Source organism: Cornus florida, unplaced genomic scaffold (genome assembly GCF_030987335.1).
Source record: "Cornus florida cultivar Cherokee Brave unplaced genomic scaffold, ASM3098733v1 CherokeeBrave_3.0.0_Hap2_Chr11, whole genome shotgun sequence".
Lineage (NCBI taxonomy): Eukaryota > Viridiplantae > Streptophyta > Magnoliopsida > Cornales > Cornaceae > Cornus > Cornus florida.
Genome location: NW_026775581.1, coordinates 83,726,384 through 83,787,331, shown reverse-complemented (window position 1 = coordinate 83,787,331; position 60,948 = coordinate 83,726,384). Strand labels below are relative to the sequence as shown.

General features: G+C 36.6%; 2 protein-coding genes and 1 pseudogene across 2 annotated transcripts; 1 reads left to right on the top strand and 2 right to left on the bottom strand.

The window, feature by feature from the left end:
• Positions 1-2,326: 2,326 nt before the first annotated feature.
• On the bottom strand, positions 2,327-3,650 carry LOC132283516 (pathogen-associated molecular patterns-induced protein A70-like). The gene has a single exon (XM_059785471.1). It carries the CDS (start codon positions 3,500-3,502, stop codon positions 2,687-2,689), a length of 816 nt encoding a protein of 271 aa, XP_059641454.1. The 5' UTR covers positions 3,503-3,650; the 3' UTR covers positions 2,327-2,686.
• An 890-nt stretch (positions 3,651-4,540) lies between these two features.
• Positions 4,541-7,849, top strand: LOC132281431 (uncharacterized). Its single transcript, XM_059783133.1, has 4 exons — positions 4,541-4,726; positions 5,834-5,879; positions 6,091-7,352; positions 7,442-7,849. Exons 1-4 carry the CDS (start codon positions 4,541-4,543, stop codon positions 7,847-7,849), a joined length of 1,902 nt encoding a protein of 633 aa, XP_059639116.1.
• Positions 7,850-18,832: 10,983 nt separating this feature from the next.
• LOC132287314 (small nucleolar RNA R71) lies at positions 18,833-18,931 on the bottom strand (annotated as a pseudogene).
• Between the last annotated feature and the right edge of the window lie 42,017 nt (positions 18,932-60,948).

The window sequence follows — 60,948 nt, the reverse complement described above, 5'->3', positions numbered from 1 at the left end:
AATGACACTAGTGCTCCAACATTCCACTATGGGTACTTCTGTTATTTTGGAAAAGCTTAATTATGTTCTTGACTCTCTTGCTTTCCACTTTATGGTGGCTCGTTTTTCAATTGCCTTGCAAACAATCTTTGGACGCATGTTCGAGAAAGACCTTTTTTTGTAACCGTGATATCATTTCTCAATAAATACGTGCATGAGAAAGAAGACTTTTTCGTGTCCGAGATATCATGTTATCAATTTTATTAATTAATTATATCATGTTTGAAAAATATATTTATTTAATCTCATTTGATAATTTTTTATGTTTATAATTTATTATTTATATAAATAAATTTTGAAAAAAAATATGTTTGTTAATATTATTTATATTTATCGATTATATAAATTTATTTATATAATTATTATTCACACATGCTAATTTTATAACTTAAAAACGACTTTTATGATCATGTGTATATGTTTATGAATATTTTATTTATTTTTAACATGAACAAAACCGAGGGTTCATAATTAAACAAAACAAACATAATTTTCAATGACTTTAAATAACTAAGAAAGCCACATTCCACTTAAGATCAATAATTTTTTGACGAGCACCCCATTTGCTAAGGTTGTGAGCAACTTTGCTAAAAAATAATTGGACACTTCATAAATACTTTTATAATTTGTTTAAAATTGGTGTTGATTTTTTTAAAAACAGTTTAAGGTTAACAAACATTTTTTTTCTAATTATTGTTTTTAAAACAAGACAAAATCAGACAATATACGTGTTCATCAATAAACAAAAATTACACATAAACACTCTATCATGTTTATCATGTTTAAACTTAAATGATAATAAACAAAAACAATTAGCAAACAAGATCTTAATAAATCATATCACAAAGTTTCAACATTCAGTTAATTTATGATACCATCTTATCAAAATAACCAAAACATTAAAAATATTTATACGTCAAGAATATGAATAACTTATTCATTACGTCACGTCCCACTCAGAATTGTCCCAACTTATCCTTGTTTTAGGACATTCTCGAGAGCACACGGATAAAATCAAACCTTCTAATGTCATATAAAACCCATTTACGTTTCAAAGAGGTCAATAATTCATTCACGGTGGAGGTCAATTCAAACCAAACAGCAACACATTTAATTAAGATTAGTTACTAACCAACATTTTTAAACAAAAAGTTCATCTACCGTCATTATCCTCGAGCTAATAAAAGTGAAAAATGATATGTAATTCGAGAATGCAATTCATATTACCTAACGTTGTTATGACAATGTTATTCCCTAACAACGTTATTCTCATTCACATAAATGTAATTGAATGGGTGAATGTGCTCTCGAGTTAATAAAAGTGAAAAATGATATGTAGTTAAATGAATTTAGTTCGAGAATAAAATTCATACCACCTAACATTGTTATGATTATGTTATTCCCTAACAACGTTATTCTCGTTCACATATGACCGACTTTGAAACTCTTAGTCAAAAAAAATTAATTAGAAAATTAAAATGAAATAACAAAATTGATTAAAACATTTTCATGATTATAATAGTCCTATATTATTAGATCAGTCCCTGAAAAATCCTTTATTGCACTTTTAATATTACTTTATTTATCTCATCAACCAATTGTATATATGTAAAAATATATTATTTTAGTAAATCTTATTTTTTAATAAATTACTATGTCAGGCAATGGGTCATTTCTAGCCTAAGTATAATGACCAACCAGTTGCTATCAAAAACCCCTAAAAAGACCTACATTTGGATGATTTGTTGATGACACACGGTGCTTGTGATTTTGACCTCAAAACATAATGCAATCTAAACCAAGGGAAAGAAGAGTTTTAAGTAAAAATCAGCTGTCACCATTTAGATGGTCCCACCAACAAGCATAATCATAAAAAAGTAAAAAAAAAAAAATAAACAAAAACAGATAGAGAATAGACGCATTAAATTAACATAAATTAAGCTCAATGATAGCACAAGTGACCTGCTAGGGTCCACCTGTGTCACTGACCAAAATTACTCCACATCACAATCAATATGCCACACATTAAATTGGTAGCATTAATGCAAAATATTTCCATGTGCACCACCAAACCACGCATCAGCTGCATAGTCACCAACATATACGGATAACCCAATATATGTGTGTGTATATATATATATATCATGATTCCAACCTAAATGGACTAAATTGCCCACCCTTGCTGCAGGTAAGAAACTCTAATAAGCCCCCAAAATAGCACACATTTATGAGAGAAATTACCAAAATGCCCCTTACCATAATGGAAAAGCAAGAATACATTACACAGTTGATAAATTTCCACCCAAAATGAGATTAGGAAAAGGGTATCTTTGAACAGAAAGTTCATCATGAGCATTGGATCTACATTACACAGTTGATAAATTTCCACCCAAAATTAGTAAAAATTGAAAAGTTGCCTCCCCACCAAACAGATCATAACATCTTTTCTGCCACTACCTCCCTCCATCCGACTTCATCCAGAGATCTAGAAGCAAATTGACCAAAATACCCATTCCCATAATACAGAAGTAGAAATATCAAGGGCAAATCTGACCACAAAATTAAACAACAGGAGCAGTTGTGGATCTCAGAAAACACCCCAAAATTAACAATAAATTTAAAAACAGCCCCAGGAAATCAAAATACCTTACTTCCCACTCCCTCTGCCGATCATGTCCTTGTACCTTATGAAGGAATCAAGCCTCTGCAATTTCAACTGTTGCCTAAACCTGTTTATGAAATCATCGGCCTTGGCATCAACCTGTTCGTCGCCCTCCGTCACTTTAGCCTTCCCCTCTCTCACAGTCGCCGGCCGACGAGCCTCAACAATGTCCTCTTCTTCAAAATGTCCAAAAGCCGACTTCAGACTCGCCGACTTCCTCATCTTCGCCGGCAGCTTCGCCGGAACCTCACCCGACGCCGGCATGGTGTCAGACATCGTCCTGATAACGCGATGGTCATCCGTGAGCTCACTGTAAATTTCATCGATTGTCCTTCGATTGTCCCCAATTTCATCAATGACTTGTTCTGGAACGTATTGGGTCTCTGTTTCTTGGGTTTGTTGTTGATGGGTGTGTTGAGAAACGAACTGGGTCAGTGTTTCTAGGTTTTGTTGTTGATGGATATGTTGAGGAGGGTAATGGGTGTCCGAATCTGGCGTGAGATTGAAGTGGGTGACGATGGAGGGTGGTGCTGGGTTGGGTTCTTTGGATCTGTAGATGGAGAAGTCGATGGACTTGAGACGTTGAAGAACAGAAGGTGATCTAGCGAGTCTGGGTTGTTGTTGTTGTTGATGTGGGTCTTCTTGGGTTTGTGGTTGTTGTCTCTGGTTTGCTAGGCTAGAGGTGACGAAAATGGTGCCGATCATGACGTTGAGAAGGACGAAGAGAACAGCTGGAGTGAACCAGCTGTTCATGGAGGCCCAGATCGAAGGCACTGAGGAGGATACAGAGTCTTCAAACATGGTGAGTTAGCGAGAGAAAGGAGAAAGCCAGTGAGGATTGCGGTTTCTGCAAATGATTTTTTTAGAGAGAGAGAGACAGTACTCTAGAGATAAAAGAGGAGACATACGGAGATAGAGAGAGAGGGCTTTTGTTTTTCTCTGTAGTGGGATAATTTTATTTTTATATTATTTTATATATTTTTGGGTTAATTTTTAAATTTGTGATTTTTAGCAATCTCGAGGGACACGTGTCGAGAGCATGAGGGGGTTAAGTAGAGAGATATGGACAGGAGAGATTGTGAGTGAATGTGAGGTTCATATGTGATAGTAATAAAGTAGAAGTGATGTGGACATAGAAATAATACGACGTCGTTCGCTCCCTCTTTCTTGGCCTACTGGTTTTGGACTCACTCACTCACTGCCACAAAAGCTGGTATGAGATTTTTAGACTTTTGCAGGTTTTACAATAAATACAATTATATTTGTCATCCTAGTTTATTTGTACTACCCACTATGCCCCTATTATAAGATATTTCATGCTTATGTTGTCGTACTACCATCGTCCCAATAAAAAACGGTGATGGTTTTAAAAATCTATTTAATTTGTAAAAGTCACTATTCTTCAAAAGTACCTCTTTTTATGTGGTGAAAGTAGCAAGAGTTACACTTTATCATCAGGATGTAATAATTATATATATATATATATATATATATATATATATCTATTCATGCAATAATTTACTTTGAAGATAGGGGCAAAAAAAAAAAATAAATAAATAAAAATAAATAACTCCTCTATGAATTATCCAATTTTTGACAAATACCCTTCTTAACTACTAGACAAAGTGTGCAAATACTCCCTGGAAGTCACTAAATCAGCTTTTCGGCAATTGTTGATTTGAAATGACTGAAATGACCTTACTTATTAAATTATATAAAAAAAATATAAAAAAAAAACTAATTGTGAAATGTCAATTTTACCTTACTAAATTAAGTTGCCCTAAAATCTCATTTAGTTGATTATATTAGAGAGAGACACACACAGAGAGTTAGAGAGCGATGGAGGCGCAGATACGAACTCAGGGTTTCATACTGTGGGTGGAAGACTTTGATCGTATTCTTGTTCTGTTCAATTGTGCGCGACATCGTGTTGTTGTTCTCTTCAATTGTGCGTTTCATCGTGTGGTATTTCCTGTTCTGTCGTTTTCACAAATTTTGATTCGATTTTACAAGTTCTCCAAATTTGTAAGTTTAGATTATGTTTTATGTCTTTATGTCGATTTTAAATGAATCTTATTTTTCATTTTATATGTTAATGGTTAAATTTTTGGGTTAATTAGTACTAATCGAATATTTGATTTCTAGGGTTTTTGAAAATCTATTTTGACCTAGTATAAAATTCTCTTTTTTGTATATATAATACACATGCATGCAATTTTTTAGAACTTGAGAAATGTTTGGTGTAAGCTTTATGTTGATTAAAGAAGACAGACCCCACTGACAATAGAGTTTATAGTCAATGACAGTGGTCCATGTCCTTTTTATTTTTTATTTTTTTACTTTTATGTCTTCGTATAGTGATACACAATGGTCCATGTCTTGTGTTTGATGTCAGTTTGTTTCCTACATCATTTTTAGACTGATGTCTTGTGGGAAATGTTTGATGTCTTGTGGTCTATGTCTTGTGTTTGATGTCAGTTTATTTCCATGTGATCATTACTGTATTTATCTTCATATGCTCCATTACTGCATATTTAATAACAGTGAAAAAAAAAAATGCTCCATTACTCCATTAGGGTTTATGCATTTTGTTATTTTATTGCTTAGGTATAGGTATTGTTATTTGCTTAATTTTTTATTTTTTGTGCTTAGGGATTGTCTTCTGATTATTTTTTTATTTTTTGTACTTAGGGTTTATGTATATTGTTATTTTATTGCTTAGGGATTGTTATTTGCTTAATTTTTTATTTCCTGTGCTTAGTGATTTTCATTTAATTATTATTTCATTTTTTGTGCTTGGGGTTTGTACAAATTGTTATTTTATTGCTTAGATATTGTTATTTGCTTAATTTTTTATTTTTTGTGCTTAGGGATTGTCATTTAATTATTATTATTATTCTTTTTTTTTTTGTGCTTAGAGTTTGTGTAAATTGTTTTTTTTATTGCTTGGGTATTTTTATTTGCTTAAATTTTTTTTTTTTTTTTTTTGTGCTTAGGGATTCTCATTTGATTAATTTTCTATTTTTTGTGATTAGGGTTTATGCATATTGTTACTTTATTGGTTAGGGATTATTATTTGTTGAATTTTTTATTCACCATGACTTATGTGTTTTGGTTTGCTTGATTGAACAGATAACGAATACTACCAGGTTGATTACACTGGAAGTACATTTTGGAGGTAATTTCCAATAAAGAGAAAATTTTTAGGAAAGTAAATTCTCGCAACCGCTTAATTTTCCTCAAAATGTTTCTCACAAAAAACACAGGGAAATTTTACTTTCCCGTAAAAGTGGTGCCTTCACATCTTAGTTTCCTATAATACCCATGCCACTTTTTCCACAAACTTCATTAATAGGTCAGTTACCTTCTATTGTAAATTGAACCTGAAGTTGACATGCATGATGATAATTTTAATTGGGATGATGAAATACTAGAATGGGCAACTCAGACTGAAAATGAGCTGAATGATGAATTAGAGCATGAATATGCTACTGTGGATGCTAATGTGGTTGTAGATGTGGATGCTGATGTGGTCGATGTGGATGCTGATATGGTTGAAGATGTGAATGCTGATGTGGTTGAAGATGTGAATGTTGGTGTAGATGGAGATGTGAATGTTGATGTAAATGAAGCTGTGAATGTTGATGTAAATGAAGATGTGAATGGTGATGTGGATGAAGATATGAATACTCATGTGGATGAAGATGTGAATGGTGCAATGGGTCAATACTCAGATATTGAATCCATATATTCACCAAGTGAGTTGGAAAACTTATGCAGATCATCCTCTGAAGAAGATAGCAGTGACAGTGAAGTGGATATGGTTCCAAGAAGGCATAAATTTAGGAATAATGTCATAGAACTTGACAACAAATTTTCTTCACCTGAAGCATTTAAAGTGGCCTTAAGGGATGATGCTATTAAAAGAAAGTATGAAATTAGGTTTGTGAAAAATGAAGGGAATAGAGTTATTGCTACATGTTCAAAAAATTGTGGGTGGAGAATTCATGCATCATTTAACTCAGAGGATGGCAGCTTCCAAATAAAGGCTTTTAACTTAAAACATACTTGTAGTTACAACAAGCTTAATAGTCAAGCATCAGCCAGTTTTTTGGCAGCCGAATACATGGATACAATTAGGGATGAACCCACATGGAAACCATCTGCAATGAAGAAGGCAATTTTAAGAGATTTGGATGTTAATGTTACCAAATACAAGGTTTATAGGGCAAAAAAGAAGGCTAGATTACACATTGATGGTGACTACGGACTGCAATTCTCAAGGGCTAGAGATTACTGCCAGCTCATTCAGACCACCAATCCTGGTAGTATTACAGTGACTACTGTTGATAGACTAACACTTGATAACCCTACCAGATTTGAAGGGCTATTTGTTTGCTTTGAAGCAATGAAGAGAGGATTCTTAGAAGGATATAGGCCATTCATTGGATTGGATGGTTGCTTCTTGAAGGGTCCTTACAAATGGCAGTTGTTAAGTGCAATTGGCAAGGATGGAGATAATGGAATATTTCCTATAGCCATAAGTGTGGTTAAGTCTGAAACAAAACAATCATGGGAATGGTTTTTAAACAAACTAGAAAGTGCTTTGGGTCCTCTAAACAGATTTACATTTATGTCGGACAGACAAAAGGTAAAAATGTTTAAATGATTTATTTTATGTCATTTATTTTACATTTATGAACTTTTTATATTAATATTTTCTTTATTGTTGGTTAACAGGGTTTAGTTGAAATCTTTGAAGACAAGTTACATGACACTTACCACAGATTTTGTGTGAAGCATATGCATGAGAATTTTAAGAAGAAGTTTAAGGGTGCGAAGTTGAGGGATGAGATGTGGAATGCAGTACTTGCTTTGACTGAAGATACATTTAAGCATCACATGTATCTTATAAGTCAGATTGATAAAGAAGCCCATGAGTGGCTGTCAAAGGTGCCAGCTAGGTTATGGTCAAGGTCTAGGTTTAATGATAATTCAAGATGTGATTTGCTTGTTAACAACCTTTGTGAGACTTGGAATGACAACATTGGCGATGCTAGGGATAAACCATTAATTACTATGTTGGAGTGGATTAGAGGGTACTTGATGTATCGGTTTCAATCGAAAAGGGAATGGATTCAAACCTAGAAGGAGTTGTTGTGCCCTACAATTGCTGACAAATTGACTAAGCTAATAGATGATTCAAGGCATTGCGCTATAAAGAAAGCATGTGATGATATATATGAAGTTTGCTATAAAGGCAAACAGAACATGTAGTTGTAGAGAATGGGATGTAAGGGGTATACCATGTATGCATGCCATTACATGTATAATTGACCAAAGGGGTAACCCTGAAGACTTTGTTGATAGTTGTTATCATAGGGAGACATACTTGAGGACATATACACCTATTATTTTCCCTATGCCTCTTAGGCAAATGACACATGAAGTTGCCACTGATCCCATACACCCACCAATAGTTAAACCCTCATCTGGCAGACCTAAAAATGCAAGAAAAAAGGCTGTTGGTGAAGTGAACAACAAAAGTGGTGCAGTTAGCAGAAAAAAGCAATTATTCAATTGCAGAAAGTGTGGGGCAAAAGGACATAATGTCAGAACTTGCAAAGCTACTGAAGTAACACCTCAAGCTGCCAAAAAAAGGTACACAAGGTAGACCTAGACTGCCAGTTACTTCTGGCTACCTGGTGGACTACCAGACACTGATGAACTTGCATCAATAATGGCAAGAGGTATTGCACCTGCAAGAAAAACTGTAAGAGGAAGAGGCATTAGAAGAGGAAGAGGGGCTGCAGGTGGTATGGGAGAGGTTGGCACTACAAGTGGAGGGACTGTAAGTGGTATGGGAAGAGACATTGGAAGGGGAAGAGGGGCTGCAAATGGTATTGGAGAGGTTAGCACTACAAATGGAGGAACTGCTAGTGGTATGGGAGAGGTTGGCACTGCAAGTGGAGGGACTACAAGTGGTATGGGAAAAGGCATTAGAAGGGGAAGAGGGGTTGCAAGAACAAATGCAAGAGGTTATTGTTTTAAACCATCATAATCAATTAATTTGAATGTTTACTATCATATTACTATTTTTAATATTTTATCATTTTGTTTCATAGGTGATGACAATACAATCAAGATATGGGAATTTGTTGAATAATTTGTCTCAACCATCATCGTTAATTGATTTCAATGTCTTGTGGAGTAGTTAAGCATCATCATCATTTAGGTATGTGAGAGTTTTTTTTAAAAAAAATTCTGGAGCAATCAAGAACAGTTTATAAATGTCTTTGATGATTTTACTTCTATTTTTTTTTTTTTTTTTTTTTTTTTCACAGGCCTACTGCAATTGACGCAGGAGTTTAAGGAAATTTGGTGGTTTTCTGCTTTTTGGAGTTCATGGTGCAGCTTTTTGTAAGTTTTGGTGCACAGATATTGGTTTTCATCTTTTGGTATGTTGATGGTACACAAATATGGTTTAGATTTTTTTGGTTTGTTGGTGCACATATATGGTTTACATTTTTTGGGTATGTTGGTGGTGCACAGATGTTTGGTTTTTTGAAATGTTGGTGCACATATGTTGTTTGGTTATTTAGAATGTTGGTGCACATATTGTAGTTTTGATTTTTGGGAATGTTGATGCAGAACTTAAGATTTTGTATGGTTATGGCTGATACTACTATAATTTATATGGTTATGGTTATAGTTATGGTTATGGCTATGTTTTTTTGTATATTGGTGGTGTATAGATTTTGTTTTTGTATGGTTATGGTTATGTATTTTGCTATGCTCTGCACAGAATTTATTTTTGTATGTTTTTTGCTATGTTGGTGCAACTGGTATGTTGGTGCTGCAAAGATTACCCCAGATTATAATTTTTTTGTATTGTCATCACCTATTTTGCTATGTTGGTGCAACTGGAATGTTGGTACAACACAGTATATTATATAAAAAAAATAATACATTAGTTAATTATAAAGTCCATTACAATTATATTCTACTAAATAACCACACAATAACCATTACAATAGCACATGCTATAAATCCTAACATGAAAATAACCAAATTTGTGATTACATGATTCCCAATATTGCTTTGCACAGGTGGTGCACCCACAAAGTTCATTCTCCCATCAATGGGTAGTGTTTCATCTTTCAAATGGTTCTCATAACCAGTTCTCATAGTAATTTGGCCTCTCAAAGATGATATGGTTCTCATAACCAGTTCTCTTTTCATATGGTTCCAATTCTCAGGATCCACCCATTTATGGAACCCACAAGACATCATGGGATACCTTCCACATCCATAGAACCTCCGACCTAGATTTTTTTGTGTAGTGGCTCTTCTCAAAAGAGATTTTACTCCACAATAGTAATACAATATATTACTTGATGGCTCCATATCAGTACTACAATATATATTGCAAGCACGTAAATAATTAAAAAAAAAATTACTATTAACTACTAAACATATATATATATATATATATATATATATTCAAATCTAATATATATGTATTATAAATAAATTTAATTGCATAAGAAAACTCACCTTTGTCTAAAACCCCTTCCAGTTCGTTGCAAAGAGAGAATGAGTACACAATTTGGCAAAATGACATACAATGGGGCTATATAGGCCACAAGGCTATAATGGTCACAAAAAATGGCATTTTCGGTATTATAATACTTTAAACAGGCGCGTGGCATTACACACGCCTGGAAAGCTGATCCGGTGACTTCCAGGGGAGTATTTGCACACTTTAGTAGTTAAGGGGGGTATTTGCCAAAAATTGGATAGTTCCGGGGTTTTTTTGCACTTTTGCCTTGAAGATATCACATTCATTTAACATATTACATAAATTAAGAATGTAATATTTTTATATTGGTGGTTGTATTTTTTATTTAATATTGTAATATGGTGTGTTGTTTCATTATTTATTTAAGGGCTAAAATCATAAAATTCTAACTATTTTTAAATTTTAATCATAAAACTCCAATTTGTTTCAGAAAATTTCAACACTTTTAAAAAGTAATCACATTATCCTAATATCCGTGATCGACCCGTTAATTGGGTTATGAAATGACAAATTTAACTTTACAATTTAATGTTAAATTAAAAACTAATTTAAAAAAAAAAAAATACAAAATTTATGCACTCTCTCTTTAAAACTCTCAACCCTTTCTCTTTAAAATATATTTTTTGTAATTTTAAAGGGTATTTTTGTAATTTTTAAAAATTAATTCTTAGTTTTTAATTTAACATTAAATAATAATGTTAAATGTGTCATTTCATAGGCCAGTTATCGGGTCGGATACGAATATTGAGGCAATGTGATCACTTTTTAAAAGTGTGAAATTTTTCTACAACAGGTTAAAATTTTTTGATCAAAATTTAAAAGTAGCGAGAGTTTTATGATTTTAACTCTTTATTTAATTGTATCCAATGTTATTGAATCATATATGTATGGAGGATGCACATTCTTGCATTCAATCGTGTCCTTTTCAAAATATTACGATAAAAATGTTCCTTGTCAAAACTCATTTATAGGAATATAAATTTTAATTTTGTTATCACTTGGATAATTCATTCATTTTGGTTATTAAATAATATTTCCTTGGATTAGGTGAGTCCTATAAATAATTATTTCATTTCGATTAATTTTAAATAATTGAATTGAAAGAAGACTTGATATTGTAGAACTCTCTTTTGTAAATATCTGAGAATAATTTTTAAATAATTCAACTAAATAAATTCATAAAGTTTTGCTTCCAAAACTTCTTCTTTATTATTATTTTTTTTTACAAAGATAATATAAATGCACTACTTTTTCTTATAAATGAAGTAAATGCCACTCATGCTTAAGTCTCATGAATTAAACCAAGGGCAATTGTGTCATTTCATATTAAAAATAAAATACATTTATCACCCCCACAGTTGTGGTTCTGTCCATGCTATTTTAGTTTCCTAAAATAATTTTATCGAGAAAAAAAATATATTTAGAGGACTCTGAGGAATGGGCTTTTCTCGTTGTTCCATTTGGTTAGATGGAAAAAGAAATGTAATGAAAATTTTTGTTTTCCATACTTGTCTGTTTTTCCCTAAATTTTTTCACTAAAATGTCTTTACACCTCCTATTTGTTTCGTTTAAGAAATTTTAAATGTTTGAATTAATAGATGACATGACAATTTATAATCCGTTGATTTATGCTCTTAAATGCACATAGAAGATACTTAAGAGGAGAGAGGAGCTGAATCCCAATTTCTTCATCTTTTGTTTTTATTTTTTTTTAAAAAAATTCGTTTATCGTAAATTAATAATTAATTTTACTTCTACCTAAATATTATGAAGTCTTATTTTAGATATAAATAATTATATTATTAAATTTAATAATTTGTCATTATACTATTTCTTTGCTAAAAATAGATATCATCAAAAAGAAATTCATTTATATTGTACTCCATAGTATTTTTTTTCCTTTTAAATTTATATTGTAGTATTTGAAATCATAAAATTTTGGCATGGTCAATCATTTTCTTTTCATTTTCATACTATCCAGAATAATAAATTAATATTTTCCTACAATTTTCTTAAATAAAATTTCATACTAACCAAATATATGCTAGAAAATAACTTTTTTTCCATTCACTTCACTTTTCTTTCATTTTTTATTCCTTTCATTTTCTTGTTTATTTTCATCTAACCAAAATAAGAAGAAGTAATGTAAAAGCCGAATCAACCTAAATATAAAACAAGGTTTATACAGATTTTCAAAAACCTAGATATGTATAGAAAAAAAGTAAATTTCATGCATAGGTCTTTTGGAAAGAAATCTATACCAAATAAAAAGTTTAAACAAAACATGAAACTAATTACCAAATCTGTAGAAAACTCATAAACCGGTAACCACTTTTGGAACCGGTTCTGTGAGGACCAAGTATTTTTTTCTTTTATATTTATTTTAAATTGCATTACCCTTAATCATGAAATTGTAGGGTTTATATTATGCTTGTAAGCATTATTTTTATTTGTGGGACATTATTACATTTTGTTATGTTGTGGGGCCTATGGTTGACTAGTTGATGAGATATGTGTGGATAAGAATGTGTGTGATTTGTTTATGCGTGTGTGTATTAAGAGAGAAAGTGGGTGACAAGCTAAAATCCTCTCATTCTCTCATTCCACCGACACTCTTTCTTCTCTCTCCCTCTCTCTCTTTTTTTCATTTTACTTTAACCATTTTTCCACCATTTCATCTCCAACCTTTGAGATTTTGAGGTTGCCATAGAAGGGAAAGTTGACGGTGACATAGGTGGCTTCAAAACCCTTCAATCAATTTTGGATTTGAGCACATTTTTCCTTTGAAGTAGCTAGGGTTTGTTCCTAACTTGAGGTAGGGGTGTATTGTGCTTATAACCTAGGAGTTCCTGGAATTTTATGACCATTGTGTGAGTTATGCATACACTTGTGTGTGTGGGTTGGATTAAAGAGCTTATATAATAATTTAATTACATGTTTATGATGTTTTATTGAGTTCTTATGTTAATTTTAATGTATAATATGTTATTTGCTTCATTTTTTATATTATTGATGTTTATTAAAGTGTTAGATTTTAGTGTGTACAATTACTTGCAATTAAAGTGTCATACATATTGTGGTTGTACATGGAATTATAATGTACTTATTATCTTGTGAGGGTTAACTTTGAAGATGTATATTTCTATGATGATATTAAACTTTTACACACTTAAATTTTGATATAATGATAATATGAAGTCACATGACCTCAAAATACTCAATTTGTTGACTTTGCATCAAAGAGTATGTCATTTTATTGATTTGGACCATAGGACATGAATTGTGTGATTAGTATAATTTATGTGCGCTTGTGAGGTGCAATTTGGGCATATCATGGTATATGGATTATTTTGTGGACTTGTTTATTGATTTTGGGAGATACTCGGGGGTTGTTAATTTGAGAATGCGAGGGCTTGGCGCTCGCGGGTGAAATATGAGTTACCCCACTTTATATTGGCCAATCGGTTAGTTTCCGATAGACTAGTAATTCGAGAACGATTATTTTTATTTAGGCGCATAGCATAGCTATGTGACCGGGAGTGTGGGTGTGTTCCGAGTTATCCCATTAATTGATTTCGACTTTTATTTTCAAATTGGCATTTATGTGTTATTACAACTTGTGGATTTATGTACATTATACTATATTGTTTGTGCTTGTCTTGATGAATGGATTAATATTATTTATGCTAGACTAAGATGATCCTATTTAGGTTTCCCTTGAGACTAGACGTTAGGAAGTATGTTCCTTGTATTGTATGTATGGCCATGCCATGTTTATAGAATTTTGAGAAACCTAGTTTATATTCATAAGACATTCCTACGGAACAATTCGTTGCTCATCCTGTTGATTCTTATATTTTTCAGGAAACGGCATTGCCCAAAAGGTTCTTTATCCCTAGCTTGATTGGGATCTTGACAACATTTTTTAACTATTTGTGATAATTGTGACATCCATCGTGTAGCTTACTTTTGGATTTGTATTTTGACACATGGTGTATTTTGGATATTATAATTGATGACATACTTGTAATATTCTTTTGGAGGAGGGAAATGACTTAGGAACTCACCCATCTATCTTTTGGAGTTCTTATGGAATTTCCTCTCTTGTCTCTACTCATGTAATTCCTTAAAATTATTTTTCACTTTATAGATTGTAATGAGGCCATGGTGGTGGGATTGAACAATTATTGTATGATGTATTTAAATGGGTTCACTTAAATAGTCTATTGTAATTGATTAATTAAATATATTATTATTATTTTGGATTCCTATATATATTATTATTATCATTAATAATAGTACGTTTGTTTCCTGCCTAGTAACTTGTACCAGTGTATGTAAAGAGGGACCAACAATTTTGGAATTGAATTGTTGACTGAGAAACTTTATTTGCTCAATTTGTTAATATATTGTGTTTTGCTTTCACAAGTGGGTTATGACCTATTGTGTTGTCGACTTATATATATATATATATATATATATATACATTTTAAGTCTGATGAAGCAGATTCCTTTTGAATTTAAGGTCACTGTATTAAATTTTGGCGTCTTAACAATTTATAGCTACTGTGTTGTTGCCTAAGTAAGTAGTTTTGTCATTGTAAGTGTCACCTTGTTGTAGTTACTGATCCGAATGTGTGCCCATGGGAAAGAAACTTAGTTGATAGAATGTAATTATATACTCATATTATTGTATTGCACCAACTTCAAGCATGGGCTGTTTTTGGTCACCATTGTCTTACTAACGTGAATCCGTTTAGGTGACCTTCATTTGAGAAATTAGGTTGGGATATGAGAGTTTAAATAAGTGGAATTTATTTATTTACTTTGTTAATTAATTATTTATTTAATTAATTCCTTTATTATTATTATTATTATTTTTTTCTTTTCTTCGCGACCGGAGTCATGGGATTTCGGGGCGTGACAATGTGGTGGTATCAGAGTATCTGGGTTCGAAAACCTAATGACGACGGGTTGGATTTATTTCTTATTTCATGTTTCCATGTTAATTATTTGTTACGTGCTTATGTGCTTAATTGTTTAAGATATTTTGTTTTATGACTTAGCATGATTTATATGTTTGTTCGCAATATCATGCATTGTGTTTCATGCTTCGATTGAGTGAGTTGTATGGGTTGTGAGCACTTCCATTTGATTATTGACTTACTTCTATATTCATCTGTTTCCATTGTACTTATATAACCATGCCACCTAGACGTGAGACTGGAGAGACTTGGTGTCCTGACCTTGGGGAGCATGTGGATGAGACACAATTTCTTAGGGATATGGTTCACCCCAGGAGGGATAGGAGCAGAGGCGTGGGTGTTGACCCACCACCTTCACCTTTTGATGGCACACAGGTGACGTTGGAGATGACATGTGGATTTACAGTTGCCATGGAGGAGATGGTTCGGAGTGTTACTGTAGGATTGAGGCCTCCAGAGCAGGTAGTGGCTAACTCGGCTATAGACTAATGAGCGCTGAAAAGTACGTATTTAAACCCCTTAAGCTTAGGTATTTTAGAATCTTTATCTATCTTATTTTCCCGTTTTGTATTGATTTCGTGTTATTTCCATTTTCAGGTACTTATCCCCAAAATAAGCTAACTCAGCCAAATAAGAGCATGTCTGAGATGAATCAAAGAAATGAGCAAAGTAGAGCAAAAGGAAGCAAATGGTGGAATTTCAGCAATTTCGATCGATCTCAATAAAAGTTCGATCGATCCAACTTTCATCGATCTCAGCACTCCAAGATAGATCCAGGCCATGATGTCATCTTCAGAGATCCCAAAAGTTCGATCGATCCAACATCACTCTCTGATCGATCGAATTTTCGTGTCCTTATCCACATACCAGATCTTATCCAGTTGTACCATCCTACCAACCACTTTTGTCCTTTTCCCAAAAATATCTTCAAAATATCTCAGATTTGTTTTTATCCAAAAAGACGCCGCCATTGAGGATCGATCCAGTTTCAATTCGATAGATCTCAGCCATGTTCGATCGATCTCACCTCAAGTTCGATCGATCGAACTTCCCAAATCCCGAGAAAAATCCAAATTTCAGCTCATTAAAAGTTGTCTCATATCCAATCACTAGAGGATTATTGGTGTACGAGCCCAGCTCATTTGGGATGATTTTTGACTTACCTATATAAGGAATATGGGCCACTTTTACACATATACACTTACTTAGAAAAGATAATACTTAGTGAGGAAGTAAAAGGAAAGGAGGAGACTAGAGACACCATTGGAGACTCTTCATCAACCAAAGAGCAGATTTCTTCTATGTAGCTTGCCCTTTTGGGACATCATCCATGAGTGGCTAGATATCCTCTTGGGGCTAGAGTTTGCCCTAAGCATGCTTTCTACTTCTTGATTTATGTATTTTTGAGGGGATTTGTATTGTGATTCATGTCTTGACACTTTTATATATATAGATCTTGTTTATTCAATGATTTATGTGGTTTAATGCTTCCAATTGATCATTTCATTCTATCCATATGTCTATGTATGCTATAATAGATGTTCATGCGTTTGTCTCTATTTCTTGTGTTATTGATGCATGCCTATGTGTATTGATGCTATAGATCTAGAGATTGTCAAGACATAGTGCTTAATGGCATGTTCTTGTGATTTATTTGATGGTTCATACTCATTTCTTGATGGATTGTACCTCTCCTTTAGTTTAATTAGTTTAATTTCATGTCATTAACTTAGTTGTAGTGTAGTTGTTAAATGAGTGGACAATCCATACTTGTTGTTGATGTTCCATATTTATGAAAGCAAGTAACATATATTTCTAACCTTGTGATGTGTTTGGATTGTGAGTTTAAAGAAAGGATTAATGGCTTAATTTGATATGTTGTGCTATTCACCAAGTTGTTTAGACAATATATGCTTAATTTGTCATCCATGCTTATTGAAACAACCACACACACACACTTTGTTACAATACATGTTTTTACCCTCATTAATCATTCATTAAAGGTGTAGAAAAGTATGCTTAGTGGTGACCTCTAAACCCCAAGATATCTCTCTCTTTTATTCTCCTTATTGCATTATTGTTTACTTTAGTTTAATTTGCATCTAGTTTAATTCAACCAACCAACCACTATTTTGATCACTCGACCTACTAACCCTAATATTGATTCCTCAACCTAGTACGACACCTCAATCCCTTGGGACGATCCCTTCTCGCTCATACTACATAGTATAGATGTTAAACGGTTTATAAATTTAAATTATGGTGCCCACTTGACACTAATTTCCAAACTCAAAGTTTTGTGCATTGTTTTGTGTACACACTCGGGAAGCCACCATAGTTTTTGGCGCCGTTGCCGGGGATTAATTGATTGGCAATGCCATATTTGTGGAATCAATTAGGAATTAGTACTCTTTTGATCATGTTTTTACTTTGTTTTCAATTTTTGTTACTTATTGTGTTTGTTCTTGTTTGACTAGGAGCACTGGGCTAAGAAGGTGAGCAAAGGAGTATTCCAAGCAAAGGAGCTAAGCAAGCAAATAAGGAAAAAGGCTAAAATCATAAAAAAATTGCTAAGCTAAAAGCTAAAAATTTGGAGTTGAAGTGTTAAAGGACCTTTGTGAGCTTTTTCTTACTCAAACCTTAGTTAAATCATCGGCCTGCGTGGAGGCTTGTATTTCAATTCTTAGATAAATCGTGAGCCCACGTGGAGGCAATTTACTTTTCTTGCATATTGTTAAAGCGTGGGAGTATGGGAATATTATATGTGGAGGAAGTTTGTTGATTGTTAATTTGTTGTGAAGGTGAAGTGTTTGTCATTATTTTTTGTTGTTTTGCATTGTGCATGCATGGTCGTAGATCATTGAGACCCACTCTTGTCCTTTTAAATTTTCATCTTAAATCCATTGTTTGAAACCCTATGGGAAGAGGTAGTTTTAGTCAATCCATTTCATCAATGGAATGACACAATGAGGACCATGTGGAGGACCTTAGTCACATAGACTAACAAGTTATCCTCCACCCCAATGTGCATCATGATAACATGCAAATTCCATTAGACATGCCAAGGCCATTCGTTCATCCACCACAACAACAAGGCCAAGTTCCATTGGGAATGGCAAGGCCTATCTATGCTCCACCACCTCCTATCATTCAAGGCAATCAAGGTGCCCATGTTGCACCTCCAATTGCTAATCCTCCCCTTGCTTTAAGACATCACTATATGCCTAATGAATATAATACACCCACATGCATTCAATTGCCACCATTTAGAGCACACGACTATGAAATCAAGCCACAAACCATACAAATGCTTCCTAACTATCATGGACTTCCAAGTGAAGAACCTTACAAGCATTTGGATGAGTTTCTTGAAGTATATTCCACCGTGAAATACACGGATATGCCAGAAGAAGTCTTCAGGCTTAAACTTTTTCCATTCACCCTTAAAGACAAGGTAAAATATTGGTTTAACAATCTTAGGCATTTTTCAATAACTTCTTGGGTGGAAATGCAACAAGAGTTTTTGAATAAGTACTATCCGGTTTCTAAGACCAATGCCATGAGAACTTCAATTAGGAAATTTTCACATGAGGATGGAGAAACATTTCATGAGGCATGGGAACGCTTTAATGAATTACTTAGGAAGTGTTCACATCATGTCATTCCCAAATGGCAATTAGTTCAATATTTCTTTGGGAGCTTATCGGATAATTACAAGGGCATGGTTGATGCTTCCATGGGTAGCTCTTCCATTGATAGGCATGAGGATGACGTGTGGGGTCTTTATGAGAGCATGAGTGAAAATTCTTTGCATCGTACTTTATCTTCGAAGAATGGTAGAAATTCTAGTGGTAGAAAGAGTGGTGGCTTACATCAAGTCAACCACTCCAATGAAATTGCCACCGAGATGAAATTATTATCTCAAAGGTTTGATCAATTTTTGATCAACCAAAGCTCGGCAAATCAAATATCTTCCTTCCCTAACCATTCTCATCATGCATCTAATGAGACATGTATAACTTGTTTAAGTGTTTTACATTCTACTTCCAATTGATTTTTACTAATCAAGGGAACAATCCTTATGGCAATCACTATAATCCTAGTTGAAGGAATCACCCAAATTTCTCTTGGAAAAACCAAGGGGAGGGCTTAAACCCTTCCCAAGGCAGTTTTAAGGGGAAATACATTCCACCTCCACTACAAAGCCAAGGTTCCCAAGGTTTTAGATCATCCTACCAATCACAAGGAAACCAATTTTCTAATTCTCATTTTCCTAATCAACCATCATATTCCTAAGGAAATGTTAGAAGTCCCGCTTTTGAAGAGAAAGCTTTGACCGCTTTGGGCACTTTAAAGGCAAACACACAATTACTTCATTCTCATTCTCAATCTATTGCTAAGCTAGAAACCCAAGTAGGGCAAATAGCTAGTATTTTGAATGCTAGAGAGAAAGGGAAAATGCCTTTGAATGCCCCACAAAAGCAACAATGTGTTGTGGAGACTCATTCCTCATCGGAAGGTCACACAATGGAGCATGTCAATGTGATAACTACCTTGAGAAGTGGAAAGATTGTGGACAACCAAGTGGGTATGTCCAATGAAGAGAGTGAACTGGTGCAACCACAAGTTGACACCCATCCCGTTTCATATCATATTCCTTCTTCATTACATGTGCATGACCATACAAATGAGAATGTGTTAAAAAGTGATTTTGAAAAGAAAGATTTGCAAAATGATTTGAAAACTTCTTGTTTTGAAGAGACTTCAAAGAAAATTTTTGAAAGGTTTTTGAACCAAAAGCTCAATTTCCGGATGCCTTAAAAGGATCCATTTCAAATGACAAGCAAAAGGCCAAAGTAAATGAAATCATGGACGTGTTTAGGCTAGTGAAAGTCAATCTTCCCCTTTTGGATGCAATCAAGCAAATTCCAGCTTCTGCCAAATTCTTGAAAGACTTGTGCACCCAAAAGAGGAAGAACAAAAGCCAAACACCTAGAAAAGTGGTCTTAACAGAGCAAGTAAGCTCAATTTTGCAGCATAACACTCTTCTAAAGTTTAAGGACCCCGGTTCACCTACCACTTCATGTATCATTGGTGATCATATCATTAATCGGGCTCTTCTTGACCTAGGAGCAAATGTTAATCTTCTTCCATACTCGGTATATGTCAAATTAGGCTTAGGAGACTTGAAACCGACGTCGGTAGTTTTACAACTTGCTGACCGATCAATCAAAAAGCCTAGGGGTATCATTGAGGATGTATTGATTAAAATTGATAAATTCTTCTTTCCCGTTGATTTCGTTGTCATTGACACAGAACCGGTCCCAAATCTTAAGAGCCAAATTCCCATTATCCTTGGCCGTCCTTTCTTGGCAACCGCGAATGCCAACATTAATTGTAGGACGGGGATAATGAAGATCTCATTTGGCCACATGATGGTAAAGTTGAATATTTTTAATCCAACCCCCAATTCATTTGACAAGCATGTTGTAGAGAAATGTCATGACCTTAAAAGTGAATGAATTAAGTTTTTGTGTGAGACCAAGGTCTCAAAAAGTCCATCTTCAAACTTGAAACCAAAGAAAGTTGTCTCAAAATCTTGTTTTGAAAGGGCGTGGAGCCCAAAAATTGTCTTGACTAAGGACCGAAAATGTCTTTTGAGCTTAATCCAACAAGTTCCGTAAAGAACCATTTGTTGGGTGGAGTTCAAAGCACTTATCACCCCATTGAAGAGGGGATGCACTACAAGATGTCTAACCCGGGCTAAAAGAGCCCAAATCTTGCTAGAGACGTCAAAGACTAGCAAGACATTTTGTAGGGTGTCAAAACCCTATTCCTCCCTCATTTCTATCTTTAATTTCATTTCTTGCGAAGTCTAGATATTGGCTTTGGGTTCATATGCATTGTTAGGAACTGTGATTAGGATTGCATGCACTTTTATATTGAAATTGAGCATTTTTCATAAGTTCGATTGATTTCAAAATGAGTTCGATCAATCGAACTTCCCACCTGCATCAAACTTGCTTCCAAATCACTCTCTGTCCAATGGTTCGAACAAAACCTGCATATTTCAGCTCTCTGTTCCATCGTTCGAACTTGTTCCTAGATCAATTTAAACTTCTTCGATCGATCCAACTTTATCTTGGATCGATCTGCAGTTCTAACACTTAGAAAAATTTTGAACCTGCATCCACCTGCATCCAAAAGCCTCTTTGTCTCAATGATCGAACATTTCTTCAATTCTATGCATTTTCAATCTATCGAAGGTATTCTGTGATTGATCTTGAAAAGATCGATCTTTGTTTTTTGATTTTCAATTTTGACTTTATTTTGATTTTGTTTTAAATTTCAAAAATTCAAAAAAAAAAATAAATATATATATATATTATATATTTTATTATTTTTATTTTTCAAAAATATATTTATATATATAATAAAAAAAATAAAAAATAAATAGTAAATAATTTAAATAAATATTTTTCCAAAATCCTAAAAAAATCCTAAAAATATTTTATTGTTTATTTTACTTTATCAAAAATCACAAAAATACTTTGTCACTTAAGAGGAGAGATCGATGTCAGTTCGATCGATCTGAGATTCAGTTCGATTGATTGAACTGGCAAGGAAATGTTTTAAAAATCGATTCAGGATCATTCAATCGATTTAACTTGAATCGATCTCAGACCCTCGTTTTCCCTTCGCCACTGCATCCCAATTCTTCCCCATCTCCGGCGAGACTCCAGTGAGCATCCCAGGCATCGAATCACTCTCTCTTCTCTCAGATCTTGACTCACATCTCACCCCCCTTCGCATTTCCACTTCTCTCTTCACTCCGGTAAGATCCGAACCTCCCTCTTGTGATTTCACTCTTCAATTTGTTCCACACATGTTTTAAATGCTAGATCTAAGCTATTTTGATGCTGAAAATCCCTATTGATGAAGTTTGAAGCTCTTTGTATATATGTGTATATATATGTATATATGGTTGTATATATTTTGAGATTTTTTTCAATTTTTGGGAGTATGGGCCTCATAAAGTGATTAGGATTGATGCTTTGTTGTGTTAATGGGCCCACGACCTTGTTCATGAAGGCCCCGTGCCATCCACGTCATAGATCTATGACTTTTCGAATTTCACTTCACAGTTCGATCGGTCGAACTTTTTATTCGATCGATCTGTAACAGATTGTTCTCACTCATTCTTGATCGATCGAACTTAAATCGATCTCACATTTTTGTGATCGATCGAACTTCACAGATTTGTTTCATACATCTCACACACCATCTCTTATGTTTCATGCCATCTCATACATGCCCAATGCCTGTGTTTTCCACATTGGATGCATTCCATACTTATACTGTCTCGCATGTTTCACATCATGTCACCTATTCCTTGTCACTTACATAGATTCATGTTCCCTATCTGTTTTGTCTATCCTATTTTGACATACATGATTCTATGAACTGTGTTTTAATTCTTTATATCGGCACTAACTTCCTTTGCAAGTTTCTCTTTTTATTTTGCAGACCATGGCTAGGGTCAAAACTGTAGCCCACAGACACTATCACCTTAGGGCTGGCCGAGTTTGGATGACGAGGCGGGTCCATCTCATACCCAGGAGCCCACTCTACCTCAGTCTCCAGTTGACAGCCGCCTACAGTCTTCAGACGGAGCATCGCCTTCACACGGTGACGTTGAGGCTGAGCACATACCATCTCCACCACCACTACCAGCTCAGCCAGCCCAGGAGTTAGACCAGCCATTACATAGATGCTCACGCCTTCGAGTGGCGCATGAGTCAGTCTTCGACACAGACTTCTTTTCTCGATCGGTGCTTACCCGGTCAGCATATGATGATATCTTCAGACGGGGCATCTCAGCCATACTAGCCCCTGTCTCATACCCAGTGTACCCGAGGTTGGTTCGAATGTTTTACCAGAACCTCCGGCCTACCCCGAGTAACCTGGCGGAGCTGCGGACCACCATTGATGGCTACCCAATCCACATCACTGTGGACACATTGTCCAGATCTTGCCAGTGTCCACACGTCTGCCCTCCAGAGCTACAGGACACATATCCTACTATTTACAGGCCCACATATGCAGGCATGACCGTTTTACTCACTGGTCATTATGCCGATGGCGAGACCTATGCCACCTGGACCTATCTTCCAGATGACCTGTGGTTTTTTGACTCTGTCCTGTTCCGTAACATCTTTATGGCCGGCCATAAGACATAGAGGCGCGGCGACTATTTGACAGTTCTGTACGCATTCTATACAGGGCATTGGCTATCTATTCCAGCGCTCATCTGGAGTGTCATAATGAAGCTGTATGTCGATCACATCAGCAAGGCTAAGCCCAAAAGGGCTAAGTATCTTCCATTTGACCATCTTATTACCTAGATTCTACGAGACCAGTGCTATCCTTTCCAGCTACGAGAGCAGACTGAGTCTGGGACCTGTTCCTTCAAGAAGAAGGATTGGGATAAGAGTTACAATGCTCTTATCAAGAGCCTGAGGGACGATATTATCGAGGCAGCTGAGGATTTAGAGGCAGAGGAGCAGGCAGCAGCAGCAGCAGACCCGACAATGGACGATATACATATGGACATTGATTTGGAGTAGCCTGCCGAGGATGCAGAGCAGCACTCTCCAGTTGGGTAACCCATTCAAGATGCGGAGCAGGCTCAGGAGCATCATTCTCCCACTCCAACGGTACCTGAGGCTCCAGCACAGACACCCGGCTTTGGAGAGCGACTCCAGGCTTTGGAGGATGCTGTAGTTTCTATCCGTGCCGACACGGTCTCTCTCTGAGAGGATGCTGTCTCCATTAGAACTGATATTACTTCCCTCCATACGGATGTCATGACTGCATTCAGAGATCTATCCAGAGACATCCGCGGAGTGCGACCTACCTGTCTTACCTCTTTTTCCTGATCTCTCTATCCCTTTCCTCCTGTCATTTGATATATCTGTGATTTCCGCATACTTTTGATACTGTTATATTATTCTTGCGGTCGTGTCTGTCGGCTTTGATACTGAATGTACTGTACTTTATTTTTTGTTTATATATGTTTTCTGTATGGATGTCATATTTTCATATTCTTATAGTTATCTGTTTGACTCCATCAGGTGCATCCCAGTGACTTTAGTGAGAAAAAGTACTGCCCAAAATTTTCAGGACCACCCTTTTACCTCTCTCTATTTTTCAGTTGTTATCCCATTTACACTTGCATGACTACTGTGCACGATTATTATCCTTTTTGTTATCTTATGAGTTTATCCAAGTGCCAAATTTCAGGACCACAGTTAATCCAAAGTTTGGGGGGGCTATGCCACCCACTTTGGATACTTCTGTCCCAGCCATTCTTTGCCTTACTTACACTGGTATACTCTTTCCTTTTGTTCTCTTTGCACATTAAGCACATTGTGCCATTTAAGTTTGGGGGTAATAGTGCTTTGCAGTGTTTGTGTTTGTTTTTAAATTCAAAATTTTGAGCATAACTTGTGTATTTGAGAGATTTTCTATGATTGGTTCATGCTAGCTATGATTTTGATCTTTTGAGGACTATATTGCTTAAAATTTAAAAATTGCTTGACATGAGAGTCCAATACTCCTTGTATGCCTTGTGGATGCCATTTATGAGTTAATTTTTCGAAAAATTGATATTTTGCTTGCACTTGTGGTCCACATCATCTTAATTTTGTGATTGTTTTGAGATTCACTCAAGGATTCTACACTAGCACAGGCGTACACTAGCATTCATTTGTGGGGTACATGCTTTGTTGATTATTGAATTGGTTATATCCCAATTGGGCTAGTAGTGCATTGAAAGCTTTCATTCTTGATAAAGGTGGATAACAACCCCTTTTCACTAAGTAGCCGAGATTCTAGCCTCGTCAACCACTAAACTTCTCGCGCCGAAAGGTGGAAGGCCTAAACTCTAAGTTAATAATTGAATACAAAAAAAAAAAAAAAAAAGTTACAAAAGCAATAAAAGAAAGTGATGACTTCTCCCAAAAAGGTGAGAAGTGGGAAATGATTAGAAGAATGTTGTTTTGATTTGTAACTTAGTTGATTTGAGCTTGTAAGTCCTTAGGGGTGTTTGAACACCTAGTGCCCTAAAGCCGTCTGGTTTGGGAGTCATTGTGATACCCCTTAGATCCGAGACACGGGTTGATCAGGCCCAGGCCCAAACCCAAGGGAAAAATCAACTGTCAATACGTAACCTAACACAGAATACAAAAGAAATAAGAAATAAAATAATAATTGAAGGAATGCTAATTTAAAATCCTTAAACTATACTTATTGAAATCTGTTAAATTCAAACTCAAAAACTCCATAAGTTACAACTCGGGAATCCATCCAGTGGACCCCTTATTAAAAATCCCAAAAGAAACTAAAACATCTGAAATAAAAACTAAAGATAAAAATAGTAAAGATTCATACGTAGTCGTAGGAATGAATGTCTGTATCTGCTCTGCACGTCCAAGCTCTAACCCCGGAACTGACGAACACCTAAAAAATAAGAGAGTGGTTCAGGCCCACATACAAGTCCTATTCTGCTACGGTCCAAACAGTAATCCGATATGCAGATACATCCTAGGAAGACTCAACAATATCTAGAGTAGTCCATATGTATATATATAGTACACACTATAGGACGTTCACTAGTCCAGTAGGTCTGTCTCAGCCTGAGTAGAGATACCATGCAAATTGCACAATAATGTGGTCATGTGTACCTAGACCTAGCAGGGAACAACACCTATGTCCAGTTATCCATCCTAGGCGATATACGCGCCCTAACCATGGTCCTGAGATTCAAACTCATACCATGGCATCATATAATATGTACATAAAATCCTTGTACTCCTAATACAAAATATCAACCATCTGTATTGTGGTTTGATATATGTATAACCAATCCATCCTAAAACCACCACAGGTCATTCAATCGTTTTAATAATATGACACAATTATGAGATGGACTTAACCTCTTGTTTTGGTTAATCCACCATTAAATCCAGATTAGGTGGAACACCATGTTCGATTTAGTTCATACCTAGTATGCCACCGTCCCATACCGGTGCACACAGTTCTCCATCCAACACAGTTAACAAAATAGCATAATAACCACTTATTAACTATACTCCAGAACCAACATACAACCAATCGAATATGTGTATGATTCAATTATACATTCAATATAAGTTATAGAAATCCTATTCCAGTCCTCCAAATTTATAAAGAAGGACTACGCATATAACTCCTCCAAAACAATACAATAACTGATGAAATATACTGTTTAATTATACTTCAATTAATTTCCATTTAAGCATACCTACATTATTTCCCAGAATATATAATAGATGCTTATAACCAGTTGAAGCACAAATAACAGTTTACAATCATGCTAAGAAACCAAGTTGCTTTATGGAAATTGTAAGCAATATCAAAATATACTACAACCTTCCACATGCAGTGTATTATTTAACTGTAGGTTATTTCATGCTCCAAAATTAATACTTACATGCTTCCCAATCTTTTACATTTCTAGAATAATTTTATAAACCATCCACAGTCCTTGGAACCACTCAGAAACCTTCCTACCGGCCAAAAACAAACCCAGAACGTGGAAAAATCAAAAAAATACAAAAGAGGAACCGCCTCCATAAAGAGTGGAGCCGCCTCCCCCCTTGGTGGAGCCACCTCCACCACAAGTGGAGCCAGCTTTACCCCTTGTAGAGGTGGCTCAACCCTTGTGGTGAACTGGCTCTACTCCCCAGTAACCCCCTGTGACCCGTTTGCGCGTAGTTTGATCATCTTCTTCGCCTCCGATGAAGTTCAAAGGCTCTGTACAATTTTTATAACTTATTCTAGAGTGCAATTGATGTTCCAGAGTTAATTATAAGCATGGTCACATCCCATATACATGAAAGGTTTTCAAGTTTAAACATTAACGCAAACAGACTTTCAAGTGAGAACTACTTCCAACCAACGACAGATTATGCAACGATTTAAAATATGATACAAACATAATCACAAGATGAATTATGATATTATTTAATCCATTTTAATGTTGGTTTAATCCCTGGAGTCATCCTAAACATGCACAGATCACGAATTAAAGGGAAAGAGAAGAATAGTGACTTGCCTTTGAGTTTCAGATTTGAAATTCTAAACTGCCGTCTCCTGAATTTTCCGACGAGGTTTCCAACTGCTGTTCCACCTTCGTCACTCTAGGTTTAGTCTCAGTTAAAACCCACAACCCTAGCTTCCTTCCTCTCTGTAACTCTCTCAAGTTCTCCTCTCTGCTTCTCCCAAAACCACAACTGTTGCTTTCTGTATGTTCTCTAAGTGTATGGGTTTTATTTTGAAAACCCTAGGTAGAACTCGTACATGTATTTATACGTGTTTGTAATACACAACCCCAATTCTAGTTTCAATACAAGAAGAAAACCTACATATACTAAGTCGGCTACCATGAAACCTAAAACCCTAATCCCAACTTACGCATTTAAGTAATTAAATCAATTAAAATAACCATAATTAAATAAAACAAGTATAAAATTAAATGCCAAATAAACAAACAACAATTACACAATTAATAAAATATCAATTAAATCAATATAAAACAAAATAACCCTATTTAATTTAAAACAAAACAACCCTATTTAAAACAAAACAATTAAGCAAATAATTAAAAATTAAACAAAATACATGCAATTTAATCAACACAACAAACAAGGAAACAATTAATCAAATAAAAAGACAATTAAATAAATAAAAAAAACAATTAAATCAATAATAAAATACCAGAAATATCCTTTTTAAAATTAGGGGTATTACATTCTTCCCCATAACAAAAGGAATTTCGTTCTCAGAATTCGCTCTTACCTTCTTCCAATATTTTAGGAAACTTCGAGCGAATGATATCCTCTCGTTCCCAAGTGGATTCAGCCTCATTGTGATGACTCCACTGAACACGTACCAAAGGAATAACCTTGTTACAAAGAATCTGATCCTGTCGGTCTACAATACGACACGGCAGCTCCAAATAAGTTGCATCCGGCTGCAACTTAATTTCCCCAACATCGATATGCTGATACCGATCCTCATCGCGCAGAAATTTTCGTAACATGGAAACATGAAACACGTTGTGGACGCGATCCAAATTATCCGGAAGTGCCAATCGATAAACCACAGCTCCAACTCGATCCATAATCATGAAAGGACCGACAAACCGTGGAGACAACTTCCCTTTCTTCCCAAAGCGCATAACACCCTTCATAGGCGAAACTTTGAGAAGAACCTGATCCCCAACCTTAAACTCCAAAGCACGAGTGCGACGATCAGCATAACTCTTTTGCCTACTCTGAGCAGTACCCATGCGATCTCGAATAAGAGCTATCTTCTCAGAAGTATCCTTGATAAACTCAGGACCCAAGAATCTGCTCTCACCAACCTCCATCCAACAAACAGGCGATCGACACAGTCGGCCGTATAACGCCTCAAAAGGTGCCATCCCAATAGTCTTCTGGAAACTATTGTTATAAGCAAACTCCACAAGTGGCAAATAATCCTCCCAGTGTCCCTTGAAGTCAAAGACATACGACCGTAGCATGTCTTCCACGATCTGATTAACCCTCTTAGTCTGTCCATCAGTCTGAGGATGATAGGCAGTGCTAAGATGCAATTCCGTACCCAAAACCTGCTAAAAACTCTTCCAAAAACCAGACACAAAGCTCGAATCCCTGTCTGATATAATAGATAATGGAATGCTGTGCAACTTCAGAATCTCTGAGATGTAAAGCCTTGCCAACTACTCCGAAGTGAAATCAGTGCAAATAGGCAAGAAATGAGCTGACTCGGTCAACTATCCACAATGACCCACATGGAATTATGCCCCTTGAAAGAATTTGGCAATCCTTGCACAAAATCCATAGATATGCTCTCCTATTTCCACTCCGGAATCGGTAGTGGCTGTAGAGCTCCTAGCGGCCTCTGATGATCAATCTTAACCATCTGACAAGTACTACATCGAGAAACAAAAAGAGCAATATCCCTCTTCATACATGCCCACCAAAACTGTCTCTTCATATCCTGATACATCTTATCGCCTCTTGGATGAACAAAGAACTCAGAGTGGTGAGTCTCAGTCATCACATTCTTCCTTAAATCATCAGCAGAAGGTACCACTAACTGTCCCTTGTACCTCAAACCTCCGTCATCCCCAACATAGTAAAATGGAACCTCTCCAGAAGCTATCTCTGCAACCTTGTCAATGCACTGCGGATCCGTGAGTTATGCTTGTAAAACCTTGCGAATGATGGAAGGTGTAACCACCATGCAAGCTATAAAAGCAACCGATAACTCATCCACATTCTTCAAAGCATTCCACTCAGTGGTGAATAAAGCAGAAAAACTACCAACAGGTTGGCGACTGAGTGCATCCGCCACCACATTCGCTTTCCCTGGATGATACTGTATAGAAAAGTGAGTCTTTTACAAACTCCAACCATTTGCGCTGTCTCATATTTAGCTCCCACTAAGTGAACAAATACTGCAGACTTTTGTGATAGCTGAATAATCTGAAGGACTCACCCAACAGATAATGCCTCTAAATACGTAAGGCAAAGACCACAGCTGCCAACTCCAGATCATGTATTGGGTAATTAAGCTCATGAGGCTTAAGCTTCCAAGATCCATAAGAAATCAGTCGCTCCTCCTGCATCAAAACACATCCAAGACCCTACAACGAAGCATCCGTGTAGACAAGATACTCTATCCCGCTCTGTGGAGTAGCCAGAACCGGTGCAGAAGTCAACTTCCTTTTCAGCTCATCAAAAGCTCACTGATAGTGTTCATCCCACACGAACTGTACATCCTTCTTGGTCAGATGAGTGAGTGGTCCTGCTATTTTGGAGAACCCCTGGATGAACCGACGATAATATCCTGCCAAACCGAGAAAACTCTGAATCTCAGTAGGTGAAGTAGGCTGTCCTCACTCTACCACAGCTGAAACCTTGGCTGGATCAACCGCTATCCCCCTTTCTGACACCACGTGACCCAGAAACTTCACTTCCCGCTGCCAAAATTCACACTTCTCGAACTTGGCATATAACTGGTGCTCACGAAGCTTCTGCAAGACTATTCGAAGATGTCTAGCATGGTCGTCCTCAGACCTACAATAGATCAAGATATCATCAATAAAGATAATGACAAACTGATCCAAATAAGCCCGAAAGACTCTATTTATTAAATCCATGAACACTGCAGGTGCATTAGTCGTCCTAAACGGCATGACACGAAACTCATAATAACCATATCTCGTGAGAAACGCTGTCTTAGGAACATCCTGCTCCCTAACCTGCAGTTGATGATACCCAGAACGCAGATCAATCTTGGAGAAATATGTGGCTCCCCTTAATTGATCAAACAAGTCATCAATCCTGGGCAAAGGATACTTGTTACGAATCGTAACCTTGTTCAACTCCCTGTAATCTATACACAGGCGAAGCGAACCATCTTTCTTTTTCACAAATAGATACGGTGCTCCCCAGGGTGAAGTACTACTGTGAATGAAACCCTGGCTGAGTAGCTGCTGAATCTGATCCCTCAGCTCACGCATCTCCACCGGTGCCATCCTATAGGGTGCCCTAACAATAGGCGCAGTGCCTGGAGCTAAGTCTATCACAAAATCGATCTCGTGACTAGGTGGAAACCTTGGAATCTCCTGAAATACATCCAGAAAATCCTGTACAATCGGTATATTATCCAAAGATACAGTAGTCCTCTCCTCCGTTTCCTCCTCCACATGGAACAAATAGGTGCTACCGACCCCGCTAGAATACGGCATAGCGATGACGCATATGTTCTGACCAGGTATGGTAAACACAATAGACCTATCAAAATAATTAACTTGGGCATGGTAGTGAGACAACCAATCCATCCCAAGTATCACATCATAAGTGTGCATGTCCAGGACCAATAGGTTGGTTAGAAATCTGAGTCTACCAATATCTAGTGTCACAGGCCTATCACTCTCATGAAGAATGGCTGTATTGCCCAATGGTGTAGAAATACCCTGAGGTCTAGTGCATACCCTCGTCCTCATCCCAGATAATACAACAAAAGTCCTAGCTATAAATGAGTGTGTAGCACCCGTATTAAACAAAACATGTCCATGAAAACCATGTATAGGAAACTTACCCTCAATAGCCTGAGGTGCCTGTATATCCTGTGGCTTAGGGTTATACAGCTTACCATAATGTAACTGATGCGGTGGTGCTGGTAAAGCCAGATGTGTCTGCCCCTGAATCCGAGGAACCTGTGGAACTGGTAGAGGCACTGGCGCCCTCTACCCCTGCTGCACATGCTGTCCCTCCCCTTGTCTCTGTCCCTGTCTAACTGTAGGACACTGCCTGGAAGTGTGACCATACTCTCCATAAGTATAACAACTAACCTGGAAAGTACCAAATAGCCTCCTCTGTCGGTTAGCCTGTGGTTAACCCTGTCCTGCTGCGGTCCCCCATTCTGTTAACGCTGAATAGATGCCACATCCTTAGGAGCATCTGAACCACCCTTGTGCTTCTTCCAGGGCTGCTGTCCCTGAAATATGCCCTTATCGTTCTGTCGGTGTCTGTTCCCATTCCCTTTCTTAGCTGACTGGTTAGCAGAGTCTCTGTTACCTCGCTTCTCACCCTTGGCCTGTCTGATATACACAGTCAACTGATACTGCTGCAGAGTGGCGTCTACCACCTGAGCATAGTTAGTATAGGCTGGACTACCTGTAATAACTCTCTTGATAGACCACATCAGTCCCTTGACAAAACTGTTGCGCTTCTTCTCTTCTGTATCCACCTCCTCCAGTGTAAAGAGAGACAAGCGTGTGAACTACTGCTCATACTCTGCCATTGTTATATTCTCCTGCTGTAGATTTAGAAACTCAGTCTTCATGGCTGCCCCGACTGCATAAGGAAAATATTTTTCTTCAAAGCGTGCACTGAACTCCTCATAAGTCAAAACCATCATCTCCTCTATGGTGGTAACTGACTCCCACCACTGCAGTGCATCCCCAACTAGCTTGAAGATAGTAAGCATCTGCTTCTGAACCTCCGTGCACTGAACCAAGCAAAGATGTCGCTCAATGTCCTGTTTCCACTAGTGAGCTGCTCTCGCATCGGTAGAGCCTGTGAACTCAGGTGGGCTCCCCTTTGTGAAAGAACTCCTTCCCTTCTCCCAAGTATCAGTCTGAACAATCGGTGCTGGTAGCGGTGCCGGCTGTACCTGAGGCTGATTTCGAAGTGCAGTTGTTACCTCAGCCTCTATAGCCCGAGCAACAAGGTCATTGAGGTATGGAGGAATCTCTGGATCCCTGACCTAATCCTGAGCCTGTTGAACCTCCTCCTGCTCCTCATAGTACTGCCCCTTAAAGTACTAACCCTTATCCTCCTGAAGCTGCCTATAAGTCGCTTCCCTTCGTTGCCGATTGTTCCGTCAGGTTCTTGCGTTAGCCATTCTGTCAACACAAACAGACAGACATCAGTACGATAAAACCGAACTGTAAAGATTTCAAAGAATCCTAAACTTAAGCTTTAAACAATAGAGAACGTTACACGGAAGTCTTATACGATAGAATCCTAGAGACACTTGAACCTGGAGTACTCTGATACCAACTGTGATACCCCTCGGATCCGAGACATGGATTGATCAGGCCCAGGTCCAAGCCCGAGGGAAATATTAACTGTCAATACGTAACTGAACACAGAATACAAAAGAAATAAGAAATAAAATAATAACTGAAGAAATGCAAATTTAAAATCCTCAAACTATACTTATTGAAATCTGTTAAATTCAAACTCCAAAACTCCGTAAGTTACAACTCGGGAATCCATCCAGTGGACCCCTTATTAAAAATCCCAAAAGAAACTAAAACATCTGAAATAAAAACTAAAGATAAACATAGTAAAGATTCCTATGTAGTCGAAGGAATGAATGTCTGTATCTGCTCTGCACGTCCAAGCTCTAACCCCGGAATTGACGAACACCTAAAAAATAAGAGAGTGGGTCAGGCCCACATGCAAGTCCTATTCTACTACGATCCAAACAATAATCCGATACGCAGATACATCCTAGGAAGACTCAACAATATCTAGAGTAGTCCATATGTATATATATAGTACACACTATAGGACGCTCACTAGTCCAGTAGGTCTGTCTCAGCCTGAGTAGAGATACCATGCAAATCGCACAATAATGTGGTCATGTGTACCTAGACCTACCAGGGAACAAAACCTATGTCCATTTATCTATCCTAGGTGATATACGCGCCCTAACCATGGTCCTGAGATTCAAACTCATACCATGGCATCATATAATATGTATATAAAATCCTTGTACTCCTAATACAAAATATCAACTTTCTGTATTGTGGTTTGATATATGTATAACCAATCCATTCTAAAACCACCACAGGTCATTCAATCGTTTTAATGATATGACACAATTATGAGATGGACTTAACCTCTTGTTTTGGTTAATCCACCATTAAATCCAGATTAGGTAGAACACCATGTTCGATTTAGTTCATACCTAGTATGCCACCGTCCCATACCAGTGCACACAGTTCTCCATCCAACACAGTTAACAAAATAGCATAATAACCACTTATTAACTATACTCCAGAACCAACATACAACCAATCGAATATGTGTATGATTCAATTATACATTCAATATAAGTTATAGAAATCCTATTCCAGTCCTCCAAATTTATAAAGAAGGACTACGCATATAACTCCTCCAAAACAGTACAATAATTGATGAAATATACTGTTTAATTATACTTCAATTAATTTCCATTTAAGTATACCTACATTATTTCCCAGAATATATAATAAATGCTTATAACCAGTTGAAGCACAAATAACAGTTTATAATCATGCTAAGAAACCAAGTTGCTTTATGGAAACTGTAAGCAATATCAAAATATACTACAACCTTCCACATGCAGTGTATTATTTAACTGTAGGTTATTTCATGCCCCAAAATTAATACTTACATGCTTCCCAATCTTTTACATTTCTAGAATAATTTTATAAACCATCCACAGTCCTTGGAACCACTCAGAAACCTTCCTACCGGCCAAAAACAAACCCAGAACGTGGAAAAATCAAAAAAATTCAAAAGAGGAGCCGCCTCCACAAAGAGTGGAGCCACCTCCCCCCTTGGTGGAGCTGGCTCTATCCCTTATAGAGGCGGCTCCACCCTTGTGGTGAGCCGGCTCTACTCCCCTATAACCCCCTATGACCCGTTTGTACGTAGTTTGACCATCTTCTTCGCCTCCGGTGAAGTTCAGAGGCTCTGTACAATTTTTATAACTTATTCTAGAGTTCAATTGATGTTCCAGAGTTAATTATAAACATGGTCACATCCCACATAGATGAAAGGTTTTCAAGTTTAAACATTAACGCAAACAGATTTTCAAGTGAGAACTACTTCCAACCAACGACAGAATTATGCAACGATTTAAAAAATGATACAAACATAATCACAAGATGAATTATGATATTATTTAATCCATTTTAACGTTTGTTTAATCCCTGGAGTCATCCTAAACATGCACAGATCACGAATTAAAGGGAAAGAGAAGCATAGTGACTTGCCTTTGAGTTTCAGATTTGAAACTCTAAACTGCCGTCTCCTGAATTTTTCGACGAGGTTTCCGACTGTTGGTCCACCTTCGTCACTCTAGGTTTAGTCTCAGTTAAAACCCACAACCCTAGTTTCCTTCCTCTCTGTAACTCTCTCAAGTTCTCCTCTCTGCTTCTCCCAAAACCACAACTGTTGCTCTCTGTATGTTCTCCACGTGTATGGGTTTTATTTTGAAAACCCTAGGTAGAGCTCGTACATGTATTTATAGGTGTTTGTAATACACAACCCTAATTCTAGTTGCAATATAAGAAGGAAACCTACATATACTAAGTCGGCTACCATGAAACCTAAAACCCTAATCCTAACTTATGCATTTAAGTAATTAAATCAATTACAAATAAATCAATTAAAATGACCATAATTAAATAAAACAAGTATAAAATTAAATACCAAATAAACAAACAACAATTACACAATTAATAAAATATCAATTAAATCAATTTAGAACAAAATAACCCTATTTAATTTAAAACAAAACAACCCTATTTAAAACAAAACAATTAAGCAAATAATTAAAAATTAAACAAAATACATGCAATTTAATCAACACAACAAACAAGGAAACAATTAATCAAATAAAAAGACAATTAAATAAAAAAAAACAATTAAATCAAAAATAAAATACCAGAAATATCCTTTTAAAATTAGGGGTATTATAGTCATTGACCTAACGCTCGACCTCATAGATCACTAGAAAGCTTAATAGATCAACACATTGCACAATGCTTCCATCTTTGATCCTTAAAAAATAAATAAATAAATAAATAATCGAGTGAAAAGAATAAGCGCACCTAGAACAATAAAGCTCTAATAAAAGATCCATTCTTTGTCTTGATGATCGGTACTAGATTTGTATGCTAGTTTGAGGGTAAGGATGTGATCATTTCTTTAGTTACCTAACATAGCAACATATTTGATGCCGGTCCACTTAAAAAGGATTCTAGTGTTGATTTGATTTTCATGATCATTTTCTTGATGTGTGGAGAACCATACTTGCTTGTTTGATATTGAGATTTTAGGAAATTGCTTGAAAATGTTTGAAAAATTGCATACTTGAGGTAGTTTTCTCTCAATGCTTTTTTGCAATATTGGCGTCTCTTTTGTGAGAATGAGCTTAATGTTTGTGGGTATCATTTCTGAAAACTCTCACGAGACTTCACTCGTCCACTAGAGGTAACCTAGGGGTTTAAAAGGCTTGTTGCATATGCTAAATGCAATCATGTTCCCTACGAAAGTGGCGCTATCATAGTTCGTAGTTGTTTAGTTATTCATTTCATTTCTTTACTTTGTAGTTTATTGCTATCATTTTATTGCTTTCTAGTTCGTAGTTGTTTAGTTGTTCATTTCATTTCTTTACTTTGTAGTTTATTGCTAGGGACTAGAAATATTTAAGTTTGCGGGTGTGATAAGCACTGAAAAGTGCGCATTTAAACCCCTTAAGTTTAGGTATTCTAGAACCTTTATCTATCTTATTTTCCCATTTTGTATTGATTTCGTGTTATTTCCATTTTCAGGTACTTATCCCCAAAATAAGCTAACTTAGTCAAATAAGAGCTTAATTGAAGCAATTATGGGATGAATCAAAAAAAGGAATAAAGTAGAGCAAAAGGAAGCAAAGGGTGGAATTTCAGCAACTTCGATTGATCTCAATAAAAGTTCGATCGATCCAACTTTCATCAATCTCAGCACTCCAAGATAGATTCAGGCCATGATGTCATCTTCAGAGATCCCAAAAGTTCAATCGATCCAACATCACTCTCTGATCAATCGAACTTTCTTGTCCTTATCCACATGCTAGATCTTATCCAGCTGTACCACCCTACCAACCACTTTTGTCCTTTTCCCAAAAATATCTTCAAAATATCTCAGATTTGTTTTTATCAAAAAAGGCGCCGCCATTGAGGATCGATCCAGCTTCAATTCGATAGATCTCAGCCATGTTCGATCAATCGAACTTCCCAAATCCCAAGAAAAATCTAAATTCCAGCTCATTAAAAGTTGTCTCCTATCCAATCATTAGAGGATTATTGGTGTACGAGCCCAGCTCATTTGTGATGATTTTTAACCTACCTATATAAGGAATATGAGCCACTTTTACACATATAAACTTACTTAGAAAAGATAATACTTAGTGAGGAAGCAAAAGGAAAGGAGGAGGTTAGAGACACCATTGGAGACTCTTCATCAACCAAGGAGTAAATTTCTTCCATGGAGCTTGCCCTTGAGGGTTGGAGGTGATCGGTTGGTCAATCATACATCAACCTTCGCAATAGCACGAATCATTGTAAAATAGGGCTATTGGTCGGGTAAGTCGAACCACTGGGACTGCGCTAGTTTATGGCAACCTAAGTGTCTAGAATTGTTCTTAGAATGATAAAGGGTAATAAGGGTTTGTTTGATGGTCACTAAATCTATGAAATTAAAATGCATAAAATAGAACTTGCAAGAATTTAAAAGAGATAAAATGTCGGTAAAAGAGATTAGGGAAGTGAATCCACCTACGCCCTAAATACATGCTAAATCAAGACTAAATTGGGGATAAACACTATATAAGTAATGATCAAGAATTATGTAGCAACACATAGTTGCTTCATAACCAATAAAAAGTTCATGAAATTAAAACAAGAATGGTCTATCAAAAGACAACACATTTGGACTACCTAGACTAGGGTGTAGTATCAAATACATTAACTTAAGTAAAAGACCATCAAGCATTCAATCAAATGATGAAGCACATGAAGGTAAGAATCAAGCATAGTCCATCAAATGAGGTACCTAAGCAATAGAATATCAAGTTTCAAAATCAACATGCCTTGAAAACCATTCATAGTTAATATCTTCATTGTCACTATGAAAATAAAAGCAATAAGACTAATGTAAGAATCATCAAGACAAGCTAAAGAACTCACATCAATCATTTAAACATGAATATTCATTACAAGAAGTAATAAGCTCTTAAACTATGAAAAGACCAAAGTTTATACATTATAATCCCCAAAATAGAACCTAATCTAGAACATGAACAAAAGGGGAGGCTTCATCACCTCCCTAAATGGAGTTTAGTTACCCATGAGTGAGTTAGAAGAAGGAAGAAGCAAGGCTTTCCCCTCCATTTTCGAGCTTCCTCCTTGAAGCTTCAAGAACTCCTCCTCTTTGCTCTCTTCTCTCTCCTCTCATCTTGTAGAAAATGAGTCCTCTTCAAAATGTGTGGCTTTCCCCTCTTTATCTAGATAAGAAATCCACCCAAAAAGCCCTCTCTCTCTTCCAAGAAACATCCCCAACCAACTCATAAAGGAGAGCTTCCAAAGTAGGTAAAATCTGAGCACAAGTGGGCTGAGTCGTGTAGAATTCTACCCTAATTTCGAGTGCTCGAAATAGGGCCTCGAGCACTCCAAAATTGGGCAGAATGCCCTATGCTTGGTTTGCTCCGCTCGGACCTACTTTGGTAAAATGGCCATAACTTTGCTCTCCGAACTCCGAATGATGAACTGTTTGAAGATTTAGAAAGCTGATTCAGAGTTCTAAAAACTTCATGTTTTGGTGGAGATCCAAATCTCAAGGATGGTTGGTCGAAAATAAAGATCAAGGCAGAATTTCATTGCTGCCAGGCAGTTCTGCATACCTCTGGTAAAAAGGCCATAACTCTCTGATCCAAGCTCCGAATGACAAACCGTTTGAAGATTTAGAAAGCTAATTCAGAGCTCTAAATCTTTCATGTTATGATGGAAGTCCAGTTCTCGAGCTTTCTAGGTCAAAATGGCGAGCAAAGTCCTAACTCCACTGCTGATCTCGTGAAGCAATCTGCCCTAATTTCGAGCACTCGAAATAAGGCCTCGAGCACTCGAAAATTGGCCAGAATGCCCTATGCTTGGTTTGCTCTGCCCGGACCTACTTTGGTAAAATGGCCATAACTTTGCGCTCCGAACTCCGAATGACAAACCGTTGGAATATTTGGAAAGCTAATTCAGAGCTTTAAATACTTTATGTTTTGGTAGAGATCCAATTCTCAAGGATGGTTGGTCAAAAATGAAGGTCAATACAGAATTTCATTGCTGCCAGGTAGTTCTACGCACCTCTGGTAACAAGGCCATAACTCTCTATTCTAAGCTCTGAATGACAAACCGTTTGAAGATTTAGAAAGCTGATTTAGAGTTCTAAATCTTTCATGTTATAAGGGAAGTCCAGTTCTTGAGTTTGCTAGGTTGAAATGGCGAGCAAAGTCCTAACTCCACTGCTGCCAGAAATTCAGCCTTGTGCCTTTTGATGGTCTAAAATCCACAAAGTCTTATTTGTACTCCTTTTTGGCAAAAGGACTTGAAAATATATACAAACACACAAATGGGGATAATCTACATAAAATAAGCAAACAATGGACTTAAATAATGCAATTAAGGGCGCTTGAATATGCAATATTCGGCGCTTATCACACCCCCAAGCTTACATTTTGCTAGTCCCTTAGCAAAAGTAGAATGAAAAACTTAATGAAAAGACAACCATGGGCATGCTACTACAAAAATATCATCCATGGTAAAATGAGATATATATATAGCTCAAAAATAACTTGAAACAGAAAAAGAGCTGGAGATAGGGTCATTGGGAAGACTACCTTGCATATATGAAGCATTGATACTAAACACATTTCAACATGCATGCATCAACATCATAGTCCATATAAATAACTCAATTGTCATCTCTTAAATGGAAATCAACTCTAACTTCAGTGAAAGTGGATTGGATTCTCAACATGCGGTTTTTACTTTCTTTTCCAATTTCCAAGCACAAGTTTTCAAATTATTGAATTCCCCTTTAAATGAGGTCCCTAAGGCATGATTTTACTTACAAGACAACTTTTGTTACTTGTTGACAATTTATTGCAACTCATAAGCGAAACATAGAATGGTTGTGCAATGCTGAAGTCCTTTAAGCTTTCTAACCAACTTATGTAGCAAGCGTTAGGCCAACAACTCCCAAACCAGATGGCTTTAGGGTGCTAAGTGTAGAGACACTCCATAGAGCTTAATAGCTCAAGTTGGAAAGGCTACGAACTCCAACGAACCATGTTTATTACTAGTTTATTTTTTTGAATGACCGTGCAATGTTTAAGTCCCTTAAGCTTTCTAGCCAACCCTTGTAGCAAGCGTTAGGCCAACAACTCCCAAACCAGACGGCTTTAGGGTGCTAAGTGTAGAGACACTCTTAGGGCTTAATAGCTCGAGTTGGAAAGGCTACGAACGTCAACTGGTCATTTTTTTCTTTCTTTCTCATTTTTTTATTTTTTATTTTTTTATTTAATAGATACATGCCAAAGGTATCCATCTATCAGGTTCATCAAATCAGATTAACTAGGCCAAGGTCAAGGTCAATCAAGTTGCATGCCTCACAGTTAAGTTTCCAATGTGCATCTGTGCATTGTGAAGCTTATAAGAGTGTAAATTCAGTAAGAATCTAATTGAGGCATTTATACAGACTACATTGTATTTGTATGATCACTTTAAATTCAAATTTCTTTATTTTCAAAAATTTCTCAATTACTTCTATACACAAGGTATTAAACATATGCTTTGTCTCCGACAAGTGTCAAGTTATACTATCATTGCTTAGCAAAAATGCAAAACCAAAAATGTCCTAATGCACCCCCAAACTTGAATGTCACATGTCCTCAATGTGTGAAGACAAGGGAAACAAAATAAGAGCAAAGAAGGTAAAAGAACAATAATACCAAGTGGAGTGACGAAGACAAAAGATATCCATCGATGTGAATGCGCAGAAACGTCCCCCAAACTTGGACATGAAGACCTATCCAAACACAACTAATGTACACAGGTAAAAACACAGGTCTTTTAAGAAAAATCAAAACATAAATAACAATACAAACATGAATGTTAAAGAAAGACAAAAATCTATACAATTTTTTTTTTTTTGGCATGCATGCATGGTTAGAGGGAGGGTGAGTTTGGATTGGTTGCATGGAGGAGAAGTTGATGGCTGCCGAGAGGAGTAAGGGGTGAGGTTGGTTGGTTTGAGAGGGATGGTTTGGGTAGGTTGTAGGAAATGGGGGTTGGGGGAATGGTGTTGGTTGGTTAATGTGTGGAGAGAGATGCCGAGGGGTTGGCATGGGCATGGGGTGAGGTTGGTTTGGCGTGCATGGTGTGCATGCGTGGAGGTGGTGAGGGTGGTGTTTGGCATGGTTGGGGAGGGATGAGGGTTGGATGCCGAGATAGAGAGAGGTTTGGAGAAGTTGAGGAGGTTGGTTGGTTGCGAGAGGGAAGTGGGTTGTGGTTTGTGTAGGTTGAAGAGAGTGGTTCGAGCACTCGAGCTAGGAGCGACGAGTGCTCGAAAAATAAGCAGAGGGCTCGGCTGTTGTGGGATGGTGTTGGTTTGCATGGTGTTAGGATGGTGGAGTTGAAGTTTTGAGAGCACTCGGCATGCATGGTAAGAGTGGGCTAGTAGCTGTGAGCACTCAAAGCTTGGCCTTCGAGTGCTCGAATTGGAGACAGTGGTTGCGGGATGTTGGGCTGAAAATTTAGAGCAATCCAAATGGAATTTAGAGCGCTCTAAAATTGGGCAGTGGTGCATGCAAGATTGGTTCACAATTGGAGCACTCTAAAATGGAGCTAGATTGCTCGAAATGAAGGCAGTGACTTCGGCAAGTTGGTGTGGTAATTTGGAGCAATCCAAATGGAAGCTAGAGTGCTCCAAAAATGGGCAGTGAGCTTGGGATTGATGGTGAAGACATTTGGAGCAATCCAAATGGAATTTAGAGTGCTCCAAAATGGGTAGTAGCTCATGGAATTTTGGTTAGATCATTCGAGCATTAGAATCTTGGCCCAGTGAGCATTTTGAGTGGATGCAATTGCTGAAACAAATGTGTCAAACTTTGCAACATCTTGCTAATGCATGAATATAATTGGAAAAATTTTCAAAATGTAACACATTTCCAATGTATGGATGAATTTTAAACTTTGCAAATTCATTCCATTCCAATGCATGGATGGAAAATTTTTAAACTTGGCATGCCATTCCCATGCATGGAAAGATTTTTAAAGCTTTGCATAGCAGTTGGAAAAATATTTGCTAACTTTGCATGCCATTCCATGCATCGAAAATTTTTCACGTCATTCCCATGCATTGAAAAATCATTGCAAGCAGCAGCTTCAATTCAAGCCATGCATGGAAAATTTTAAAACTTTGCACATTATTCCAATCTAATGCATGGATGGATTTTTGAAGCTTTGCATGCATGGAAAGAAATTGAAATTTTGCATGGGACAATGCATGGGGAATTTTGAAAAATTTTCAAACATTGCAAATGCATGGAAAAATTTTAAACAGTGCAAAAATTTCAATGCATGGATGATTTTGCGAAAATTTTCAAGAATGTATTACAAATGAGACATTATGCACATGAGTAGCATTCCCAAGATCCGATGAAATTGTTAGGAAGCGATGGAAATTTCCGGGAATGAAAATTAGAGTTGAGAAGGTCTAAGAAAAATCAAATTTTTGGCTTTTCTAAACCGTTTCCCAGAAAATTTTGCAAGGCACGAGCAATTTCAAAGAGAAGGAAGCTTGGAAATTGAAAGAATTGCTTCCCTTGCTTTGCTAAATTTAATGTCGATAGCTAGACAAAGTTAGAGCAGGTACTAATCCTCAAAAATCTCGATAGCTAGACACACCGAGATCAGGTTAGTCCTCCTTATCCTATACCATGTCTCTCAAGAGATTCAAGCTTCCCCAAATAGGATAATTCTTTTAAAAGCGAAGGAGGAAGAGCTTGAAGACAAAAGTGGAAAAGAGGTAGCGGAAAGACCTCAACCCACTCTTCATCCTCAATGAAGAACTTTGGATTATGGGGCTTATTTGGATTATGGGAAGATGGATTAGGTGAAGGTGCACCAAGCAACGACTTATGAAGGGTCATATTGAGCACGGGAATGCTCAAGAAGTTATCCTTCAGACTTTCAACATCCTCCTCACACTTATCCGGCGGTTCGGGCTCAATAGCTTGAGATAACTCAATGGAAGGAATGAAAGGAAGTGCAAGCTCCCAAGAGAGGGATACATTTGATGTTGACAAAGGAAGAGAATGAATAGGAGGAATATCAAGCAAAGAATTGACCTCGCAAATAGAATTGGCACCATCAAAATCCTCATAATTAAAATGAGCTAAGCATGTTTTTAGAGGATCCTCCATTAAAGGAGGTGCATCAAGCAAGGGATTATGTAGGGGCTGTGCTAGATTTTTATAAGATACAATCTCATCATCATTAATTTCCTCATTTTGAACCACAAATTCTTCAATTTTTTGTGTGGCGACAATTTGATCTTCACCCACTATTTCTTCATTTTCACATGCGGTAACCACTTGAACATTCTCGTGATGAAAATTACTAGAAGTAAACTCATCATTCATAGAATTCTCTTTTGGATTGACCACAAGTTTAATTGGAAATTCTTCTTCCTTTTCCTGATTTAGAACATCAACCATTTGTTGAATTTGGGCTATCTGGTCATTTAAATTAACTCTAGATTGAGAATGAGAATAGGCGGTGGATTGCATGCTAACAATGTCATCCAACATTTGCTTGTTGGACTCCATTATTTGCGTATGCATAGACTCTATCATTTGTTCGTTGGCAGCTATTAACTCATCCAATGGAGACGGTAAAAAAGGAGAAGAAGAGGGCTGGAAATAATGATCATTGGGTTAAAAATTGGAGTGAAAATGTTGCCCAAGAGATTGTGGGACTGAATTTCCTATGTCATGCCACAAGAAGTTTTGATGATCTCCTGAACCCGAGTTATAACCATTGAAGTATGGATCACTACCCGGTTCAGAGAAATTTGCATTTGGTTGCTCTAGATAAAAATCCGAGAATTGTCTCGTTGGAAGACAATCTCTTGTATGATGTGTATTACTAGAGCAAAAAGCACAAAACGCATGTGGTGTGTAGAATTGAGTTGGGAGATAATTGTTCTCCATCTAGGAGTAATTCAACAACACACAAAGCAATCAACACAACACTTCATCACCATAACCTCCACATATAATATTCCCTTTTTCCTCAATTATCAAGACAAAAATTAAATTGGCCACGACAAGGACCGATGCTTGAACACGAAATTAAAACAGGATAAGAGTCTCAACAAGGGCTTCACAACTAAACTAAAACTAGATTTAACACATGCACAATATTCACAACTTGAAACTAGAAGTCACGAGACTTACCTGGGGTCCTCTAGACTTACAATTTGCTATCATTCCCACGGCGAGCTTCGAGTCCCTAGAATCTTACTTTCAACACAAAAATGGTTAAACCACACAAGAAATATTCACAAAACACAGTATTCACAATCAAACTAAAATTAACCCTAGAACCTTGGTCGCTAAACCGTTTGCAGTTCCTGACAACGGCGCCAAAAATTGATCGGTTGGTCAATCATACATCAACCTTCGCAATAGCACGAATCATTGTAAAATAGGGCTATTGGTCGGGTAAGTCGAACCACTGGGACTGCGCTAGTTTATGACAACCTAAGTGTCTAGAATTATTCTTAGAATGATAAGGGGTAATAAAGGTTTGTTTGATGGTCACTAAATCTATGAAATTAAGATGCATAAAATAGAACTTGCAAGAATTTAAAAGAGATAAAATGTCGGTAAAAGAGACTAGGGAAGTGAATCCACCTACGCCCTAAATACATGCTAAATCAAGACTAAATTGAGGATAAACACTATATAAGTAATGATCAAGAATTATGTAGCAACACATAGTTGCTTCATAACCAATAAAAAGTTCATGAAATTAAAACAAGAATAGTCTATCAAAAGACAACACATTTGGACTACCTAGACTAGGGTGTAGTATCAAATACATTAACTTAAGTAAAAGACCATCAAGCATTCAATCAAATGATGAAGCACATGAAAGTAAGAATCAATCATAGTCCATCAAAGGAGGTACCTAAGCAATAGAATATCAAGTTTCAAAATCAACATGCCTTGAAAACCATTCATAGTTAATATCTTCATTGTCACTATGAAAATAAAAGCAATAAGACTAATGTAAGAATCATCAAGACAAGCTAAAGAACTCACATCAATCATTTAAACATGAATATTCATTACAAGAAGTAATAAGCTCTTAAACTATGAAAAGACCAAAGTTTATACATTATAATCCCCAAAATAGAACCTAATCTAGAACATGAACAAAAGGGGAGGCTTCATCACCTCCCTAAATGGCGTTTAGTTACCCATGAGTGAGTTAGAAGAAGGAAGAAGCAAGGCTTTTCCCTCCATTTTCGAGCTTCCTCCTTGATGCTTCAAGAACTCCTCCTCTTTGCTCTCTTCGCTCTCCTCTCATCTTGTAGAAAATGAATCATCTTCAAAATGTGTGGCTCTCCCCTCTTTATCTAGATAAGAAATCCACCCAAAAAGCCCTCTCTCTCCTCCAAGAAACATCCCCAACCAACTCATAAAGGAGAGCTTCCAAAGTAGGTAAAATCTGAGCACAAGTGGGCTGAGTCATGTAGAATTCTGCCCTAATTTCGAGTGCTCGAAATAGGGCCTCGAGCACTCGAAAATTGGGCAGAATGCCCTATGCTTGGTTTGCTCTGCCCGGACCTACTTTGGTAAAATGGCCATAACTTTGCGCTCCAAACTCCGAATGATGAACCATTTGAAGATTTAGAAAGCTGATTCAGAGCTCTAAAAACTTCATGTTTTGGTAGAGATCCAAATCTCAAGGATGGTTGGTCGAAAATAAAGATCAAGGCAGAATTTCATTGCTGCCAGGCAGTTCTGTGCACCTCTGGTAAAAAGGCCATAACTCTCTGCTCCGAGCTCCGAATGACAAACCGTTTGAAGATTTAGAAAGCTAATTCAGAGCTCTAAATCTTTTATGTTATGATGGAAGTCCAGTTCTCGAGCTTTCTGGGTCAAAATGGCAAGCAAAGTCCTAACTCCACTGCTGATCTCGTGAAGCAATCTGCCCTAATTTCGAGCACTCGAAATAAGGCCTCGAGCACTCGAAAATTGGCCAGAATGCCCTATGCTTGGTTTGCTCTGCCCGGACCTACTTTGGTAAAACGGCCATAACTTTGTGCTCCGAACTCCGAATGACAAACCGTTTAAAGATTTGGAAAGCTAATTCAGAGCTTTAAATACTTTATGTTTTGGTGGAGATCCAATTCTCAAGGATGGTTGGTCGAAAATGAAAATCAATGCAGAATTTCATTGCTGCCAGGTAGTTCTGCGCACCTCTGGTAACAAGGCCATAACTCTCTACTGTGAGCTCTGAATGACAAACCGTTTAAAGATTTGGAAATCTGATTCAGAGTTCTAAATCTTTCATGTTATGAGGGAAATCCAGTTCTTGAGTTTGCTAGGTTGAAATGGTGAGCAAAGTCCTGACTCCACTGCTGCCAAAAATTCAGCCTTGTGCCTTTTGATGGTCTAAAATCCACAAAGTCTTATTTGTACTCCTTTTTGGCAAAAGGACCTGAAAATATATACAAACACATAAATGGGGATAATCTACATAAAATAAGCAAACAATGGACTTAAATAATGCAATTAAGGGCGCTTGAATATGCAATATTCGGCGCTTATCAGGAGGACATCATCCATGAGTGGCTAGACATCCTCTTGGGGCTAGAGTTAGCCCTAAGCATGTTTTCTACTTCTTGATTTATGTATTTTTGAGGGGATTTGTATTGTGATTCATGTCTTGACACTTATATATATATAGATCTTGTTTATTCAATGATTTATGCGGTTTAATGCTTCTAATTGATCATTTCATTCTATCCATATGTCTATGTATGATAGAATAGATGTTCACGTGTTTGTCTCTATTTCTTGTATTATTGATGCATGTCTATGTGTATTGATGCTATAAATCTAGAGATTGTCAAGACATAGTGCTTAATGATATATTCTTGTGGTTTATTTGATGGTTCATACTCATTTCTTGATGGATTGTACCTCTCCCTTAGTTTAATTAGTTTAATTTCATGTCATTAGCTTAGTTGTAATGTAGTTGTTAAATGGGAGGACAATCCATACTTGTTGTTGATGTTCCATACTTATGAAAGCAAGTAATATATATTTCTAACCTTGTGATGTGTTTGGATTGTGAGCTTAAAGAAAGGATTAATGGCTTAATTTGATATGTTGTGCTATTCACCATGTTGTTTAGACAATATATGCTTAATTTGTCATCCATGCTTGTTGAAACAACCACACACACAAACTTTGTTGCAATACATGTTTTTTCCCTCATTAATCATTCATTAAAGGTGTATAAAAGTTTGCTTAGTGGTGACCTCTAAACCCTAAGATCTCTCTCTTTTATTCTCCTTATTGCATTATTGTTTACTTTAGTTTAATTTGCATCTAGTACGGCACTATTTTGATCACTCAACCTACTAACCCTAATCTTGATTCCTCAACCTAGTACGACACCTCAATCCCTTGGGACGATCCCTTCTCGCTCATACTACATAGTATAGGTGTTAAACGGTTTATAAATTTAAATTATGGTACCCACTTGACACTAATTTCCAAACTCAAAGTTTTGTGCATTGTTTTGTGCACACACTCGGGAAGCCACCATAGACTACCTCGTGATGTTTCAGAGGCTCAAGCTTGAGCCATTTGCAAGGGGTTTTGATCCACTAGTGGCAGAGTTTTGGCTTGACCAGGAGGTCAAGAAACTTGACGATATAGCGATACCCACAAATCGGTTAAGGATCTCTCTAGCATCATTCTCATTCACAGGTGATGCCGAGATTTGGTGGAGATCTATCACCAACACCCATGATATTGAGATGATGACTTGAGAAGTCTTCCAGGGACTCTTTTATGAAAAGTTTCCTAAGGACCGCAAGAAGAGAAGTGAGAAAGAAGTTCGACAGCCTCTACCAAGGGAGTATGAGTGTCATGGAGTATGAGAACAAGTTCACGTCCCTCTCCCGCTATGCACCGGACTTGGTACGAACCGATGAGGACAAGGCCTTGAAGTTTTAGGATGGCCTACACCTTGACATTAGGCCCCGCTTTTCAGTCTTGGATTTTAGGGTCTATTCTGAGGTGGTGAGGTAGGCATTGCTTATGGAGGTAGATGAAAGGGACTCGTAGCAGATTAGGGAGTCCAAGAAACATTTTAGAGGTGAGGCTTTATCTATAGGGAGTCAGTTGGAGAGCAATGGATGCAGATGAGGAGGAGGAGGGGGGCAGTTCATACTCACAGGGTCCCAGTAGCAGGCACATCCTGCACCCACAGTTCCCCTATCTTTGGGATCCACACGTGATGTAGTCTGCCACTATTGTCATTAGTCAGGACACATTAGGCCATATTGCCCACAGCTCCAGACACCTATCACACAGTCTTTTGCTACTTCGACTGGACTTCCGAAAGCTTGTTTTAGTTGTGGTCAGACGGGACATTTCAAGAGGGAGTGCCCACAGAGGGGAAGTGGATCACGCGGTGGTACAGGATCACAGTTCAGACAGTCACAGTCATCCGTGGTCCGGTCTGGATCCAGGGTTCCTCAGATACCACAGCTTGCAGCTTCAGTTTAGGGCCCATGACCTTCTAGGGATTCTACACCTAGTATGTCTTCACAGCAGTCAGGGTATCAGGGTGGTGGACAGCAAGGATCAGGAATGCAGGGCAGAGTTTTTTCTCTTCCTCAAGCGAGTACTTCAGTAGGACCTTCAATTGTTCGAAGTATCTTTCCTATGTTCAGTTTTTGGGCTAGAGTTTTGATTGACTCAAATGCATCACATTCATTTATTTCTTCATCATTTGCACATTCATTGGGGTTGGAGATTGCGTCCTTAGATGGGGTTCTTTGCGTTGACACACCAGTTAAGGGACCAGTTACGTTGGATTGGATTTGTCGGGGTTGTGCTATTGAGATAGCCGGATGGACATTGTGGTTCGACTTCATTCCTCTTTGAGATGACGGGTTTTGATGTCATTTTGGGATGGATTGGTTGTCCTTTTTCCGAGCCACCATTGACTGTTTTCGAAGGAAGGTGACCGTATGTACTCCCAAGGGAGATTGTTTTTGTTTTGTGGGAGATCGGAGCGATTCCCACAATTTGACCGTTTATGGTTTTGGTGATTGGGGTGGCAATCGGTTCTACTTGGCCAGTCTTTTAGATGAGGAAGAATAGAGCCTGGGTGGTAGTTTTCCCGTAATGGTTGGTGAGTTCATTGATATCTTTCTAGAGGAGTTGTGATACCCCCAAATCTCCAGATGCGGGTTGGCCAGGCTCACGCCCGATTACCCGAGGATATCAAACCAATTAGCAATAATCGAACACAGAATACAATTGAAACAAATGAGATAAATAAAATTTGCTGAAATAAAAACTAAAAATGATAATCTAATAATTGAAACCTCAGAATAAATAATTCCATTGATAAATAAACTATTCTGTTACAACTGATCCTCCACGAATACAAATCTTTCTCCAAATTATACAACTCGGGAATCCATCTAGTGGACTCCTAAAAAAACCCACTAAACTCAAATGACAGGAAATAAAACCAAAGTCTAAAACATGAAACAAAGTCCTACAGCATCGGTGGAGTGAATGACTGTATCTGCTCAGCACGATCCATCTCTAAGACTAGAACTAACGAACACTTGTAAAAATAAGAGTGGGTCAGGCCCACATGCAAATTCTTCTCTAACTACAATCTAAACAGTGACCCGATAAGCAGATACACCCTAGATATCTCAACAATAGATATCTAGTCCATACATATATATATATCTAAACTAAGGGACATTCACTGGACTACAGTAGGGGTCTCAACCTGAATAGAAGGTAACATGCGAAAACGCACCCAAAGGTGGGCATGAGTACCTAGACCTAACAGGGTACACCTTAACCTATTATAGCCAGCTACGCATCCATTGCATATATGCACCCTAACCAACGAGTCTGAGACTCAAGCTCATCTCGTGGTACCATAAACATATATATAAAGTCTGTCCAAAACCAGGGTATGTGATTCAATTATTTATCGAACTGATATACAATAACAAATTAGTTATTCACTCAACTTATTCAGTTGATATGACTTAACCATCATCCAATAATCCAGGAAGCCACTCAACTTAGTTGCAATTGATTTGACATAAACACAATTAGAATTCAATATTTATAAATCAATTCCTTTAATCCGTTAGGTTAGGTTTAGGCGTTTTGAGTTAAACCGTCCCTAGTAAGTCACCGTCTCATACCGGTGCATACAATCCTCCATATCCTTGTAAATTACATCATATATATATATATCAGTTTAGTAATTTACAATCCAAAACTAATATCCAAACAATTACAGAAAGAAGATTAACAATCTAGCAATCAATATCCAGTATTAATCCATGTAATTGCATCAAAGAATTTAATATTCTAACAATTAACATCCAAAACATGCATAGTTCAAATTTAATATAACAATGACTCTATCATGTATTTAAAATAAGTTCTATAATCATATTATAGTCCAATAAATTGCTAAATTAATTTAAGCAATTTAGTTCCTTCCATCCGGTAACAGCATACTAAGTTGTATACTTATTTTCTGTTTTATCTTTTAACACAGAGTCACAAACTATGCCACAAGTCCAATTTATTAATTAAAAGACTTCACCATGCATTTAAAATAAATTTAGAATCATTTTATAGCAGTTTAAATTGTCAAACTAAAACTAGACAACAAATCTCCTTCCAGCCGTTAACCGTACGCATAGTTGTTAAATTAGCGCACTGTTAATTTCATTCACTTAGAAGTTAACCTTACTCAATTTAAGGACTTAATAACACTCAAAAACCAACCTTCTAATCCCTCTGTAAAACCCCAGAGTCAACAGAACAGTTCCCATGCTCCAACAGTAACCAAGCAGTTCGTAAAAAAAAAAATTCAGAAAAACACTATTGGAAAGAGCCTGCTCTAAATTCAAAGAGCATACTCTTTTTGAGCCTGGAGCCGGCTCTATGGACTTTAGAGCAGGCTCAATGAGTGTGGGAGCCGGCTCCCACTTCCATGGAGCCGGCTCTTACCTCCTTTGAGAGCTTCCAATCCCCGTTTGCTCCGTCTTCGTCCTTCTACTTCTTCTCCGGCCTATTTCCACCCTTCAGTTGATTTCTAAAACTTATCCTAAGGTCTTATTAATACCAAAATAGCATCCCAATGGTTTGAGAACAACAATTTGAAATCAAATACAGAGATTTAACTAAGCAATTTACTAACATGCTTAAAGAACAAAACTGGAACAGACAAGAACGAATTTATTTCAGACCAATTTCTCAGACAACAGATAATGCAATTCAACATATAATAATCATGCAAGATCCATTTAAGACTCAATAAATTCCCTAGAGTCTAAAATTACAACCGGACTAACAAGTTTTTCCAACAAAACTGAAAACAGATATGTACGAATTCTGTAATAGATTCGATTACAACCCAAACAGATTATCAATATAACATACAATTAACATGTAAGTTTTAGTTTATAATTTATTTAACCCTAGAGGCTACCTAGGTGCACAGAACACAAGCCAAAGGGAAAGAGAAAGAAAAGAATTTGCCTTTTGGTTTTGGTTTGAAACCTTGCAACGTCGTCTTCTTCCTAGACTTTTCGGCGATCGTGACTGCCATCACGGATTCCTTTTCTCCTGTTCTAACCCTCAAACCACGGCCAAAAGCCTCTCTGAAGTTGCTCTTTTTCTCCTTCACAACCTGTGATACCCCTCGATTCTAGAACCACGGGTGATCAAGTCCGGGCACAGATCCGAAGGATACCAGACAATCAATATATAAACAAGCAAGAATAAAACTGAATTAAGAATAAAATAATGATATGCTGAAAAGAATTCTAATTGTAAAACCTCCAAAAATAAAAGTTTTAATATAAATTAACTTTCTAATCTGTAAAACTCGGGAATCCAACTAGTGGACCCCTAATAATCTCAACTGATAAAACTTTACAGAATAAAATCCAAAACTAAAAACAGAAAGAAAAATCCTATTTAGTCGGAAGAGTGAATGACTGGATCTGCATCACCACGAACAAGCTCTAAACCTGTTATAGACGATCATCTGGAAAATAAGGGTGGGTCAGGCCCACATGCAAGTTCCATAACACTACAATCCATACATAAACCCGATACGCAGATACATCCTAGATAGCTCAACAATAGCTAAGATAGTCCATATAGATATAAGTACACACTATAGGACGTTCACCAGCCCACATAATCCGTCTCAACCCGAGTAGAACAACCAAGGAAATATCATCAGGCCTGGTTATCAATCCTAGGTGATATACGTACCCCAACCATGATCAGGAGACTCAAGCTCGTATCACGGCACTTAAGTATATATTTAAATCTCTTCCTAATACAGAAAAGTAAAGCAACCATCCATTATGTCATTTAACTGTTTTAGTTGACAGGACATGCATCCATGTAGGAGTTAACTGTTTGAGTTAATCCATTCCATATGTATGAAAGGGGTAGGACTTAGCTTTTTGATCTAATTCATCCCTGATATGTCACCGTCCCATACCGGTACATATAATGCAAATGATTCACAAATGATGCACATCCATAAGAACATCAAGTATATCCAGAAACCAGCATAATAGAAAGCAGATATTGGTAAGATCCTATCATGCATCCAGTATATGATTATAATCATAATAACTCTATTTAAATTGTTATTTTAATGATATACAATTTAAAACATCCACATCCATAAAATTGATCGAACAGAAAATATTACAGTTCATCAATCAACATCCATAGCATGATATAATGACAACAGAGTTAAAACTGAGCACATTATACTAGAATGCCAAAAATACCTCCATACTAGTACAGTTAATTTGCTAAAATAACACTAGTAAACAAACCTGCACCATACCCGACGGCATGTCAATTAATGCTTAAATTACATGACATCCCTTTAATCCTCACTATAAATCCCGTGTCTAATATAATGACACTTAAAAACTACACGGAGTACATCTTATGAGACACCAAAAGTATTCCCATACAAGTCCATTTAGTTCGCTAAAATAAATCTGCAACTACAACTCCTAAAACCCTTGTCGGCATAAGTCTTTTTAGCCAGAATTAAATGACGACCCTAACCACAGCATAACCAACCTTCCTGGATCTGAAACATGTCATTTATATCATTTATAAAACCCCAACAACTACTTTTATCTCAGTTCATCAAATTTGCTAAAACCGCCAGCAATACCGTCTTCCTTCCTTCCTGACAACATGCACATTAATATTCTATTAATCATGATGTCTTCTACAATTAGCACCCCAACTTATACTAATTGTTTTAAGGGTCCAATAGGTTAATTTTTAATCATTTACAACCTCTCATAACTCTCCAAAAATTACATTCAAGCCTTGAAGTCAGAAAAACTACCAAAAATACCCCCGAAGGGGTTACTATTCAAGGGAGCCGGCTCTTTATCATCCAGAGCCGGCTCTCCCTCATGGAGAGCCGGCTCTTCATGCTTGGGAGCCGGCACCCTCACTTAGGGAGTCGGCTCTTTCCCCCTAAGAGCCGCCTCTGTTCTGTTGCTTCGTCCGGTTACCTTCTGTGTCTCCGGCGAAGCTCCCTATCCTATCCCCAACTCTTTATAGCATCTTTAGGATTTTATTTAAATTTCTTACAGACCTAGAACCTCTCATACTCCAGTGTAAATCAAACGACAGAAATTAAACTCACAACAGAACAGTTTAAGCAACAACGGGTTTAAACTTTAAAAACACAGAACAGATTTCAGAAATCATCTAGCATGCATAAAATCCGTTTTTAATAGTTTAATTAAGTTCCTGGAGTCTATATAAGATGCACAGAACACAAGTTTATGGGGAAAGAGATAGTCTGAAACTTGCCTTTGAGATTTTTGAATTAAAATCCCTACGCCGTCTTCCTAGATTTTCCGGCGATCCCGCACTGTTCTAACTTATTTGCTTCCTCCTTGGCTCCTCATACGAACAACACTCCTATCCTTCCTTGGTTCAACCCACAGTCCATGGCTGAAATCCCATCTGGTGGTTCTATCAGTTTCAAGCGCCCCACTGTTTTTCCCTCAAACACCCATTACATGTCTCTGTATCTCTCTATCTCACAATACGTGAAAAAGGTTTTGTTTTCCTAACCCTAACAGACATATAAGATTATATATATAGGCACTTACTAAGACCTAATTCCAATTCCTGGCTAACTATAAGTCGGCTTATTTATCTCTATAACAGAAAACCCTAATCCTATATAACCATACAAAAAAAATATATACCAAATAAGTCCTATTAAAACATACGTCATTTAACCCTACGTTTAAGTAAAAAAAAAAACACAATTAAATTAAAGCAAAATTAAATAGTTAAAGCAACACAGCCAATTAACATAAAACAGATAAATAATTAATTTAACATACATAAACAATTACAATACAACAATTAAATTAAATACACACAAATAATAATAAATCAACTAATTTAACCAAATAACAAATAAGTCCAATAATTTAAATAAAAATGAAAAACAAACCAAAATATTCCCATTTTATCCTTTTGAAAACTAGGGGTATTACACAACCCCTTTCTGTTTTCACTCTAAACTCTCTGTATTATACTGTGCCGTGAATTGGGTTTGTGCTTACAACCCTAAGCAGGCCTATCACCATATATATATATAGGCATATGAAAACCTACATATTACTTATATTTAGAGATGGAATCCCAACTAAACCCTAGTGGCCCAAAAACACGATCCATAAACTAAATACCCTAATAATTTAACCTAATTTACTCCTTTAAACAATCCAAACTAATTTAATTAAATAAAATAAAAATAAAATCCAATTAACCAATTAATTAAAACCATACTTAAATACATAGAACAATTGTGATACTCCCGGATTTTCGGATGCGGGTTGGTCAGGCCCCCGCCCGATAACCCGAGGATATCAAATCAATTAGCAATAATCGAACACAGAATACAATTAAAACAAATGAGATAAATAAAATTTGCTGAAATGAAAACTAAAAATGATAATCCAATAATTGAAACCTCAGAATAAATAATTCCATTGATAAATAAACTATTATGTTACAACTGATCCTCCATGAATACAAATCGTTCTCCAAATTATACAACTCGAGAATCCATCTAGTGGACCCCTAAAATATCCCACTGAACTCAAATGACTGGAAATAAAACCGAAGCCTAAAACATGAAACAAAGTCCTACAGCATCGGTGGAGTGAAATGACTATATCTGCTCAGCATAATCCAGCTCTAAGACTGGAACTAATGAACACCTGTAAAAATAAGAGTGGATCAGGCACACATGCAAATTCTTCTCTAACTACAATCCAAACAGTGACCCGATACGCAGATACACCCTAGATATCTCAACAATAGCTATCTAGTCCATATATATATATATATATATATATATATATATATATATATATATATATATATATATATATCCACACTAAGGGACATTCACTGGACTACAGTAGGGGTCTCAACCTGAATAGAAGATAACATGCGAAAACGCACCCAAAGGTGGGCATAAGTACCTAGATCTAACAGGGTACACCTCAACCTACTATAACCAGCTACGCATCCACTGTATATACGCACCCTAACCAACGAGTCTGAGACTCAAGCTCATCTCGTGGTACCATAAACATATATATAAAGTTCGTCCAAAACCAGGGTATGTAGTTCAAATATTTATTAAACTAACATATAATAAACCAACTAGTTAGTCAATCAACTTATTCAGTTGATATGACTTAACTACCTTCCATTAATCTAGGAAGTCATCCAACTTAGTTGCAGTTGATCTGACTTAGTCACAATTAGGATTCAATATCTTTCAATCCATTCCATTAATCTATTAGGTTAGGTTTATGCGTTTTAAGCTAAACCGTCCCCAGTATGTCACCGTCCCATACCGGTGCATACTATCCTCCATATCCATGTAAATTACAAAACATAAATAATAGGCTAGTAATTTATAGTCTAAAACCAATATCCAAATTATTGCAGAAATATGTTTAAAATTTCAGCAATTTATATCCGAGCACTTAACCATATAGTTGTACAAAATGCTTTAATAAATCAATAACTAACATCCAGAGCATGCATAGATCCAATTTAATATATCAATGACTCTATCATGTATTTAAATAAATTCTATAATCATATTATAGTCCGATACATTGCTAAAATAACTGTAGAAGATTGATTAATGCTTTAACAATTTAAAACCAAGCATTAATCTATATAGTTGCATAAAGGATTTAATACTTCAACAATTAGCCTCCAAAGCATGTATAGATCAACTTCAATACATCAATGACCCTATAATGCATTTAGAACAATTTTCCAAACATAATAGATCCCATTGGAAAATCCAAAAATAAGCTTAAGCATTTAAATCATCATCCATCCATTAACCGTATACAATGTGCATAAATATTATACGGTTTGTTTTGTTAATTTAGAATTAAACTTTAATCAATTTAGGGTCTTAATAACACCCAAAATTCATTCCTTAGTCCCTCTGTAAAGTTCCAGATCCACTCAAATAGTCTCCATGCTCCAACAGTGTTAACAGTACGTAGAAAAACTAAAAAAAAAATATCAGAATGCAAAATTGAAGATGGAGCCTGCTCCAAATTTGGGAGCAGGCTCTTTCAGCCTAGAGCCAGCTCTAGGAGTCCTTGGAGCCGTCTCTACTTGTGTGGGAGCTAGCTCCCACATCCATGGAGCCAGCTCTCACCTCCTTTGAGAGCCTTCGTCCCCGTTCCGCTCCGTTTCAGTCCGCCTGCTCCCTCTCTGATCAATTCCTACCACTCTGTTGGGTTCTAAAACTAATCTTAGGAGTCTTTATTGAGTCTAGAAGTATCCCCAAGGTTGTTTACAATAACTGGGACCAATTATAGAGGTTAGATTTAGCCATTAAACTAGCTTGTTTACAGTACGAAACTTAAACTAACTTACAACATCCATTCCATTCCAACTCCTCTGTTCCTCTTCACCCTTGAACCTAAAGATCTTATATCATCATAGTAACTTCCCCTGACTTATTTACAGAGGTTAAAGGCAATTACAGAGACTAAAATTGCTTAACAACATAACATGTTTAAAACAGAAAACTGATCAAGACTTGAAACAAACTTGCACGCATTATACCAGAATCAAATTTAACACGTAAATATCATCAATATATTATATAGCAAGCATGTAAGTTCTGATTAATAATTAATTAAACCCTAGAGATTATCTAGGTGCACAAAACACAAGCCAGAGGGAAAGAGGAAGAGAAGAACTTGCCTGTGATTTCAGTAATGAAATCTCGGCGTCGTCTTTAAGTTTCCGGAAACTACTAACTTCCTCCAAGCCTCCTATGGGTTTTATTTAATCCACCACCATCCTCCCTTGGGACTCACTGTTCTTCTCCTTGACAATTCTTACAGTGCCTCCGTTCACAACCCCCTGTGTTATGAACTACCTCACGTTTATGTAATAAGAATTATGATCGTAAACCCTAGACTAAAGCATAATAATTGTATTTATAGGTTTAAAATCTAAAACCCTAATCCTTATAATATCAGAGACAGAGCCCTAATCTTAATCTGAGTCGGCCCATATAACAAAACATATGATTAAATTCTATGTCGGAAAAAAATGTATATTTAAAACTCACGTAACTTAATGGTAATAATTAAATCCAATATAAATTAATGCAAACAAAAGAAACAAAAGGAATTTCAATTTCAATTAATTCAAAAATGTCACACAATTAAATCAAATACTTCAATTAAAAACAAATAATGTAATTTAAATCAATTAAATAAATAAAAATGTAATTTAAACAATAAATTAAATACCAGGATTATCCTTTTGAAATTAAGGGTATTACAACAATTAACCAAATAAAACAATTCAATCAAATTAAAGGATAAAACAATTAAATCATATAAAGAATAAAACAATTAATTAAGATAAACAAACAATTTGACACATAAGCACATAGCCACAAAAATCAATTCAAAAATGCATATTAAACACTTTTAAAAAAAAAATTCCAATTATATCCTTTTTAAATTTAGGGGTATTATATTCTTCCCCCCTAATAAAAGGAATTCCGTCCTCGGAATTCACAAAATTCTGAATTATTTTTATTAAAATTCAATTACCGTTCCATTGTGGACGCTACCTTTGAGTAAGAGCTCCACTAAATTCCAAAACTTCCAAGAACAATTTATGGGTTCGATATAAAGGAAACACAAAAATTATTCAACATATAAGTTGGATTTAGCAACTACTCATTCTTATCCAATTTGGTTTATACAGGGTAAAGATCCACATACCTCCAAATTCCATAGCATAGATTTGCAAAACATCTATGCATCATCCTAGTGTTTTAATAACACTACTTATAAAAAAAAACAATTGAATACATAACAACTGACATTCCCCGACAACACACTTTGCTTCCCATACAAACCTCCTGGTGCCATCAAGATGAGAAAATAAAGTAAACACTTCCAACTTCCCATAAAACCTAGGATATCTATCCCAAGTATCTCCTCAATGATCAAATGTACATTCTCGATCCAATCCTCCGTCGAGAGATATGAAGCACAGCTATACCTCCGTTATTAGTGCAATTTAGAACTAATGCGAAGTCAAAAAGTGAATATTACGAGAATTTGGTTGAGCAGCAAACTTGCTCAATCCACCACTCTTAATCTGTATGGAATTAAAATTCCAATAAATGTCGATAATCTCGACCAACCATCCATTTCTGACTAGTCTTACTCCCTTTTCCTAACAGGTGTTACTTGTATAGACAATTATATACATATCTCTTCCCAAACCTGTTCACTAGGACTGACATTTGATATCTTGATGTTCCTTATAACCGTCTGAGTACATCGAGAAAATTTCTAAATTTTTTTTTCTCAGTCACTCCGACAACTCTCACCGAATCAACATATCCGCCCTTAGTACCTTAAGCTCTTTCTGAGTAAGGTAATATCGCCTCTAGGGTCAGCTCCTATATTTGAGGTTGACCCCCCTTAATTTTCTTGGTAAAAACAAGTGTCATTATTACACAAACTAAGACTTCAACTCCTAATGCAACCACTAACCGAAAGCTCCTATCGGTTGTTGAGAGCGTCCACCTCCACATTCCATTCCACCAGACAGAACCTAATGCAAAGTGTTAATCACCACTTCGAGGTATTTACGTCGTTTAGTAATCCACCCTATTTATATGAACTGATATTTCACTAGTTCGAAATAGACAAGATTTGAGCTGATTTAATTTAGAAATCAACCCTTAACTAAACCCGTAATGATGCTCTGTCATTTCCACCTCAGTACAGAAAATGACTGCAAGGATCTAGTGATCTCTGCTGGTCCAACTCGACCATCTAATTATATTAGACTAGAAGGAAAAAAAAAAAAAAAAATCAGTTTATCCCTCCTCCTTATCCTCCAACAATCTGCTCCATCACGCGAGTGCATCTTATTTTCCACCCGAATGAAGAAAGAACGAAGTGTTGTGAACCTCAGTCCTTGCATCCTCCTCCTATCCTGCCTACCGAAAGTAGCATTAGTCTGGTACCACCAGCTTCCGTCTGCACCCATTGTATAAATCGGAGCATCTACCAAACTAACTCCGCAAACAAACATGTAGATACGAATCCGTGATAACCTTACCGATATAGAAAATCAATCGGTAATTTTGTTCACTGATAGTCAACTAACTATGACTGTTCCACACACTGTGCACCTCTTCCTTCTTATTATTGATTGGTCTCTCCATCCTGTCTATGACACACCCTACGTCTTTAATAGAAGCAAGTGTCAATTTGTCTCCTTGTCTTGCTTTAATGGAATTTTTTCCCATTCTCTATATAGTCATCAATGTCATAACAACAACTACTTGTTACAAATTATGACCCCTAAAAAAAAATTTCATATTTTATACAGTGTAGAAACTTTGGTTCCTCCTCCAAGTGCAACACCAGCAACCCCTCCAAATGACACCCTCGTGAATAATGTCTAAATTACGAATAGACTGATGAATATTTAATCAGTCCACCATCCTTTCTCGACGACATTCTAATAAATACCTACCAGCACGAAATCCTCCATCCGTACCATAATGGCATTACAGTGATCTTTACCTACCACGTCCTCATGAATACAATCATAATAACGTCCACCAATCTTAGGGTGTTGTAAAAACGAATCCCTATCTAGTGCCGAGCATATCAAACTAATCATTTTAGATTATTTGACTCGTGTTGGTAGTTTAACTATCCCATCCTAAATAGCATACCATATTGATGCGTATCCGGCCCAATAGATTGGACCATACATTCACAAATCCTAACGCATATAGCGCTATTACTCTATGTTATTACAATAATAGTTGGTCGACATACGTGTGCCCCAACTAAACCTTATTCCAAATCCTGAACCAATTAACAAAAATAAAACACTTAAAAACAAAATGCAACACAGAATAACAAAAATCAAACACATAGATACACGCAATACAACAAAACAACCAAAATATAATTTATACTTAAAACATTATCCATTCTAGAGAAGAAAACCTCCTTTGAACTCAAGTTCCCAAATTATGTCACAAAAGTTCATTTCGCAGTTCCGTTGGTAATCATCCAACTTTAAAACCTATCTGTAACCATAGCTTAAAAGCAACATTCTTTTGCCTAAGCAAATACCGAAGGCTTACCCCTTATCCCCCTTACACTCAGAATGCAAACCTTCTATCACGGCTTTAGAACGCAATGTAGAACGTCACAACCTAATCCCCATTCACTCCAAAATGTAATATAAAA

What these genes read in the sequence shown, in the direction of transcription:
- LOC132283516 (XM_059785471.1), bottom strand. Translation starts at nt 3,502, where the DNA reads ATGTTTGAAGACTCTGTATCCTCCTCAGTGCCTTCGATCTGGGCCTCC.
- LOC132281431 (XM_059783133.1), top strand. Translation starts at nt 4,541, where the DNA reads ATGGAGGCGCAGATACGAACTCAGGGTTTCATACTGTGGGTGGAAGAC. An exon ending in ACTGGAAGTACATTTTGGAG is followed by an intron (nt 5,880 to 6,090) that starts GTAATTTCCAAT and finishes TTGAACCTGAAG; the next exon opens with TTGACATGCATGATGATAAT. An exon ending in TTATGTCGGACAGACAAAAG is followed by an intron (nt 7,353 to 7,441) that starts GTAAAAATGTTT and finishes GTTGGTTAACAG; the next exon opens with GGTTTAGTTGAAATCTTTGA.